This window comes from Lactuca sativa, chromosome 8 (assembly GCF_002870075.4).
Source record: "Lactuca sativa cultivar Salinas chromosome 8, Lsat_Salinas_v11, whole genome shotgun sequence".
In the NCBI taxonomy this organism is placed as follows: domain Eukaryota; kingdom Viridiplantae; phylum Streptophyta; class Magnoliopsida; order Asterales; family Asteraceae; genus Lactuca; species Lactuca sativa.
Genome location: NC_056630.2, coordinates 143,802,749 through 143,874,837, shown reverse-complemented (window position 1 = coordinate 143,874,837; position 72,089 = coordinate 143,802,749). Strand labels below are relative to the sequence as shown.

At 36.0% G+C, this 72,089-nt stretch overlaps 3 protein-coding genes and 1 long non-coding RNA gene across 19 annotated transcripts; 1 reads left to right on the top strand and 3 right to left on the bottom strand.

The window, feature by feature from the left end:
- Positions 1-17,157: 17,157 nt before the first annotated feature.
- On the bottom strand, positions 17,158-18,348 carry LOC111890233 (uncharacterized). Its single transcript, XM_023886392.1, has one exon. It carries the CDS (start codon positions 18,346-18,348, stop codon positions 17,158-17,160), a length of 1,191 nt encoding a protein of 396 aa, XP_023742160.1.
- Positions 18,349-39,362: 21,014 nt separating this feature from the next.
- On the top strand, positions 39,363-47,820 carry LOC111890110 (probable methyltransferase PMT2). 16 transcript variants are annotated; one of them, XR_008225941.1, is made up of 11 exons: positions 39,376-39,833; positions 40,494-40,589; positions 40,715-41,633; positions 41,725-41,766; positions 41,867-42,683; positions 43,013-43,061; positions 43,147-43,209; positions 43,366-43,418; positions 43,561-43,942; positions 47,487-47,563; positions 47,671-47,820. XR_008225941.1 is itself a non-coding variant. In XM_042897751.2 (9 exons), the coding sequence occupies exons 5-9, from the start codon at positions 43,201-43,203 to the stop codon at positions 47,527-47,529; spliced, it is 354 nt and encodes a 117-aa protein (XP_042753685.1). In that variant the 5' UTR covers positions 39,374-39,833; positions 40,494-40,589; positions 40,715-41,633; positions 41,725-41,766; positions 41,867-43,200; the 3' UTR covers positions 47,530-47,660. The 16 variants fall into 16 exon arrangements, 4 of the variants coding, with proteins under 4 accessions (XP_042753685.1, XP_042753686.1, XP_052623009.1 ...); XR_008225947.1 differs by having other exon boundaries at positions 39,366-39,833; positions 40,715-41,388; positions 41,486-41,633; positions 41,867-43,209; XR_008225937.1 differs by having other exon boundaries at positions 39,373-39,833; positions 41,867-43,061.
- On the bottom strand, positions 44,561-48,106 carry LOC111890191 (uncharacterized). The gene is made up of 3 exons (XR_006186241.1): positions 47,968-48,106; positions 45,368-45,437; positions 44,561-44,812 (listed from the first exon to the last, which is right to left on the bottom strand). It is a non-coding gene; the product is annotated as an uncharacterized LOC111890191 (long non-coding RNA).
- Positions 48,107-50,529: 2,423 nt separating this feature from the next.
- LOC111890262 (3-ketoacyl-CoA synthase 11) lies at positions 50,530-52,218 on the bottom strand. The gene has a single exon (XM_023886413.3). It carries the CDS (start codon positions 52,042-52,044, stop codon positions 50,671-50,673), a length of 1,374 nt encoding a protein of 457 aa, XP_023742181.3. The 5' UTR covers positions 52,045-52,218; the 3' UTR covers positions 50,530-50,670.
- Positions 52,219-72,089: the final 19,871 nt, after the last annotated feature.

The window sequence follows — 72,089 nt, the reverse complement described above, 5'->3', positions numbered from 1 at the left end:
ATTGGAGATTCTGGTTTTAATGTCAGAGATTTACCTTGGTTGTCTAAAATGAATTAAACAACCTAAATTGAATGTCTCATAAAAAGCATATAAACGTTACATGTATATTAGTTATGAAAACCCAATCATTCTGAAATAAATGATTGACAGTATGTCCTTGAATTAGTATCCCGAACATGTATTTGATAAGTTTAAACTCTTGATTTGTTTTGATTTAAAACCCTTGTTTCATGTAAAACAGTGTATTCATGTATAATTAAATCATGAATTATTGCTCTATGTATCATAAATTATACCTATTATAATTTATATGTACTTTATGAATTGGTAAATAACTATTTTTGCATGTAATCCTTTGCTCAACATGTTACAAAGGGTAATTAAACTGATGAAATAACTTTTAAATTTTATATACATATACAATTTTATATATAAGTAAAATTTAAACGACCTTCGGACAAATAACCGGCACTATAAGTCCACATCCAAACAAGGAAAAGGACCTAGAATGAATTATTAGTCCTAAGCCTTTTAAATCTTATATATATATATATATATATATATATATATATATATATATATATATACATACATACATATTTACAAATATGTATATTTGGGAAAAAATATAAGTTTATAAAAGAGTTCAATATTTGGAGTATTTTTGATGCTTTAAAATCATTTTATCATGATTCGAAATCATTTATTTATAACACAAAGTTGTTGTGTTATACTTGTATTTCCCCCCTTAAAACAGTAGAAATTATGAAAATATGGGGGTATGAACTCACTTGATAGGTGGTAATATGGGGGTATGAACTCACTTGATAGGTGGTAATACAGGAGAGAGGATGAATTCACAAGAATTCCAGGGCTCCGGGGCTTGTTTCGGGGTTTAGACATGATATCGGGGCCTTGGGGGGTCGTGAGAAAGTCTAAGGGGTGAAAAGGTGAAAGATGGTGAAATTTGGGGTGAAAAACCTCTCAAATCCGAGAAGTCTCGCACCCCTATATAGGGGTGCGAGGGTGCGGTCTGAAGGGAGACAGCTAGCGAGGGCGAGGATTCAGCAACCACGCGCCGTTCATGCGAAGGGTACACATGCGAGGGTCGGACAGATGGGGGCTTCGGACTTGACCAACCTTCGGTCCAATGGGAGGATGCCACAATGCGAGGGGGTGTCCAAGGAGCATCCGCGGGGTGTCTCCTGTGAGCTTGTCCGCAGCTTAGTGGACCCCGGGGTTGGTCCAATCAGAAGATGACACGTGGAGGCCTCGCATGCGAGGGTGACGTGGTGTTACTGTTCATGCGAAAATTCCCGATTTTTGCTATTTTTCTTTATTTTTGTGCCAAAACTTGTAAAATTCATAACTTTTGCATACGAACTCCATTTTTAACGTTCTTTATATGCACGTGTAGGTAAAATTATACTCTACAACTTTCGTTTAGACTTAGTCGGCTAATTTTGACTTTATTTTTAATATTATTATTTTAAACAGACCGGGACGGGAATCCGTTATAAATTCGTAACTTCTTCATACGACGTCCGTTTTTGTCTGTCTTTTTACCGTTGTACTACTAATGATGAGACATTCAATTCTCGTTTAGGTTGTGTCGGCTAAAAATCAATCGATCTTTATTTCGAGTTTTTAGTTGTACACTGCTATACTGAAACTTAGAAAAATCATAACTTCCTCATACGAAGTCAGATTTTGGCGTTCTTTTCATGAAAGTTCTCGGTTTTACATAAACTATAACTTTCATTTAGATTGTTAAGGATAGAAAGCCTTTTATTAAAAATTCAGTTTTTACACTGAACAGTGTTTTGCCGGTTTTGTCGCGAATTTTCGATTGGTCATAACTTCTTCGTTATAACTCGAATTTTAGTGTTCTTTATATTTTTGGAAACCTTGTTACAATCTCTATCACTTGGTTCAACCCAATTGAGATTATTTAATAATTTATTTTTGAGGGTCAATTATGTAAATATACATAGTATGCCAAAATTTCTCTTTATTAATTTAAAACGAAGTACAAATTGACCTAGACTATTACATAGGTATGAAATAACGGTTTGTTACATAATTTGCCTCCATTACAATCAGAGGGGCCACAAGAAGGCCCACTATCCGAGTTTGGTAGCAGTGGGACCAATGGTAGCACCCGTTCCAGCGACGTTGAGGATTACTAATGGCTGTCAGGGCGAGGTGGATGTGCCTGTGGTGAAGAGCAAGGCTTTTCACCTGACGGCCGAGTAGGCTCGCTCAGTACCTAATGTGGTGATGGGTATGCATCTTCTCCTTATCTCTTTATTTATATTGAATTCCTTCTTATATTTGTGTGTTTTATTCTAGGATCATTCCTCGTGAATCTTATCTCTGTATTGATATTGTTTGATTTAGGGGCTACCTGATCTTTAGTGTTGCTTGCACTTAGCAAATGGTTTGCTGGAGCTCCGGGGGAGCTGGATTGTCCTTTATACGTTGAGATTGCATATGATCAATCTGTCCGGGTAGCGAGGGTTCATTAGGGTTGTGTTCTTGAGAAGTTTGTTGAACAGTATCTAATTGATTTGATTCACATTCCGTTGTATGGTAACAAGGTTATCGTAGGTATGGACTGGTTGAGCCCCAATAGGGAGGTGATTGATTGTGAGCATCAGTTAGTGCATATTCGGACCACAAGTAGGGGAGATTTGGTGGTTCTAGGAGAGAGAGGTCAGCGTGGGGCAATTCTATGTGCAACGACTAGAGTCAGACTCTATCTTCATTAGGGTTGTTCTGGCTATGTTGTCTATGTTATGGATATCCAGGATAAGGGTAAGGCGACCGTGGATGATGTTCCGAATGTACGGGAGTACTGGGATGTGTTTCTGAAGGATTTTCCTAGAGTGCCTCCAGAAAGGCAAGTGGAGTTTAGGATGGAACTAGTTCCTAGCGAGGCTCCAATAGCCATGGCACCATATCGATTAGCTCATATAGAGATGCAGGAGTTGTCTACACGGTTGCATGATCTGTTAGACAAGGGGTTCATTCGCCTGAGCAGTTCACCATGGGGAGCACTATCACACCCCCGAACCTGGACGGCAGAAACGTCCGGGGGCGGATGACTTCGTGTACAATATCATAACAATTCAATATAAATGAAGCATAACAACCAAACATCATAAATTTGAAATACACACTTACATACTTTACATATTGAATATTGTTCATCAGTTACACAAAAGTAAGAAAGTAAAATTCTTGAAGTCACGCCACTTGATCTTATAGTTAAACTTATTACCTGCTACTGGAATTCCTGAGAATACAAGTCGTTTTGAAAATCGCCAACTAAAAAGTTGGTGAGTTCATAAGCAGTTTTGTATAAAAATGGTTTTTGTACTTGTTTAGAATAGTTTTCATAGCGCTTTCAGAAATCCGATATTTTCTAAAAAGAAATGGTTTGAAATATTTGTGTTTGATCTTATATTAATGCATGTGTGTTAATGTTTATAAAAATAGAAAGAGAATGATTTCTAGACAACCCGATGTCTGCGATAGCTGATGCTGAAATCTCAACCCCGGTGGTTGAGAACCGGTGCTTATAAATTGTCGTTTTATCAAAAAGAAGGTTTCCCGTTTTATCCCAAAAAAGGAAAATAGAATGATTTCCTGTTTTATCCCAAAAAGAAAATAGAATGGTTTTCTGTTTTATCCCAAAAAAAGAAAATAGAATGATTTACTGTTTTATCCCAAAAACATAATAGAATGGTTTCCTGTTTTATCCCAAAAAGAAATTAGAATGGTTTCCCGTAAATATTATAACGTTAATTCCTCTAAGTGAGTCGTTATAACCATACTAAATAATGACAATTTTGCATGTCTTTGCGTCTTTGGGACGCTGACGGAATAGGATAAGGTTTTTGTCACCCTAGATTGGCCTAGTCTAACTGTAGCGAACAACTCAGGTGTAGGGTGTCACACCAATATAGATCTATACACAAACTCCAGCTTTCCCTCTAGGAAACTCTGGTTATAACTACAGGCTACGATTGTACACGCAAAGGTGCCAACCAACAGGTCTCACTAGATCCTTCATTGAAAATTTACAGGGAAAAGAAAGTAGAACACATATAAAACTCATTCCTAGGCCCAATAAACATGTAAGTGGACCACTAAGGCCCACTATACGTATCTATTATTTATAGGCACAAAAGGAATATGAATGTTTACCTTGAGCCCAATATACATGTAAAAGGGACAATAAGGCCCACTAAACATGTATATTATTTTCAGGCCCAATAAGGATAAGAATATCGTTTTTAACCCGTTTGTTATTGGTTTGTTTCTTTTAGCTCAATTATTTACAAAATTGATATAAAAAACCCACTTTTTGTAACAATGACATTCTTGGCCCAATAAGCCACAAAGTTTTCAATTAAGGCCCAATTATAGTAAAAATAACACTTTGGCCCCCATTTTGTTCAAAACTTGTGTTTTTCACTAGTCTGTGGTAATAATAACATTTTAAACCAATTTTTGTCAAAAATATCATTTTTGGCTTGATTTTTGTGAAATACACATTTTTCTGGTTTTTGGCTTTTCTGACCTAGTTGTTGGAAAATTTGTAGAAAAATCACCGTAAGTCGAAATTTGGATCCGTAAATTCTGGAAGTTTGAAAATTTTGTCTACTTTGTTCACAATTTTTCTCATAATTTTTATTGGCCTGTAACAAGTGTGAAATTTCTCACCTTCACAGGTTGGTCCGAAATTATTTCAAATCTGATAGACAGTTTTGTAAAATTCGCCAAAAATAGTAGAAAAATCGTATGAAAACGTGAGAGTATTCATTTGAAAGTTAATAACCTAAACCTTTTGCATGTAAAACAGTTTTGGAAAATATTACCATTAAGGAGGTCAAAACAGTTCGAGATTGGACTAAAACTTTTCCGTCAAGGGCTGATTTTTAAATTTAAGTTATCTAAGTTTGTTCACAACACTTGTTTTTGCTATTTTAAGTGGATAAATCCCAGATCTACAAGTTTACAAGTATTATATGTGAGGAAACATGCTTTTCTCAAGGTTTATATGAAGATCCAAGTGATAAACTTCATTTTCAAGTAAAGATCTAAAAGTTAAACACATAAACATGCATATATACATAGATCTAACACAAAGCACTTGTATCCTCCCCCAAAAACATTATAAAACCAAAAAAAGGGGTTATGAAGCTCACCTTGGGGGTTTTTGAGATGTAGATGAAGAAGAAGAAGAATCTTTGAACCTAGACTGAGTTGTTGATGAGATTTGGGTTGTGTTGGTGTTCTAAGAGCATAATCACGAAAAATGGGGTTGTAAGAGGAAGTATCTTTGTAAAAACTTGAAAACAAAAAAATGGAGTTAATCATAGACTTACCTAGGATCTTAGAAATCCCTCCTTTATGATGAAAAACTCGAAATTGCTTGAGAGGATAAGGGAGTCTTGAGAGAGGAATGAAATGAGAGTAATGTTGAAAAATGAATTGTGGAGAGAGGGGAAAGGATTTGGCCGAATTAAGAGGGAGAGAGAGAGAGAGAGAAGAGATTAGTCCTTGAAGTATGTTGGCTAAAAGCTAATGCATGGATGTATGTAGGATATTAGCTTAGTTATTTGTGGTGTATTATTGAGGTGTCATCTCCTTTATCCATTACATTTCTCTTTATTTTTTTTTTGAAAGCCCAACCGAATCAATGAGGTTCTTCGGCCTAATTGGGAGCCCAAATTAGAGTGTTCGGTTGTTGGCTTGGCCCAATGGGGTTCTCGGCCCAAATAGAAGCTCCAATAACAAATCGTGGCCCATTAAAACTTAAAGGAAGGGTTATCGGCCCATTTGGGTCCAATAAGTGAGTCTTGATCCAATAAGGGTTTTAGTTTGAGAATTTATAGGTTAAAGCCCAAAAATTATTGGGCTTGGCTTATTAGATCTAGTTTTGGGTTTGAATCGCAATATATGAAAGTATGAACTTAAAGGGCGTCGTATTTGAATTTTTCTAGCTGGGTCCTTGTAAGTTTACATGGAGGAATATTCTTGTACACGGATTAAGATCTAACCCCAAATTTGCTAGTTGTGACAAGCACTGATCCTGTTTGTAAAGAATAATGATGGGTCTCACCGGATGTGTATTGATTATCGGGAGATAAATACGCTAAGGGTGAAGAACCGTTATCCACTCCCGAGGATTGATGGTTTGTTTGACCAGCTTCAGGGTGCATCTTGGTTTTCGAAGATTGATTTGCGTTCGGGTTATCATTAGATGAGGGTCATAGAGGAGGATGTACAGAAGACGGATTTTCGTACTCATTATGGTCATTACGAGTTTGTGTTGATTCCCTTCAAGCTTACCAATGCTCTATCCAAATTCCTGGACCTCATGAACAGCATATGCAGGTCGATGCTGGATCGGTCTGTGATTGTATTCATTGATGATATCCTGGTCTATTCCAAGACCCAAGATCTGATTGAGGAATACTTCAGGGAGGTTTTGGACACTTTAAGGAGGGATAGACTTTATGAAAATTTCTCCAAGTGTGAGTTCTGGTTGCGTGAGGTGCGATTTCTGGGGCACCTAGTCAACCAGAATGGTATTCTGGTCTATCTGGCCATAGTCGAGTCTTGATAAGATGGGAGGTTTTGAGGTCTCCATATGAGATTTGAAGTTTCTTTGTTTTAGCAGGTTACTATCATAAATTCGTTCAAGATTTCTCCAAGATAGTGGTTCCTCTGACTCGGTTGATAAAGAAGACCGTCACTTTTCATTGGGGACCTGAGCAACAGGCAACTTTTGAGATCCTGAGGTAGAGATTGCGTTAGGAGCCGATTTTGACCCTACCAGAGGGTGTTGAGGACTTCATGGTGTAGAAGTGAATAATCGAGTATTGGAATGAAAATCAGAGTAAACAAGTAAAGAACACGAGATCTAAATAGAATCTGATTTAGCTCCTATTACTTTCTACGCTTTATAGAGAGAATATCAGACAGAGGACTCAGGAAAAACTCATATCTAACTCTAAGTAAACACTCCTATTTATAGGAGGACTAAAAGTACAAAAAATACTAAGGACTAAACATTCGACTTCGTTACAAAGATGCCTTAGTAAATATATAACAAAACTAACGAAACAAGCATTACACAGATTTTGACATATTACAACATATTTTGGACCTTACAATCTCCCCCTTTGTAATAATTTCGAACTTCTCAGTTGGAGAAAATCTGTGCAGCAAAATGCCTCATTCTACGAATCTCTGCATACCAGCTCATAACCTTCTTTAACTCTACTTTATCACCATAATTATTCTTTTTGCAGTTATTCATACGAACCATGAAGTTTGTATATTGAGCTGTAGTATACCTCTCCCCTTCATTTGCTTGAAACATAAATCTTTTAGCTTTCCCATTCTTATCTTTTCCCAAAAATACCAATCCCAATGGCCTTAAGCATATCTCCCCATCAGAATATTTCTCCAGTTCAGCTTGAGACTTCGTCACTTCCATAGCCACTTTTACTTCCTTCGCAAGTGCAGTTGATAATTCGACATCAGTCGAAGCTAGACAATCAAAGTAAATGTCTATGAAGATTTTGATGTCACCAAGACCTAGTCTCAAAACTTCTTTACCAGTTTCTTGAAGTTGCGAAGAATCCATGTCTTTCAAAATTAGGGCAACTTGAATAAGATCATTCAAGTTCATAAGAGGGAAATCAGTAATTGAGAAATCACAAGAAACGTTGTTTGCTCTAATAACATGATAACGAAAGTTTTGTATCATGTTCCCAAACATCATATATTTTGTAATACTTAACACCCTTGTGATCTTGATGAGTGACCAAACTTCATCTTGTTCCTTTCCAACAATAGCATGAAACCTAAGTTTCATATGAAGAAAGTCATCTTCATTCTTGAACTTCTCTATCACCTTATACTGAGCTATTATGAACATCATTTCGTTAACTGGAAAATCAAGTTGATTCATATCAGAATTTTCGACAGAATAACTCTTTCGTGCTTTCTTCTCGAATGCATACATATGATTGTGTGACACTATGGCTTCGATGTTTTCGTAATTGTGCAACTTCTTAGGATCTCCCTTATCCATGTGTGGTGGATCATTCTCACGAAGCCTCAGTATGCTTTGGATTTGCCTCTGTTTCTCCAATTCAGCTTCTATCTCAGCCTTTTTCTCTTCCTTTGATTTTTTAACCAAAATTTCTTTCCCTTTATCTTTTTCAACTTCTGAAGTCTTTCGCTTTTAAGAACTTAAACTCCCTCCTTCAGTTGTTGAACCAATAACAATTCCTTTTACTATAGGTCTTGTGGTTTTGATGGCTTGTGTTGTATTGACTTTCGAAACTACTGGAGTTGAAGTTTGAGTTGACACTACCTTTTTCGAACTTTAGTAGGCATCACCTTTTCGACAGTTTTAGGCTTATCTTCTCTTCCTTTAGAAACTTTCAAAGTTTTACCTACTTGAGCTTTCTTCTCTTTTTCTCCCCCTTGCACCCCTGTGACAGCAGGTGGGGCACCAGTAGGTTACAAATTTGCAAACTACGAAATCGGAGCAAAGGCCTTCTGAATAGCTTGACCAGAACGCGTAAATTCTGAGTTAAAAACTCAGGAGTTAAGAACAAAGTTTGAGCAGGTTTGGACACTAATTCTTTCAGTTCACCAAGTAAAGCTCCCATCTTGTCGAAATTTTGAACATCTTCATTAGCCTTCACTTCAAACTTAGGAATTAAGGATTGATACCATTCGACAGCATTTGTGACTGCAGCTGCTATGGTGTCAACATTCGACTTGTTTATCGAATAGTTTGAGTTCAGCTCATTTATCTCTTTTGAGACTTCAACATTCATCTCTTCAAGTTTTCGTTTGACATCTTCTCGTACGGTCTTGATATCTTTAACAAAAACAACATGACGTTCTTTTTCTACCATACCTAGATCTTTGATTTCAGAGTTAAACGAATCAGCCTGAGCCTTGAACCTCAACTCGTTATTTTTATCAACAATGTCCAATTGTCTCTGCAGTCTGAGCTCCACTGCCTTCAACATAACATCAACTTCTATTCCCGTAACTGAGTTCTTTGCTCCAGAATCAGCTTGTGATTATAGAATAGAGTTAAGTTTTCTGTTCGGAATTTAAATTGCTTACCAGACATCAACATGTGATCTGGTATATCCTCTTCTTCTGAATGAAATTATAAATCATCAAACGTTCCTCCGAAACCTCCTTCATCTGTTTCATCATCGGAATTGGGTTTTGGTGGATTGGTGGATTGATATTGAAAAAAGTGGTAAATGGTTGTTGTAGAATCTGGTCGAATATAGGTGAGGTGGTGACAATTTGAGCTTAGGTATCAGTGATTATGATTCTTCAACAGTTACATTAACAGGTGCACCCGTATCTGTTACGTTTGCAACAATGTTAGAAATTGGAACCTCCCCAGTACTTGATTTGGTAAGAACAATTTAGAGTGGACTTGTTGTTGGTGGTGGAATTAAGGTAGTGGTTAGTGGTAATGATAGTCTTGGAGAATTCGATCCCAATGGTGTTTCTGGGACAATTTCACTATCAGAGGATTATTCACGAACAACCAACTTCCTTTTCTTTCTCCTTTTGGCAATATGCTTTGCCACACCCTCAACTCTTCTTTTCTTCGAGGATGGTGATACCGGAGCTGGTATATCATGAACAATTACCCCTCTGCTGTTTATTTGTGTCTTTCGAACTGTTGGTGATTGATCATCAGAAGAGTTTTTTGATTTGTGAGACAACTTCCTTAGACACTTAAAAAACCCTGATTTTGAAGGGATTAACTCCTTCGAAGACTCAATAATCACCTTCTCCTTAGGCTTCTCAATTTTCTTCTAAACTTTCTCCTTTTCAACAATAGCCTTCTTAGGAGACTTATACTTAACTTTCTTGGGACATTTCTTGAACAATAACTTCATCAGTAGCATTCTTGGACTTCTTAGGCTTCTTTGATGATCCTTCATAACCGCTTGGTAACAATACACTAGTTTCAATTGAAGGGTTTACATTCTTCAAATAAGCCACCAAGACAGAGTTTGATGGATCAATCTTCTTAAGCATACCATCTGGAATCCTAGCAACATTTGGGAAAACCTCCAAATCATCTTCCACTGACTTCGGAAACTGATACTTCACAAATTCTGCTTTAGCTTCATCAGTTTGAACTTGAATACCTTCCTTCTCATAAGCATACTGAAGTATCAAACTCCAGTATCGAGCACACGGAATCTCCTATACCACATTCATGTTTTCCACACTCTTGATGAACCCCTTCCACATTTGCATAGCATAATCTACATTAATATCATAATATAGACAAGCAACCATTGCGTACACCTCCAATCTTCCCTTGTCTAACCCTACACTTCGTCTAGTTAAGTAACAAAGATAGATTCCAAACAAGAAGCTCCAGATACAAGGAAGACCTGACTTCTTGAAGTCACTGATCTTGGTGAGTGTTGGCTGATGACCCATATCATTGAACATAAAAATTATCTGATCAGTTGATACCTTGTAGAATGGAGGCGAGTTAGGAATTTCCAGAATTTGAGCAAACATCCACTTTGTAAGACGAAACCTCCTTTCATTCACCAGATTGAATGTTACAACATCAAGAACATTGTTGTAGGTAGCAGTTGAACCAACCATTGACAACCAGGACATCAGAACATCAAAGGCATTGAACATAGCAGTGGAAAGACCTGAATATTGAAGAGCAACAACCCGTATCTTGAGTTCTTCTGGGTACAACGAAACATCAGCCTCAACTTGATAGTTGGTGCTTTGAATATTCATGATTGGTTGGGATGCAACTTCTTCAGTAGTGTTGGTTTGAGCAGCAGCCATTGATTAGGGTTTTGAGAAAATTCTTGAAGAACAGAGAAGTTTTAGGGCTTTTTGATCATCTGTGAATTTGAATGCGTAATTATAAAAGGAGAAATTAACTTCCTTTATATGTATCCCCAACTGAATTCCAAACGGTTTCATTAAAAAGTAAGCCACGTCTATCCTTGAAACGCGCAACACCAACCGTTATAAGTGCCTTGTCAGATAAAGTACCTTGAAAATCGGACCAAGTTGCCAAACAGTTACATCAACCTGTTCGTGAGTACCAAGTGGATATGATCGAAAACCTTCGACATGGAGGTTAGGCTCTTTCGTTTTTGGCATAGAAACGAAGTCATATGCTAGACTTGCGAAATCTTCAGCCTGAGTTGGTAGTACTCGGAACCTCAAGGATTTCATGAGCAGTGTGCCAACAAAATGAGATAAGAAGCAAAATAATGAAAATTTTAGATCTGTGATGTCAAAAAAAATCGACATAAAGGCAATTAAATCCTAGGTAAAGATTTCTTCGTTAGTTATCAAGAGAGATAATCAACAGCTTGTGTGGTTTCCCATGAATTACAATCGACTACTTGTAAAGAAGTATCGAAGGACTTCTTTTGTATGGCTACATGGGCGGTTTTAAAAAATTTCGTTACATTTGAGTACTCAACATAAGTGTGATAAATTGTAATCAAATTACTTGTTTAACTAGTGTAGTCAGTGACAGGTACGCTTTGGAAATTATTTTTCGTGACAAAGACAACAAATGATACTCATGCAGAAATCATATTCCAAAAAATACAAAATATTAGCTGGATCTTGTTGGGAAACAAATGTCGTGGGATTCAAACATTTGATCAAGATCACTCACAACGAAAGAATATGATTTTGAGTATACGAAAAATTGGTACTGAAACAAATGTTTTGTGAAATCTGGATCATACCTCCCCGTCAATTCCTTTTTAGTTTACGAAGAATTGGGTTTCACCTTCATCACGGCCTCATGAATCCGGATCATAAACACAGAGTTTTGATATGTCTAAATCTTGATTGGATTTGATCAAAGATCTCTTGGACATATGTCATAGTTTGTGATCGTGTAAGAAACTTTTGATGAAAAAGATTGATTTTACGAAACTTTTGTACCTCTGCTATATTTGGACCAAGCAGTAAACTCTTAACTCATATGAGAAGAGTAAAGTAGCTCATGGACAATTGTGAATACAACCTGATTGGGAAAAAAATTTCGTAATGAAAAATTTCATTAAGGCTTTCGAAAATACACAATGATTCAAAGGAGGCTTTGGTCAACATGCTACAACATGCTTCTACGGACAACCTAACTAGTTCAAAATTTTCGAAAGATAACCTGACCCCAGAGCTGCAAGCATGAATCTTGATAGACTCCGTTAGAACCTACATGAAACAAGTAAATCCAACTACAAACAACAAAAATCTTTTTGGTTTTTATATATTTGAAAATAAAGAAAATCTTTTTGGTATTTTTGATTTGATGAAAAATAAATCTAAATAACGAAAATATTTTTGTACTTTTCAAATTTTTCGAAATTAAAAGACAAAAGAAAATTTAAGAATGTACCAAACTAACGAAAATTTTCTTTCCCAGATGTCGAAAACGAAGCGTATCCAAGCGCTGAATGTGAACAGTAACCTCTGAATGGTTAATACTATCAACCTCTGAATGAGTCATTATTGCCTCTGAGTCGACACATTTTCATGAACATCAACTTATCATTCTTTTGAAATTTGTTGTGGAACAAAACTTGCATTAAGCATTCCCAAACCTGTCAAAATTCTAACAAATGATTTTTCATCAAATGGTTTTGTAAAAATATCAGCAAGCTGATCAGTTGTTTTTACAAAATGAACTTCGATATTTCCATGTTCCACATGATCCTTTATGAAATGATAACGAAGTGCAATATGTTTAGTTTTCGAATGTTGTACTGGATTATGAGAAATGCCTATATCACTTTGTGAATCACAATACATTGGAATCTTTTCCATGTTGATAGCGTAATCATGCAATTGACTTTGGATCCATATTATTTGCGAAGTGCAAGCAGCAACTGCATCATACTCAACTTCAGCAGTTGAAATTGCAACACAAGTTTGCTTTTTCGATTGCCACTAACAAGCTTCCCATCCAAAAATTGACATCCTCTACTTGTACTTTTTCGATCAAGATTACATCCTCCCAAATCTGCATTTGAGTATGCTTGAATGAAAAAGTCTGATTTTGAAGGATACCACAATCCTAACGAAATTGTTCCCTTGAGATAATGAAAATTATTTTTCACAGCTGTCAAATGTGGTTCTCTTGGATTTGCTTGATACCTAGCACAATTACAAACAAAAAACATGATATCAGGTCGACTTGCAGTTAGATAAAGTAACGAACCTATCATGCTTCTACATAAAGTAAGATCAATAGTAGGTGTGTCTAACGAAGGTATAAGCTTTGTTCCAACCGCCATTGGCACTCTTAGCTTCGTGCTATTTTTCATTCCAAACTTTTCAAGCAAATTCTTAGTGTATTTTTCTTGATATATGAAAATGCCTTGTCTACTTTGACGAATGTTTAACCCGAGAAAATTGTTAATTTTTCCCATCATACTCATCTCAAACTGGCTTTTCATCAAACTCTCAAATTCACTAGACAAATCAGGGTCAGTAGAGCCAAAAATAATATAATCGACATAAATTTGAACAAGCATTAGATGATTCCCAACTTTCTTTCGAAATAATATGGGGTCAACTGACCCTTGTTTAAATTTCAATTGTTTTAAGAAATTGGTAAGAGTTGCGTACCATGCTCTTGGTGCTTGTTTTAACCCATAAACTGCTTTATCTAAGACATAAACATGATTACGAAATTCTTCATTTACGAAACCTGGAGGTTGTTCAACGTAAACCGTTTCTTCAAGTTCACCGTTGAGAAATGCACATTTAACATCCATTTGAAACACATTGAAATCCTTGTGAGCTGCATAGGCTAAAAATATTCGAACTGCCTCGAGTCTTGCGACAGGGGAAAAGGTTTCTTCATAGTCGATACCTTCTTGTTGCGAATAACCTTTAACTACAAGACTAGCTTTATATCGAACAATATTACCATCTTTGTCAGTGTTATTTTTGAAAATCCATTTTAAACCGACAATCGAAACATCATCAGGTTTAGGAATTAATCTCCAAACCTTGTTTCTTTTTAATTCAGCAAGTCCGGATTGCATGGCAACAACCCAATATGAGTATTCCATTGCAACCTTAACTATTTTTGGCTCTATTTTCTAAATAAAAACATTAAACATGCAAAACTCTTAATGAGCATTGAGTACCTCATTCTTTGCACTAATTTGAGCTCTAGTCAAAACTCCATCTTGTGGATTCCCAATGACTTGCTCTCTTGGATAATTTCTTGTCCATTTTTCCAGTGGTGGATATGTTGGATCAAAATCCAATGGTGCATCTTCGTACATTTCTTCATTCTCTAATCCTGCAATGGAAATATTATCAGTTGAATCAAGAAAATTTTCATTTTGATTCCTATTTGACATATTCATATCAATTTGCTCCCTCTAGACATGATTATCATGATTTTCCTCCCCCTCAACATTGTCATTCATTCTCCTTGTCTCCCCCTCGAAAGAATGCTCCCCCTCAATCTGAGAAGACAAATTCAAGTGCTCCCCCTCCACTTGATCATTCAACATACTTTTGCTAATTCTTGGAGAATTCGACATTGAGAGTAAATCTTAACTTTCATGTGTTAAAGTCGAATCATCAGTGTGTTTCGATGCTTCAGGAATGTGATTATCCATTGCATTAACTTTTGCATCAACTGACCTGTTAGGAACACCAAAGATTAAATCATAATCAAAATCTAATGAATTTTCATTTATAGATTCAATATCTGATTCATTAATAATTCGATGTTGTTCAAAGCATTTTTCGACTCTTTTAACATAATAATCATCAAATGTGAGATTAAACGTTTCTTCTATTTTTTGCGTTCATTTTTTCAACACTCGATAAGCAATCGAATTATGTGAATATCCCAAGAATATGCCTTCATCAGCCTTTGACTGAAATTTTGAATGATTATCCTTGAGATTCATTATGAAACACCTGCAACCAAAAACATGAAAGAATTTAACATTAGGTTCTCAACATTTTTCACTTTCGAAATTGATTTCCATGCTTTAACAGAAGGAATAGAATCTTTTAACGTAAAACTTCCATTTGAAGATTCATTTAAATATTTCTCATACGCTTCTTTGATTTGTTGATGAGAGTATTTTCTAGATCGGAATGATTTGCCTTTGCCTTCAAGCCATTGGTCTGTGTTATTCATTTCTGAACAACCTTTTGTGTATGAAACTTTCAAAGGTTGTTTAGTGGATAGATTTGGAAAGTTTGGTTTTTGTGGAATGAAATTCACTTTGGATTTTGTTCGAAAATCCCCAAACTTTTGATTCTTATTTTGTGAATGAAAATTTGGTTTTGTAAACCGATTTTGTGAATGGTTTGTTCGAAAATTCTTTTGTTTGATATCATTTTGTATTGGGTGTTGTGACGAAAATTCTTTGATGGGAAAGTTGTTTGAAAAATTATCATGTGACAAAGACTTTTGCAATTGAGCGTGATTTTTCTTAACATATATATGTGTTACAGACTTCGTCTTAAAAAATTTAAACCTTACTTTTCCAGACATTTTCTATGTTATGTCATTTGATTTCTTTTGTTTTTCCACAACTTGCCAAAAAAAATTATTTCGTGCTTGTCTTTTCGAAATTCCATTTTGTTTTGAAACTTTTTCAACAAGATCTTTGAATTCTTGTGAATTGAGTTTAATGTCTAAATTAGTTTAGACTACATCTTGCTTTGAAACTTCTTTTGAAATATCTTGTTTTTCAACCCACTTTCTTTGTGGTTTTTGTCTTTGAAAAGTGTATGAATTTTTGGTACGATTATTTTCGGTAGTGCTCTGATTTGAAAAGAATCCTTCATCTGAGGTTTTATTGTTATCTTCTTCAACCATTTTATTGAATTCTGGTTTGATATTATCAACATTCCCAACAATGACAAACACTTGATTAGGAAAGATAACGTCATCTGTGCATTTGAAATTTGGATAGACAACTGTGTTTGTGTCAAGATAATGAGCACCTTTTTTAGTCATCACTTTGTCGAAATTTTCAGTTTCTCCATGCACTTGATCAACAACTCTTGGAATTTCACTTTCTTTCGAAATTTCCATTTCGGACATTGAATTTTTCGAAACTTCATCCTCTTTCTCATCATCACTACTATCAGTTTGACTATCTCTGACATTCACATGATCGAAATCACTAACTTTCGAAGCAGAGGGTATGTCAGTTTCAACCTTAACCAACGAATCATTACATATTTCTTTGCCTTTTGACTTAGATGTGACATTAATGAAAGATAACTGAGAACAGTCGATACTTTCCTCTTCCTAAATTTCACTGATTTCGCTAAAACTATCAGAATTATCTTCGATATCAACAATTTTGAATGAGAGTTAGATTTCAAATTCTGAGTTCTTTTCAAAATTTTGTTTTTTTCACTTTTGGTCAAAGTTTCATTCACAATATCAACAAGTTCATTTTGATCAAGACATTCATCTATTTTAACAACACCATATGCAAACCTATTGTTAGGAACTTATCAAAAACAACTATTGTTTCCTCACTGTCATATGATAAACTATCAACCTTCTCTCTTTTGAAAATAAGAAAGGTAATAATTTCTTATGTTGTTCTTTTCTTATCTCAGAAGAATAATGTAAAGCAGTTAACTTCGCATAAATCTTTTAGCTAAATTACAATATATGTTTCTATGAGCCAAAAGCAATTTTACATCACATTCCAAGTTTTCCCTATCACAACCAAGGTTTTTCAAATGCATTTCCAAATACTCTACTCTATTTTTCTTTGTATCCAACAATTTTTGGGTCTCTAGCAACCGAGTACTAAGTTTCTTAGCTTCGTTACCAGCAGAGACAACAATAGTATCGAAATAAGCAACAATATCATCAAAAGGAATTATCTCAGAATCATAGGCTTGTAAAGGAATATTAAAAGATTGAAGAATAGAACGTACCTTAGTTGTCATTGGTGATTTATCTCCTATTTTGGTCATCAAACAATGACCTGTCACCATCTCTTCTTCATCATCTTCATACTTCGCGAACATAGCACCATGCGTAGGATTACGCATTTCCTCATCATCTTATCTAGATGACCAGATTTGATAAGTTCCATCATCCTCCCCTTCGCCTCGTGCAACCAAAGACATTCCTTTAGCTTTAGCACGAACCTCTTCCAAACGCTCCTCATAGTAATCTTTGTCCTTCACTTTATTCTTCTTTACGTCTTTCTTACGAAGCATACAATCACTCGCCATACGATTAACTCCATGGCAGTAGTGGCAATCAATTCCCGAATCTCCTTTAATTTTCGTCTCAGCTTTGGATTCATCAGTCTTTGCTTCATTTTTCTCAAACTTTTTCTTCTCCTCACCAGCTGACTTATTAACGAAACTTCCTTTAGCATCACCTTGTTTCATCTTTGGATTGAACGGTTTCTTGAAAAACTTCTTCACTCGATTTTTTGAGTAAAAAGCAACCGCCTCATTATCTAAATTCATAAGAAATCCTTCTTCATATGAATTATCTTTTTCAATCGACTCTTTCTCGGTAACTTTCGAAACTAGTGCCAAAGGACCTCCCAAGATTAGTTTTGACTCTTCTGCCATCTCATTCACCTCTCCTTCATGGGTTTTTAGAAGATTGTACAATTTATTTAAAGACGAAGTATCAAAACTTGATTGTGTTTTGACCATCAAAGTAACACTTCTCCATTCTTCTCGAAGTCCCACGATGAAAGTAAGGTTGAACTCCATTGTCGACCTTGTAATCCCAAAGCGATTACACTTGTAGATAAGTTCATTCAAGCGATCATAGTAGCTTTCAATTGTTTCATTATCTTTCTGCTTGAATTCCTTCAACTCAACGAAGCATTGCTTGACTGAATTGATCTTTGTTTTCTCACTCCCCTGAAATTTTTCTTTAAGAGTGTTACAAATATCATTTGCAGTTTTACAAACACGAACATAATTGTAAACAACAGGTGGTAAGGCACCTCTCAATTCTCTCATACAACGTTTTTCGTTGTTCTTCAATATCGAAGATTGTTCAGTAACAGCAGGTGTTGATCCTGATGATCCAATGTATTGAACATTCGATGGAGGTTGAGCAGTTCCTGAAATGCAACTCCAGAGTTCCTCGTCCAATCCATTCAGGTAATCCTCCATTCGATTAGCCCAATGATCATAGTACTCTGGAATCAACATAGGAATCTTCGTAGAAGATCCTAACATATGAGAAAATGAAGTCATCGTGTTCATGTTGAAGTTCACCATTATCGTACGGATGTGATTTTTCAGAAAAAATTGATGAAATTCAAAGATGAATGAATGAAATGATTAGAAACTAAAATTCGATTACTCGATTACACAATTCGATTGCAGAATCAAATCAAAACTGAATATCTGAGATGATTTTCAGAACCAGACAGTGCGGAAACTTTTGAGACAAATTCCAACTCAAAAACAAATTATTCAAATTGAAAATCAGATCTTAGCAGTTAGATTCCTGCTAAATAGAAGTGAATAATCGAGTATTGGAATGAACATCAAAGTAAACAAGTAAAGAACACGAGATCTAAATAGAATCTGATTTAGCTCATATTGCTTTCAACGTTTTACAAAGAAAATATCAGATAGAGGACTCAGGAAAAACTCATATCTAACTCTAAGTAAACACTCCTATTTATAGGAGGACTAAAAGTACAAAAATACTAAGGACTAAACATTCGACTTCGTTACAAAGATGCCTTTGTAAATATATAACAAAACTAACGAAACAAGCATTACACAAACTTCGACATATTACAACATATTTTCGACCTTACACATGGTTTATTGTGATGCTTCGATCATGGGTTTGGGTCCTGTTGGGCTTATAGTGTTGCGTCATGGGCTCGATCCTCTGCCTAGTTTTGGTATCCGGTTTGGGCCTGTCCAACCATGATTATTTTACGCTAGGGTTTTCGTATTTAAGGTGCATGCATGCATCATGAGTTGTTAACACTTTTATTATCTTTCTCATCAAGTACTGTAAACCCTAGCTCGCCTCTACAGTGGAAGTTCTTTATCGAGCTCTGCTGAGGCGTGACTATATTTGAATCATAAGCTTCATATTGATTCTATATTGTGTTCTTAGTCATTTTGTGATTGATTTGTTTGTTCTTTATCAACATACTTATGGAAGATCTAAACGATCAATGATTTATTCTCATCAATTGGTATCAGAGCAGGAGGCTATGTAATTCATACACATCTCTTATGTTGAAGAAATTATTAGGGTTTTTCTGCATTGATTGATATTAATTGAGCCGTCATTCCATATTGACGTATCTCATTAATTGTCTATCTCACTCTAACGATAAATTACAAGTCTGATCTTCAACAGATTATCGATCAAACTTCGTCACAATGTCTATGGATAATTTGCAAACCAACCCAATCAACATCTCCAACGGTATTGGATGAACGACAAGGATTCCAATCTTATACACTCAAGATTATGAAGTTTGGACGCACCACTTCGAAGATTATGTGATTGGCTCAGAGGACAATGGGTACTTGATCTGGGAAGCAATCACAGTTGGTCTGTTTGCTCACTCAAGCACTTCAAAAATTGTTAAAACTCAAAAGGAGTACAATCAGCTCGTGAATGATGTGAAAGACATTCCTCAAGACGATAAAGAGAAGTTTCAGTGCAACATCAAAGCCTTAAGAAAGATTAGGTTTGCTTTGTAGTCGGATATTTTTCGATTAGTGAGTTCATGTGCTACAACTAAAGAGATATGGGACCGGTTAAAAGAATTGTATTCCACTGATGAAGATCTGGAACATTCGATTCAAACCTTTCTGCTTTCCGAATTTGGTGATTTCAAACAGAAGCCCGAAGAGAAACTCATTCAGGCTTTTGATCGGTTTAATCATCTTCTTAGTAAGATGATAAAGCATGGGATCGAAAGGAAGGTAATTGAAAAGAAGGTCACCTTCATGAACGGTCTTAGACCCGAATGGATGGCAGTGGTGTCCACAGTTAAGGCACACGAACAGTTCAAATCATACTCTCTGGCAAAACTGGTGGGAATTCTAAAGTCCCATGAAAGTGCAGTGTCAAAGGAAATGAACGTAGTTTACGGTTTGGGGTCATTAGCTCTTGTTTCAAAAGGAAAAAGTGATGTTGAAGAAGAAGAAGAATTGGATCTTGCTGACTATGATCTAACTAGTGAAGATTATGCCCTGATGGTTTCAAATCCAAGAAAGTTTATCAAAAGAAAGTTCCCAGCCAACAAGAACCGAAACTGGCAGGGAAGTCATAGTTCTGAGAAAGTGAAGGAGGAACCGAAGATGGTTTCAAAGTTGGAAGAATCCAAGAAGGAGTCAAAGATTGGTGGTGACTCGGGCTATGATTGCCATTATTGTGGAGGCAAGAATCACTTTGCCAAAGACTGCATGTTGAAGAAAAAGGCAGAGAAGGTTGATGAGGATGATAAGGAAGCGAACCTCCTGATACGATTAAAGGAGATCAAGAAAAGAAAATCAGCAGCTAACAGTAACACCATGAATGCTTTGATTGTACAACATACAAGTGACAATGATGAATTTGGTGGAGTGCAGGTATGGTCCACAGATTCAGAGGACGAAGAAGTGAGAAAACCGACTCATGGCAAGGTGATGCTGGTGAAAGAAGAATATGCTGCAGGAAGGTTTTTGATGGTGACAGAAGGAGTATCTCATATGCGAGGATATACAATAGATGGTGGGCTAGAAGATGAGAAGGAGCGAGAGGACAGGTGTTTCACTGCGAAACCAATCAGTGCACAAGTCAACGAATGTGAGGAGTTGATCAAGAAGGTACAAAATATTCTTTCTTCTCTGAAAATACCTATTACTAACTATGAAAAGGAACTGAATAGCTTAAAATCTAATTTTTCTAGTATAAGTAGTAGTCTTACCCAAACTCGTGTCACAAACTCTACCTGACTAATCAAATTAGCAGGATATCGTCGAAGAGTGAGGAGAGAAGGATGTGGATTGAGCAGAAGGAGAAAGAGTTAATTAGGTCTAGGGATGAGTTGATCTATTTGCAACGAGACAATCTTAAGCTTTTAAAACAGCGAAACGTTTTTTGTTTAATTGTGAAAAGACTTTATTTTAATATCACTCAATTTCATGTCGACTATGAAATAGGAAAGAAGATACATCGCATGATTTTACCCATCCTTGAGTTAAAGGAGGATGAAGTCGATGCCGAAGCTTACAATTGTGAAAATGTTGTATCTTCTGACGAAGTCTCTCCTGCCTACAAAATTGGTCTTGACAAAATAGAGTCCTAAATAAAGTCCAAAGACCATAAGGACATGCTCAAAAATCTATTAGAAGAAAATGATAGATTGAAGTTAAGAACCGAAACTGTATAGAAATTTGACTCATTGAATGCCAAACTAAGTTTAGAAAATAAAATTGATGTTGAAAATGCATCTGAACTTAATGAGGATGATGACATGAGTGAAATATCTGTAGAGGACTTGGTGGACTGTTCAGAATTTGTCAAGAGCGAACCCGAACCTAACAAAAATCTGATCTCTGAAAACTCTATTGAGTTCGCTTGCTCATCGACAGACAAGACCAAAATCCTTAAGGCAAATCAGTTGTATATCAAAAGGTTCAAACCACTCCAAATCAGGTCTACATAGTTCAGGGAGTCACACCTCAACAAACAATAGAACTGACTGCTATGGTAGAAGAAGATAATGCAAATGGATGTGAGGAGTTCTTTTGGTCAGCACTAATGGATAATGCAGATGAAACAAAAGGCCTATCTCAAAAAACCTCATGGAGAGTAAAAGGTAGGTATGTGTCGGAACCACTTAATGAGCCTGCAAGATATGATATGCCAAACACAAGTGGCACCAAAACATCTTTGGATGAACCAATGATAACGTCTTGTGAGACGTCTTCGTCAAAGAGCGAAAGACATGCTCAACTTCCAAACAAAAGGGCCAACATTTATAAAAATCCAAAAACAGGTGGCAGAACGAAACCACCAACGAAATCTGAGATAGAAGAAGAATCTCTCAGAAAGAAAACAAATTTTGGAGATCTCAAAATCCTCATTATGTAAGGTATGAAAAGATGCATAAGTCATGAGGAGAATCAAGAAGCAACCATAAGGAGGGTTTCGGTCCTTGGAATGAAAGGAACCGAAAGGAGAGCTTCGGTCCACAACAAGTAAGCAACCAAAAGGAGAGCTTCGGTCCTCAGAGCGTAAGCAACCGAAAAAAAGGTTCGGTCCTTAACATAACAGAAACCGAATGGATGGGTTCGGTCCAAAGTTCAATCGGACGAACAGAAGGGAAGAGTGTTCCCGCTCTCAACCAAGGAAGAGTAATAATCGACGATCTAATATCGCTTCTATACCCTATTCTTCTCATTCTCATTCTAATTCTTATCCTTCAAAAGATTTAAAGGAGAAAGGAAACCTCTTTCCAGAAGACAAAAAATGCCCGGAAGAGATCCAAAAGATTGCATACGTCAAAATCTCAAACCCTACGTCTAATGAATCTAAGCCAAACAAAATTAAAGTTTTTACAATAAATAGAAAAGATGAAACCACTCTAATTAAAAGAACTTATATGGTTGATGTTTCTCTTACTATTCCTTGTCCAGTAAAAGGCTCATAAGGACCCAAGAAACTTTGGGTTCCTAAATCTGCTTAATATTTTACAGGTTATACGTGACGAGCAATTTGACGAAGAATGGTATATTGATAGTGGTTGCTCGCGTCACATGACAGGACGAAAGGAAGAACCGAGGGAGTTTCGGTCTCTCAAGGATGGTGGAATAGTGAAGTACGACAACAGTTCGTTTGGAACTATCAAAGGCTATGGAATGATTATGAATGGTGATTTCTCAATAAGAAAGGTCGCATACATTGAAGGATTGCATCACAAACTTATCAGTGTATCACGGCTGGTAGTTGGGATCAGATTGAAGGTCTCGTTTGATGATGAAGGCTCAGAGATAGTCGAAAAGAAGTCAAACAACATTCTGTTGAAATCGATGCGAAAGGGGGTAATGTACCATTTGAACCCCAATCCAATTCGAGGGAAACCATCCGTTTGCTTGCTAACGAAGGCTCACTCAGGCGAAAGCTGGTTATGACATCGAAGGCTCTCTCATCTTAATTTCAAGGATATCAACAAGCTAGTTTTTGGAGATCATGTTCGAGGTCTTCCAGTTCTCAAATTCAACAAAGAACATCTATGTGCAGCTTGTGAAATAGGAATGCAAAGTCGACAAAGTCATCCTTCTATTATCAACACAAAGGTGATAGAACCATTGGAGCTGTTGCATATGGATCTATGTGGTCCCTCCTCTATTGAAATTATTGGTGGGAACAAGTACATTCTGGTCATCGTTGACGACTTCTCTCGCTTCACATGGGTATTCCTCTTGAAGCAAAAATCAGAGGCAACTCCTAAGCTCAAGCTCTTCATAAAACAAGTAGAGGTTCAACTGTGAAAGGTGGTTCGTAATGTAAGAAGCGACAATGGCTTGGAATTCAAGAACAAGGATTTCGAAGATTTTCTAGCTGAGAAGGAAACGACTCATAATTTATCAGATCCATATACTCCACTGCAGAATGGAATCGTCGAAAGACGAAACCGATCTCTGTGTTAAGCAGCTCGAACTATGCTAAGCTTCGCTTCCTTGCCTTTGTATTTCTGGGCTGATGATATTGCTGCCACTTGTTACACTCAGAACATATCATATCTAAACAAGTGATTCTTTATTACTCCTTACGAGATCTTGAACAATCGCAAGCCGAATGTGAAGTTCTTTCATGTGTTTGGCTCAAGATGCTTCGTCTTCAACTCAAAGGAGAATCGAAACAAGTTTGATGCTAAGGATGATGAAGGAATATTTTTGGGCTACTCCTTGCACTCGAAGGCTTATAGAGTTCTGAAAAAGTGCTCTAAGAAGATTGAAGAGACATAGTCTGTCACTTTTGACGATAGCTATGTCAAGAAGATGAAGACAACTGAAGGTGCAATACAGGAAATCTTTCCAAAGACCAGTCAAGTTACAGCTCCTATCTCAAACATTTTCGAGCAATATATGCTTCTTTTCGATGAACCTGAAAAAGCTATCAATTCTGAATCCAAGGCAGAAGATAACAAAGTTGACAGTCTAAAGAAAATCATTGACGATGTTGCACAGAAAATGGCTACTGATCAACCAAAGGCAACCGAAAGTCCTAACTTAAGCGAACCATCTGGTGACCGTCCTTCTATCCAGGGGAGGGTTCGTCTCTACCAAAGGATCAAGGTTCTTCATACCAGGGGGAGAATTCAACGTCACAATCATCTAGCTCAACCGAAACAAATGAAGGGGAACATTCTGATCCAGATATTGAACTCGTGTCATCATTCGAGGGGGAGAATACAAATGTCAATGACGATGATACACTATAAGAATTGGAAGAAGAAATCAATGCAGAACTGGATCCCTCTTGTGATCCAAATTACCCACCTATTATTAAATGGACCAAAGACCATCCTCAAAGTCAAATCATTGGGGAATCTTCAGAAAAGGTATTAACTCGATCACAGATCAAAGCGAAACAAGCTACACTATTCTCTCAGGTAGAGTTTTGCATGTTCAACTCTTTTGTCTCCAAAGTTGAATCAAAGACTGTCAATTCGGCTCTTGATCATTCTGATTTGGTTTAAGCCATGCAAGACGAGCTGAACGAGTTTGAGAGAAACAAAGTATGGCGTTTGATTCCAACTCCAAAGGATGCTTCGGTTGTCGGTCTCAAATGGGTATTCAAAAATAAGATGGATAAGGAGGGGAATATGATTCGTAACAAGGCTCGGTTGGTTGTAAAAGGATATTGTCAAGAAGAAGGTATAGATTATGAAGAGACCTTTGCTCTAGTTGCAAGATTAGAGTCTGTTTGAATCTTTCTTGCTTATGCTGCACACAAAAACTTTGAAGTCTATCAAATGGACGTAAAGTGTGCCTTTCTCAATGAAGAACTTGAAGAAACTATGTACGTTGAGCAACCGCCAGGCTTCGTGAACGAGAAGCATCCAGATAACTACTACATTCTAAACAAAGTAGTATATGGATTGAAGCAGGCTCCTAGAGCATGGTATGAAACTCTTACATGTTTCTTAAAAATGTCAAAATTTAAACAAGGTTCGGTTGACCCAACCTTCTTTCGTAAGAGAGAGTGTAACCACCTTATGATAGTCCAAATTTACGTTGATGACATCATCTTCGGCTCCACGAATCCCAACTTAACAGGTCAATTCAGGAAGTTGATGGAAACTAAATTTGAGATGAGCTCAATGGGTCCAATTAACTTTTTCCTTGGCTTAAATATTAGACAGGGACCCGCAGGCATTTTTATAAATCAGGAGGCATATAAAAAGACATTGCTCGCTAAGTTTGGCATGATGGGAGACTCCAAAACTGAAAGTTCCTATGGCTTTTGGGACTAAGCTTACACCATCTTTGGAGAAGCCAGCCGCTGACATGACGCTTTATCGTCAGATGATTGGGTCACTGATGTATCTCACCGCCAGTACGCCAGACATCATGTTCTCAGTCTGCTATTGTGCCCGATTCCAAGCTAACCCATGCGAACCTCACATGCTAGGTGTGAAAAACATCTTTCGCTATCTGAAGCAAACCTCCTCTCTCGGTCTTTGGTATCCAGCCAACTCAGGTTTCTTTGTCCAAGCGTTCTCAAATGCTGACTTAGGTGGTTGTGGATTGGATCGTAAAAGCACCACTGGAGGATGCCAATTTCTCGATGGTAAATTGGTCAACTGGCAATCAAAGAAACAAACATGTGTTTCTCTCTCCTTGGCAGAAGTTGAATACATAGCTGCCGCCTCATGCACATCTCAGGTTGTATGGATGCAGAGTCAACTTAGAGATTATGGGCTGAACATGAAGAAAATCCCACTATATTGCGACTCTATAAGTGCAATTAGGATTTGTCATAACCCAGTGCAACACTCGAAGACAAAGCACATAGCACTGCGGTATCACTTCATCAAAGATCACATGGAAGATGGCAACGTGGAGATTCACTTCGTAAGGACCACTGATCAACTCGCATATATATTCACTAAGGCTTTACCTAAAGCAAGTTTCAACAAAATCTTACAAGGGCTAGGAATGATGGAAGCAGAATCAGTACCAAAATCGCCTTTGCTTTATTAAAGGTAAGAAGTGAAATAGAGCGAACTGAAATGAACCGAACGCTCGGTCTATTTCGGGTTCGGCTCAACCAAGAACCGAAATGACGAACGCTTAGTCTATTTTGGGTTCGGTCCTTCTAAACTCGTTCGCTTCTTTTTCATTAAAAGGGATCTCGGTTGTATTCTTTTGTACACTCTTTTCCATTCTCACTTTTATATTTTCTTTTTTTATTTTTTTTATTTTATAAAATCCAAACATATTTTTCCTTTTGTTTTATTAAAAATTTCCACAAAATACAAAAATATATTTTTTTTAATTTTTAATTTTACCTTATTTTATTTTTCTCATGTTGTTTTTTGTATACATGCTACTCTCAAGGGTGAAGCTCAAGCAGGTATAAATTCTTTTCTTTGAATTAATTACCTATCCCTAGATGCATGCTGCTGTACGTTGACCAAAGCCTCTACAGATTCTGAGTGAAGCCTTAATAACATGATATATAGAAATCATGTTTTCCCAACATTAGGTTGGTACATTCACTCTAATCGTGAGCTACCTTACTCTTCTCATATTGAGTTTAGAGTTTTCTGCTTGGTCCTTCTTTTCTAGCAGAGGTACATTCGCTTCTTATACCACCTATATCATTTTTCTTCATTACACTTCATCTCACTAATGTAACCCTTTAGACTCTCAGCATTTACCACTGAGGTTTATGGTTATACAAAAATCTGTGTTTGATCTTAGTCTCGTGTCACTATGCACTAAGTGAAACCCACAATTCAATAACTTTAATGAATTGACGGTGCACCATTACTATGATAAAGTTCTTGAATTAAATCTCTTTTTATTTTGAGCGATCCTTCTGAAAGTGTCTATTACCAAGATTTTTCTTCCCCAAGGATCCAGTTATATTTTTTTTGAGATTTCTTAACTGTCAACGAGTCACTAAATATGTTTCCTACCTACTTGTTTAACAGGCCACATTGGTCACACAAGTACTTCGTTCAGTTTTGGTCTTATATCAAGTATCGAAATCATGAATTGAAGCGAAAGCCACCCTTTATAGCTTTAATTAAAAAGATGCCTTTCAATACTTCTTAACAAGTACTTGATCGTTATTTAACGGGAAGCCATACAAGCACTTTGAAGTCTCTCTTGACTTTGAAGGAAGAGATTCGTGCCCAGAATCAGTCTCTTTATGTCTTAACAAGACATCACAAATTCCGATAAAACGTTTGCTTTATTTCTTTATCATTCACACTTTATGCACGGAAATCTTTGATTTTCCAAAATCTGGTTCTATTAACGATGAGCTAATTGTTACATCTTCATTTCTAAAAGTATTCCAGTGATCGATAAAGATAAAGGTGATGACGGTTCTTGTAAAATATGTGGGTGACGTTTCGGATAAAGTTCTTGGCCAAGTCAGCGGTTATCCAATCGGTTTGACGATTTGAAAAAGGCACTTTTTATGGAAAGGCGTGTAACAGTGAAACGTCCTTTCTCTCTCCTGCGTCGTCATCGGGGTTGCCAACTGTTCACTCCATCACATCAGGAACGGTTTCAAACAAAGCCAAGATTTCATCCATATATTTCTCTCTCCTACCTGTACGTATAAAAGGATTTGGCACACTCATCTTTACTCTTTTATCACTTACAAATCCTTACAAAGAAAAGGGCGATCTCTCTCACTGTTCATCTTCTTCCTCGACAAGCTTCACCAATGGAAGAATCATCTTCTGTTCAAGATACATCTTCTCACTCCACCCTTCTTACCATTAAGCCCCAACAAAACCTGACCATTGACCTAACACCCTTTGTCTATGAACCCTACATGTTGTACGTTGTCGAATGCCTCAAGTACTCTCCTCTTGTTGTTGCTCTCACAAAAGTGGAAATAGTTCCATGACCTGCCTCTCACACATCTATTCGACTGCTTATTATGACAAGGTCACTGAGAGGACTCACTTTGAAATTCACAACGAGAAAACCTCCATCTCCAAGAATCGTTTATGTGCCCTAAATGGTCTTGCTCACGAACCCACTTTGGTAACCCCTGACTCCATTACCGTTGGTCAACTGTTCTCCATGTTCTACCAAATGGGGTACACAGAAACCCTAACCACTGTTACCAAGTTTAAGAATCCCTGCCTTCCCCCTCAATGGAACGGCCTCTTCAGTCTCCTTTTTAAGGGTCTCTCAGAGCGTAACACTGGTTCAGACGGAGCAAGCAAGTCATTTATGACTGTGCTTTATGGGTTGTATAATGGCATTACTCTGGACTTTGGGGCAGTCATCTGGCAACAACTGGTTCAGAGCTTATCTTCTTCTTCTTGCCATTCTGATATTTCCTGTGCTAGGTACTGGTCCATTATCACGAAGTGGGCGATGGATCATATTCATGTTCCACTCATGGCAGACTCCCTTCTTTCATCTATTGCAACCTTTCACACAACGAAGATCATCGTCACAGATCCTTCCAAGTATCTCCTCGTTGGGTCGATTCCAGAAACAATGTATTCATGTGTGTCTGAGTCAAGCAAAGTCATTCAGGAATATAAGAAGCTTCCTTCTTCGGGCCAGAGGGAACTCACCCCTGCCATGATTCGCTCTATTGAGGAAGCTGACAAGCTGGCTAAGAGGGGAAAGAAACTAGAAACACAGAAGGAGGTGAGAGTCCCTAAACCAGCCAAGGGACAGACTCCCAAGAAGTGACGGTCCGACAAAGCTGCTCCTTCACAGCCTAAGCTGAAGAAGCTGAAGAAGCCAACCCGGAGACTCATTCTTCAATCTTCTAGCGATTCGGATTCTGAGTATGTTCCTCCTACTACCAAACCTTATACTCAATCAGAATTAGAGAGCGAAAGCTCTGACGAGGAGGCTTCGGGTTGTGGTGATACACCGCCTCGCTCGCCTACCCCAGAGTTACCTGTTCTCTCCCAACCCCCTTCTCCTCCACCCGTTTCTGTACCTGTCTCTATCCCTCCTATTTTCCCTATAATTACATCTCAACCATCCTCTACCATTCCCACTCCTATCTTCACTGAGGCTATAACTACCACCACTACTGGAGTTCAAACCAACGTATCTGATACGGTGGCTCGTTCTTTAGCACCCACTCCTCCTATCACAACCGAACCCCCAGTCACTACCGAACCTCCAGTTACCACCAGACCACTATCTCCTACCCAATCCACTGAAACCAACACAGTTCTTGGAGGTGAGGACTTGGAGTTTGATTCCACTTACTTCAGTCCCTACCGAGTCCTAAGTGATGACAATGAAGATGCTCCAGTCACCAAGCACCATCTCAAGGCTGTTACTAAAAAGCTTGATCAGCTGCTTTCCTCCTCCTCCACTAATGCTTATTCGGAAGCTGCTTTCAAAGCCTTGTTCTCTTCTGTTGTTAAAGAACATGATGCTTCTCTCTCTGCTGCAGCAAAGGCTATTGATGCGTCTACCTCTCAGTGTCAGAAGGCCTCTCTTGCTGTTGAGGCTTCAACGAAAGAGTGCAAAGATGCGACCGCAAAAGTCGATAAACTAATTTTTGAGGCTCATCTATTCTTAGATTCTTTACAAGTTGTTGCTCAAAAGAACTCTCAGACTGTGAATGCTTCTTTTGACTCTCTCCAGCGTTCTCTTCAAGCTGAAAGGACTAATCTTGAAGTCACTCGAAAATTCATTGAAGTTGCCAATGCAACTCTACATTCTAATGTCAATGATCGTCTGACTCAACTGGAAGCAGAGCTGGCTGTTGAAAATCGCATAATGGATGAGATAGACAAGTGTCCATCTCAGATGAAAATGCAAAACCTCAAGATTCTCACTGCCACAAATGAGCTTAATGATTTACAGTCTGAAAGAGAGGTAATTCGAAGCTCTGTGGGTGACGTTCATTCCATTCTACTTCATCTTCTTGACACCCATGACTCCATTCTGACTATATACATCAGACGTCATTTGGCTAACAAACTCAGACCTACAATGGATATCCTTAGTCGAATTGAGGGTGTTTCGGTGACTTCTGTCTAGCCAAAACAAGGGGGAGAAAAGGAAAAGGTCACAACTCAACCTCCTCCCGAACCTAAGTCAACAGCTATACCAAAGGATAATGAAGCTTCGGTCAGCAAAAGGGATAAGAAGAAAAAGAAAATTGGTGAAGATGATACAGATGATGATGATGATGTTTTTGAAGATACTTTGGGTGAAAATCCCTCTAAGCCTTTTCAGAAAGCAAAACTTTCTGAAAAAGAGTTTGGAGAAAAGATCAAGAAGTAAACGGCTGAGCTAGAGAAGAAGAAAAAAGAAAAGGAGCTCTTGGAGAAAAAGAAGTCCATTTTTCCATAGTGGACCATTGATTCGCTTCAAATAGATGTTGTAGATGAACCGAGTACTCATTGGCTCGAACCTGTCATGTCGTTCGGCTTTGCAAACTCGAAGGATGCACAGTTTGATATGCCAATCACTCGAAAGGCATTTATATTTCATTGCTGTTAACTCAACTACTGTCATCCCCTCTCCGGACCTGAAGATGGATCGGGATCTGTTAGAGTTTTATTTGGAGTTCGCTCAGCCACAGTACTTGACCTGGAGCTCACAGATAATTACTACTGTCAAGGTACTGAAGCCTTATTCAGCCGAGAAATTTATCAACATCATATTTAAAGTGACCTGAGGCTCTGAAGGCTCTGTTCATAATTTCTCCCTGGTCGATCTACCGAACGTCAACCCTCACGACTGGATACTCGTCAACAACATTTTGTTGTCTAATCCTCAGGAGTATCAGACGATTATTGACCATGTCAAGCGAATGCTCGTTTGTTACATCCATGAAGTAGCAAAGATGGATCAAGAAATCGCCTCTGCTATTCACAAGCGAACCACGATCAAACCAATGGGAAGAGCTAGTGATTTAAATACAATGATCAAGGGCAAAATTGACACAAAATATCACACTGTGATGTTTCTTAGGGGCAAAGGTCAAAAATGCCTGTTCGCTCTTGTTGACAAGCACCTGTTCTCAACTGCTTGCTTGGAGCATATTTTGGAGATCATTCAGAGGTGTAATCAGAATTCAACAGCCGACAAGAAGTTGTTTACTGACATGCTGAGATGGTATATTCAATTTCGGCAGACTCTTCTTGCTATCATTCGTCGGCTATTCAAAGTTGTGAAGAGAGTGAAGCCTACTCAACAGAAATAATCTCTCGCCTCATTTGACGCAAAGGGGGAGATTGTTGGGCTTATAGTGTTGCATCATGGGCTCGGTCCTTAGCCCAGTTTTGGTATCCGGTTTGGGCATGTCCAACCGTGATTATTTTACTCTAGGGTTTTAGTATTTAAGGTGCATGCATGCATCATGAGTTGGTAACGCTTTTATTATGTTTCTCATCAAGTACTGTAAACCCTAGCTCGCCTCTACATTGGAAGTTCTTTATCGAGCTCTGCTGAGGTGTGACTATATTTGAATCATAAACTTCATATTGATTCTATATTGTGTTCTTTAGTCATTTTGTGATTGATTTGTTTGTTCTTTATCAACATACCTGTGGAAGATCTAAACGATCAGAGATTTATTCTCATCAAGTGCAGTTGTGATGCAGAGGGGTCGTGCGATCTTTTACGCTTTGAGGTAGTTGAAGCCTCATGAGGTGAATTATCTAACACATGATTTAGAGCTAGGGGCTGTGATTTTCGCCCTCAACATTTGGCGGCATTACCTCTATAGGGTCCGATATACTATTTACAAAGATCACAAGAGCATGAGGTATCTGATGGATCAACCAAATCTGAACACGAGGTAGCGTCGGTGGTTGGATGTGGTGAAGGATTATGATTGTGAGATCCTTTACCATCCGGGGAAGACCAATGTGGTAGCCAAAGCTCTTAGTCGCATAGCGGTGGTGGTTTCGATCAGGGATATTTGTTTGAGGATAACCATGATTACTCCGCTTTTGGATCCGATTCGAGAGGCTCAGATCGAGGCTATGAAAGAAGAGCACCAGAAGAGTGAGTGCATAGTGGGTCAGGTGACTTCTGTTGATTATGATAGCCGAGGGTTATTGACTCTCCACCGGAGAGTATGGGTTTCATATTGGGGTGGTGTGCATCAGGTTATGATGGAGGAGGCACACAAATCAAGATTCTCCATTCATCTTGGGACATCGAAGATGTATAGAGACATTCGTCCTGATTTTTGGTGGCCCTGCATGAAGCGGGATGTAGCTTGGTATGTGGAGAGGTGCTTCACTTGCAGGAAAGTCAAGGTCGAGCATCAACGACCACACAGAAAGATGCATCCATTAGATATTCCCGTTTGGAAATAGGAGGAGATTACCATGGATTTCAATACGAAGTTTCCTTGGACTGCACACAGAGTGGATTTGATTGACTAAGAGCACACATTTCAACCTTAGGTCGTGTGCTAGTGATAACTAAAAGGTTTATTCTTGATTGACTCTTGAAACTATTCAAGATAATAAGACTCCCACTGACTTCTTGACATATAAGTTTTTCTGTTAAGGAACATTCCTTGACAAGCAAAAAATGAATATTCAAAACTTAGTGTGAACTCCCAACAAGAAATTATCTCATGGGATTGGTCTTAGTTTATTTTTGTTTCAACTAAAACATCACAGCTTACCAATTTCAAATTTGCTCGAGTAAGAAAATGTTTCTACTCCACATTTCATGAGGTGTTATAAACCTACTTAGTTTGAAATTTACTTCATGGTACGATTCACAGTTACTAGAGTATGACTCTAAAACTTAATTTGGAAATGAAGTATGAATCATCTCTTAATCAAACTATCTCAGCAATATTTGATTCCTCTTCTTCGTTGAGACAATTTAACTAAGATGTCCTTAGAATATCAATTGTGACATAGTTCCATGATCATTAAGATGATCATAAAACATGATACTAAAATACTCTCCTTTCCTTTAAGATTGGAGAAAACTTTATCTTTTTGCCTAATAGATTCTTTATATTCCTTCTGCCATTATTTGAAACCTTTCAAAGAATCAAAATTACACTTAATCTTATAAGTATAACCATATTTACTAAACCATCAGCAAACCATGATGAATACATTTCTCATCTTTTGTGGTGGATCCAAATGCGGAAAAATTTGTCCCTACAATGCAAATAAATGAAAACTACATATTTCCTAAGCAATCTATTAAGCTATCTGTAACTTCCCGTGTCTCTAGGTACTTCCAAATCCTTCCTTCAATAAATTAATATGTCATGATTCGTCTTTGGAATTCGTTGAATTTAGCCCTAAGAGGCCCCAGGGGCAAATTGGTAATTTTGGTCGGAGGGGAGGTACACTATGTGTACATATGAGTACGCTAGGCATACTAGGGTGTGCCCTAGTACGCAGGGCATATGCATATATACGCAGGGAATATGCATATATACGCAGGGCATACGTTTGTCAGAGTGCAACCGTAACTTTTAGGGTTTGTTGGGTATTTAAACCCCATTATGGACCCTTTACCCCCATCCTTTTAACCTCCGAGTCCTGAGATCGTTTTGGCAAACCCTAGCTTCTCTTTTGTGTGTGTGTGTGTGTGTGAGCTGAGAATGTATTCTTGTGTGGTTGAAGAAGAAGAAGTTGCATCAGGGTATTTGGAGACTGAAGCAAGCTTGTAGATCTGGGATCATCTTTTTATTTAGAAGCCCCAGAAGGTAAAAAGCTTCATCCTTTGTGCATGTATTGTGTGGATCTTGTTTGTTAGCATTTTGGTACTCTTCTTGTCCTAAAAGTCCCAATATTGTGCATGAGTTGTCTTGGACGTTTTGAGCTATCCTTTCAGACCCTAGGAATGGTTCTAAGTTATAAAAATGAGGCCCGTTGGCTAGTTTGGCTTAATGTTGCTTATACGAGGTCTTAATGGATTAAGACCACGCATTAAGGACTTTTTGGACATCCAAAGTCTTAAAGTTTGAGACTCTATAGTTCTGAGATACATTTGGCCGATGGATATGGAATTTGGGCATAAGTGCTTAAGCCATTAAGCACTTAATAGAGTTTTGCACTCTACGAGGGTACGCTCCATTTTAAATGTAGTAGGCCCCGCGTACGCAGTCAACGCCCCCATTTCCAGTCAATGCGAGGGTCGCGTACACCCAGCGTAGCCTCGTAGTACACCCAACGTATGTCTTCTGATGGGCCTTTGTGAGTTGAGCTGTGGTTTTGGGCCATCTTTGGGCCAACATGTTTTGGGCCCTTGTTGGACTTTCTGAGTAGAAGTATTCTGGTCCAGTTAAGGGAATTGGCCCTTAGGATGAGATCTATTAAGGAGTTGGGCCCAGTTTAGAAAATTGGGCCAATTATGGGCCTTGTATATTTTGGACCTTTTTGGATCAAGGTTGGACTTGGGCTTTAACCCAGTTATGGAAGAGTTAATGGACAAATATGAGTTAAGAGATTTGAGGTGATAATCCAATTATTAATTGGAGGTTTATTTATTATTATAGTTCAAGGTTTTCGTGAGCTATCGGCTAGTGGTTCTGTTTGATACGTTAATGGGAGGTGAGTCTTCCTAACTATACTTTCAGGTAAAAGGCACCAAGGTCGGCCCATTGGTTTGATAACTTGATATCGTTGTTATGATGAGTATGATGTAGTTATACATGTTAGTCTTGTTATGCTAGTCTAGTAGATCTGTAGGACTACCTGTGAATTGCATGTTTATCTGCTTATGATATTATTTGTTATATGTCGACATATTGTGTTGGTTGGGGTAAGGTTGTACTGCTTTGTGTTGTAGCCAATAAACCGTGAAGCATACTATATATGAGCCGAGGGCTAGAAACGGCATGCCAGACTGATACTGAGGGCTCATGTGCATTCTAGATACGAGCTGAGGGCCAGGAAGGGCATGCTAGACTCGTACTGAGGGTCGGGTAGCAAGCCAGACATAAGTTGTGGGCCAAAGGGCCTAGCCATACTTATGTTGTGGGCTCAGGGGTAATCCAGTCTAGTAGCTGTGGACCCATTGCATGCTAATATTATATTTGTACTGTTTGTTATGTATTGGTATTATGGGGGAACTCAGTAAGCTTTGGGCATATAGTTTTGGTTATGTTTCAGGTACTTCAGATGATTGCGGGAAGGTGAAGGCTTGGTCGTGCACCTCCTCATGTTTTGTGTTATGATTTCTAGGAAACTCTGATGTGAAACTTATTTTGAAAATAATTTTTACTGAAGAATGATTTTGTGCTTATTTTAAAAGCTTAAAATTTTAAAAAAATTTATGAGTGTTACAAGTTGGTATCAGAGCCTTGGTTTAAGTGAATTGGAGGAACGCTTGTGCAAATCTAGTCTCAAACTAAGGAAAAGAGTTTCAAAATAATTTTTTTCAAACGGTTTTCAAGATGCTAAAGGAGGATGTGATGTGTATGATCAGTCGGAGCCAGTAAGTAGACCCCAAAATACCATACTATTGTTTGTTATTATGATAAGTTAAAACAACATGCTAGTGATAGGCTGGGGATCTTCAGAAATTATATGATAGAATTGCTTGATTATATAATGTCTGATAGCCTAGGATCTTTTCTTTTATGGAATTGGCATCATTACTGTAGTTCCTTAGTATATGCATCACGATTGTATATAACTGAGATCTTATAGCCTGAGAATGTTTGGTTTGACCTTATTTCTTGTTCTTGTTTGATGAAGGGCTTGGGTAGGATCATATATCCAAATGTCTTTAGGGTCCCGTGTTATGTATGGCTAGGATATACAAGTGCTGTAGGGTTGGTAAAAGTTTCATGGATGAGTTATGAGGGGTCAGTCGGCCAATAGTGAGATGTTAGTTTTCCTTTAGGAGTGAGGACTATGTGTTCGTTTATGTTAGGATATTGTTAGGTTGTTGTGATGATCCTTGAGACAAACATGGGTAGGTGTGGAAGGTAGTATGGGCCCGTATTACTGAAAGAACAGGACCCATATGCGTATCAAGGAAGTCACAACCCCTATAGGGTTTCTTTGGGAGGTGGTTCCTCGTTATTTATGTGGATTATCTGATATATTCCTGGTGTATTTTCAGTATGGTGATTACGAGAAGATTTGAGACCGGGTCCGAGTCGGGATCAGGAGAAGGCAGTCAAGGTGGACCAGCATTTTCAGAGGACCGTGTTAGGGAGATTATCCGTGAGGAAATTTGTGAGCTTTTTACCTCAAATGAGTACTAGATAATGATGATATCTCAGATCCTTGATCTCAAGCTACTCAAGTTCTTCTTCACCAACTTCTTCTTTCTCATTCCAAGCTTCAAGCCACTAAATGGACTTCACAAGATCAAAATCACACAAAGATGAAGAAGGTTAGGTCTCTAGGGTTTTGGAGTCAGGGTGGCTGGTAAGGAGGCTGGGGTTTAGGACATAATGAGGTATTTATACGGCTTAAACCCTAAAAATTAGGGTTTTGAGTCTGCCCGCGTATGTGTATCGACCCCTCGCATCCAATGTTGCCACTACGCCCCATGTATGCCAAGCTTACGCCCAACTTATGTCTTCAAACAACCCAAGTATATAACGACCCACTCACAAAGCACCCAACTCAATAATTCAACATTAATCTCATAGTCCAACAATTAATTACAAAGAAATTGAATAATTATCGTTACCTCAAGTCACGGGTGTTACACAAAGTCTACTTTAAGATCTACCAAGTAAGGAACAACTAGGTAGGATCATATTGGAGGTAAGGCCCGTTTGGTATACAAAGTATACTGTTTAGAAATCCCACTTTAAACACCTCACTAAATCCAGCCTAGACATCATCCTTATAAGTAGATCAATTAGTATAAGGACCCACTCACAAAGCACCCAACTCAATAATTCAACATTAATCTCATAGTCCAACAATTAATTACAAAGAAATTGAATAATTATCATTACCTCAAGTCATATTGGAGGTAAGGTCCGTTTGGTATACAAAGTATATTGTTTAGAAATCCCACTTTAAACACCTCACTAAATCAAGCCTAGACATCCTCCCTATAAGTAGACCAATCAGTATAAGGACTTGGAATCACTGATAAATCTTATCTATAAGTTCATAATAATGATAATGAATTTAAACATAAGTTATACTTAAAGTATAGTAAGCATAACTCAACTTGCAGCTGGTTTAGCGAGAAACCGGACTCTGCGCGGGTAGAGATTCTAAGCCAAAAGCTCTTATTCTTGGGGCTTTCTGATGCTCCGAGGCTTCACTACTAACACCTAGGAGGTGCTAGGGAAAGGCATATAAGTTTTAGGGGTGTTTGGGAGAGAGCTGGATAGAATTGTGTGAAGAAAATAGTGATTTTCGAGCTCTATTTATAGGCTACCATCAACCATGTACGTGGGGCGTATGCAAAGGCTATGCTGGGCGAACTCATGTTACGCCGGACATACTCATGCCACATGTTGCGATCACTTGGCAAGCCGTGAGGAAAAAGGTGTGGCCTAGATCTTGCCGCATGTCGATTTCTGGTTAATCCGAAAATTAACTATCTTCTAAAATCCATAACTTTCGCATACGAGCTTCGTTTTTGACGTTCATTATATCCACACATAGGTATCGACGTGATCTACAACTTTTGTTTAGACTCCGTCGGCTAATTTTAACTTTATTTTTTAAAGTTATATTTTAACATACTAAGACAGTTAAAGTCCGTTAAAAAATCATAACTTTGTCATTCGACATCCGTTTTCGACTGTCTTTATATTTTTGAGCTCCTATTAACGAGATCTAATATTCTCATTTAGTTTGTGTCGGCTAAAAACCGATTGATCTAAAATTTGATTTCCGGGTTGTGTACTGTTATGTTGAATATTAGAAAAATCATAACTTCATCTAACGAAGTCAGATTTGGACGTTCTCTTTATTCATGCTCTCGGTTTAACGTCTACTACGACTTTCGTTGAGATTTCTAAGGCTAAAAACTATTTCGTTAAAAATTTAATTTTTACTATACGCGGAGCCGTGCCGGTTTAATCGCAGAAACTTCCGGGTCATAACTTCTTCGTTATAAGTCAGATTTTAGCGTTCTTTGTATCTCCGGATCTAATTAAGACTACTTCAACTTTCTTCATATATGTTGGGTCTAATTATTATTTTATTTTAGACGCGTATTTTATTCCTATTTTATGATATTGTTATAAGTATGTATATTGCACATAATTTACATGTAAATCACATAATACTCAAATAATTCTTTTTCATTAATTCAAATTGGTTACAATTGTTGACCCTAACTTGTACGTGATCATAATAATGTTTAGCAAAAAACGCGGGCGTTACACTGACAGTGTTCTCGATATCAAAGTGGTTGTCGTGGGTGGGTAGACGATGGAGTAATGCTTCACTAACAAAAAGAGACACCAGAAGTTATTGTAATCACTACTTTGTGTTCTTTTAATTGGTTTAGTAATAGAGCTTTTATGAGTAAGGTCAGTATGATCAATTGTCTTATAACACTACTAGAAACATGGGTTTTAGAGATGGACAAATATGTCGTTATTCCGTCGCTAAATGTTGTTTGCGATGGATTAGCAACAGACATACTCCATAGCTAAATATAGTATGGCTAATGACATGGCGAGGGTTTTTGCAACGGATAAGTTTTTACTTGCGATAAATTTAGTGATGGAGTATCCATCGCAAAATGGTCCCTTAATAAAATTATTTAGGACATTGGCGACAAATTTGATAACAATATTCCATCGATGTTTAGTCGCAGTCTTCATATCCTTTTATTAATCCGTGTCTAATCCCTAGCATATCTCATGTATTATTTTTATTTTTTCTGTAGTTAATCCCTAGCAAACTTCATAAATGATTTTTTATTTATTTTTCGTCGCAGAGCCCTAGCAAACTTCATATATGATTTTTTTTCGTCGCTGATCCGTCGCAAAGATATAAAGTTAGATTTTATTATTATTATTATTATTATTATTATTATTATTATTATTTATATATTAAAATTCTCTCATGTTAGCTATAGTGAACTCGTTTTTTTTTTTTGGCAAAAGTAGTCCTTTATTTATGGATATATTTACAGTTATTTTCGTCCTTGTAGTTTCTGTACTTGTCTTTTGTTTTAATATTTTTTTCCCTTTGGGTCTCATACGATATTTCTTTTAATTTTTCCTACCTTTGGGGGTTTTGTTTATTCCATCCAGAGTGAACGCATCGCCTTCTTCATCCAATCGGATTTCTGCAATCTACCGCTTCCTTCTCATCGATGTATATCATCACCTACTACTTTCCTTCTTCATTGTTGCACAAAAAAGCAGACATGATTCCTTTACCGCCTCAACCTACCTGCTCTATCTACCATCGATAACGAACTCTATCTACCACCGACAACGAACTGGATACGTGTTCTCTTCTTAGACAACCACTGACACTTCTCTCAATCCTCCCCACCGCCTAATATACCCAATTCAGGTCCTTCCAATTTGGGGGTATTAACCCATCTTCTTTCATCTCCACCGACATCATCACATAATAACTCAAAGAGTTCGAAAAGCATGAGTGACCTTGGTAGGAACAGTACACCACATAATCTCCGGCTACGAGTCTGCAACACCATAATTTCTGTTGTTAATTTACACATGCCTTTTAGTTAAAAATAAATATTAATCCTTTAGTGTTTCCTTTATTGTTTCTTCCCTATTTCTAACTGTCATTTTTATATGTGATTTCACCCTACAAAAATCAGTCGAATGGTTTCTACTGTTCATGTGGTGTTCACATTAACATTTGTTTGATTTGGATTTTTTTTAAATGATTGTTTTTTGTGTGTTTTTCTTGATTCATTTTCTCAGCATCTTCACATAGCTGCCCACACGGTTTCACTTCTAATATAAGAACTCAACATTAGATTTGGCTACAATTCACAAAACCATATTACATCCTCTCAATGTAGTTACAAATCACAAAACCAGTTTCTGATTATGATGCCATGTGTAAAGTTTTTGACATTCACAAGAAGGAGGTAAAAGTATAATGCCTATTTTTAACCCTATCTGGTCTTTTTTTATAACCTTTTTTGTTTGTTACTACTATTGTTTTGGCAAAAAGATCTCAGTAAACACAAATTTAATAAATAAATCTTATATAACATAAGTTTTTATGGTGATTGATTATTCTAAAATCTTCTTTTTGTATATCAAGCTTACATGTAATGATTTATGCCCTTAGGTACCTGAATCCAAGTTTAAGGAGTGTTGGCAACACTAGGTGTTCCCTTCCAGTTGATGTGCTTATATCATGTAATCAGGAATTCCAATTAAAAAAGTAGGGTAAAGTTCTTATAAGTTTTCTCACTTCATTCACTTGCTATTAATTTAAATTATTATTACAATGCTTCTTCTATTTGTTTTACTCAGGTTCCATTGATGCATTTATCACTTATTATGCAGGAAGACCATGAAGGCATCAATTATTTTTTTTAGAATGTCCAACATGTTGGTTCTATTCCTAAGGAAGACAATGACTCTATCTCTGAACCCTTGGGTTTTGTGTGTCTTACTATGTTTCAGCCAAGGAACCTAGGAATGGAATCACCAATTCCATGGAATCAGGTAATGATGGGAGTCGAGCTTCAAGAAGTGGACAAGCAACCATGAATCTTTACACCTATACCTATCTTGATGAGAAACCAAGAATTAAATTACATACTATGTTCTGAAACGTTTTTATTTTAGTAGTTTCTTTAATGATAGGTCTCTCATCTTTTTCATTCCCGGAAAATTAGATGGAGATTTGCATTATACAAGTGATAATGGTGTTGGTGATTGCAGTTGCACCTGTTCTATCTCTTCCTTCATTCGTTACTCCTAAACCTTCTTATTCGTCGTTGGTACGCTTAATAGGTTTTTAGTATAACTTAAAATTTAGTTTTCTAATCTAATTTAACAGCAATGGATGTATTGATCTGTTTCTGGTGTTGGATTATTTATGTTTCATCAAATTAAACAAATTTTATAAATCAGGAAAAAAATTCATAAGTTACATTGGTGTTTAAGTTCTCCTTTGCAAAAATTGATTGTTTTAATGAATTGTTGTGACGACTACACTTGACACCAGTTGTGGGGTACGTATGTTTTTATTTTCAATTTTTTCTGAATTCTTTTTATTTGATTTACGATTTTTGAAAATTCTGATTTTTTATTTTTTGGCGTTATTTTTAGGTTGCAAGTTTTGGTCCTTACCTATGGAAGAGAAATGTGATAGCACTTTCATTTGCACACCATGAAGCAGAAGTTCAAGTTTTGGTCCTTACCTATGGAAGTGACATGGCTCATTGCTCCCGCTGCTTGACTCCATGGGGTTCAAATGGTGCGGACAATTTTTACTATTTTAATTAATTGGGTAGATTTTTCAAAATACAATGTTTTAAACGAAAGTACATTGGTATTTGTTGATGTAGATGGAAAGTACATTATGGAAATTGATCGGGTTCTTAAACCGGGTGGGTACTAGGTCCAGATGACATTTGGTGAAAAAACATTTTATTTTATTTATTAATTCTTGAATTCAACAAAAAAATTTATAATTTTTTTATATTATAGGTACAAGAAAATCGAATCGTGTGCGAGTCCTGGAAGTGGAGGTGATTAGGTGGCGTTTGTTGAACAACTTTATGATGCGGTCCCACCAAGCATAGTTAACGGTTTGATTCTGGTTCTGTCGGTTGAGAAATATATGGAAGATGGTAAACAAATGGAATAGACATGGGGATTGTTATAAACGGATGAATAGAATAATTGATTCCATAAGGTATCAGAATGTAATGGATATGAATACAAGGATTTGCAGTTGGAATTCATTCGTCCAAGTTGTGGGTTATGAATGTTGTTCCTACTTCTATTGTGGCAAATACTCTTGGAGTTTATTTACAAGTGTGGCCTTATCGGCATATATCACAACGGATATATAATATACAAACCTTTCAAAACTTAAAATTTATTAACTAAAAATTGATTATTAAATTAGAAAAGAATTAATTAATTAATATTAATATTATATTCCATGTGTCAAATGTTTTCGAAGAATGCAAAGAAGGTATAGTAAGCACATTGTTCGTATTTAGCAGTTCCATTCATGGGTTTTTGCACGAAAGGGTTCTAAAATGTATGAAGGTTGAAATTCTGCCCCCGCGGATAATCGGGAAAGTTAAATATGGTCGCCTGAGATAAAATTTAATTATTTTGTAAAGTCAAAAGACAGTGGCATTTAAGTTACTGTCTGTTATCATTTCCAGCTTTAGTAGTATTTGGATTTACATGTGAACAAAGTCTCTTTGATTTCCTATTTTTAGGACACATAGTAATGTTATTGCTACATCTAGAGACAAACTCTTACAGGCAACAACAACAAAAAAGATTGGTATGTGTTTGTTGTTCTACAAAAGGCTTTAGTTTCTTTATTAACTATAATTTTTGAATTGAGATTCACTGTAAGTAAAGTTGGAGAAGTTATTGGTAAAACTAGTTTGCTACTAACATCTACAAACGATCTGCAATGAAGGTGTAATATATTAAATGCATCGGGGTTTTCTTCTCCATGTCTAATTTTTATAAGATTTTGAAAGTAATTTTGATGCACACCAACTGCTCGATAAAATGCTTAAACCAAATCTTATTTCTTCTTTTTTATTTGCAAACTCCATAAAATTTTCCAGGGTTGTTGTTTTGATGCTCCATATCTTTCAACAGGTAATCAATTTCATCATCAATATATTTGACCTGTTTTATATCTATTGTGGTAGGTTGACATTTGTTCTATTAGTTCACATATAAAAATTATTTAGGAGAAATGATTAAATATTTGTTTTTGGCATATTTTATAGGTGGTTGAATCAAAATTACTAAAATTTGTCGAAACCATCATTGGTCCACAAAGGATGATAAAGGTACTTATTTTTTTGTTTTTTATAGGGAATTAGTAATTTAATATTTTAAAATTATTTTTTGTTAATGATGAATTAGTTTTTTGGTGTCAATTTTAATAATGTTCTCAAATTACTTTATTTTATTTATTAATTATTTCTTCTTGGCATATTTTACAGGTGGTTATGCTCTTATCTTGGTTGCATTTTCCATTTCTATTGTGTTCCATGAGGTATATATTTTGTTAACCTTTTTATTGATGTACATTTTGTTAACCAATTTACTTAGTTTCATTTTAGAAGAACCCATTTAGTAAAATTTGCCATGGAGGTTGTTGTTGATGTTTGTTTTATTTTTCCATTTAATCTTCGTAGAGATGTTCACTTTGGTGTTAAGTCAGTTTCTTCTTCGATTCCATTTGCTGTGCCATTTCCCGGTGGTTATGAAGAACTTCTTGATGAGGTTGGAATGTTGGATTTCAACAACATTGTTTGTTCTTTTTACATACATTCGTCGGTACAAATTGTTTTGCACTCAGGTATGACTGAACCTTATTTGGGGTTTGATCCTAAAGGCTTGATTGTTCTTTACTGTGCTAATTGCTATTTTTTTTGTTTAGGCTCTCATTTTGAAAAAAAATGTTAGCACTTTTTTTTGTGTTTTTTTTGTAGCTTATATGTGGAGGATTGTCTGGATCTACTGCTTCTTTATTTACAACCCTTTTTTGATGTGGCGAAGAAAACATCTCACACACAGGTTTGTTTATGTAAATATTTTGTTTGTGATTTCAGTTGTTTGAATTATTTTAAAAAACGATGCATTTTCTTATGATGCAGCTTTTGACACTCTTAAAGAGATAACCCAAGATGAAAGACTATAGAGTCCATATAAGTAATAATGATAAAATAAATTTTACTTTTTTTCTTTCTTTCTGAAAATAATGGAAAGGAATCAGGGGCTTAACTCCAAGAATGGCCATGTACATGAGTTAGAGAGCACTATAACATTCAACTTTCATTTTAATTATCTGTAACATATACATTTTATATGCCGGTAACAAATTTTTGACAATTTAGGTTCACGTCTATATATAGTTCAAAGAATTACAGTCCTTACTTTTTGCACTATTCTATTTCGAAGAAATCTGTATCAGTAAGGAGTAGAAATTTGTATATATGTAAAAAACCAATAAAAAAAGTTATCCGTGGTTCATCACGGGCTACCTTCCGGCCCCCGCAACGTGGGGGATCTTTTGTAGTTATTATTATTATTATTATTATTATTATTATTATTATTATTAATCTAAAAAAATATATAAAAAAACATTAACTAATAATACAATCCCAAAGCAAACATTTAACATTTAAAGAACACTAAAAATAAAAAAATATATTATAAAACCCAAAACCAAACATTAACATTACAATACCAAAAACTATCAAATCATCCAAAAACATAGATATCAATGTTTATCAAATCGTCCAAAAACATCAAATATTAAAATTTACCATAGCATCCAAAAAGATCATATTTTCCTAATGTATTTTTTGATGTTTGGCTTCCATTTTTTGCAACTTTAGCCTCTATTTACCCACACATCTCTTCTCGTATATATTCATACACAGTCTGCAGTTAAAACATGGATATAAGATGTTATAATCTGGTATTTAGGTAAGTACAATATCAGAGTAAGAAATTTTTATAAAGTATAGTGTTATGATAGGAAAATTTACAACATGGTAGATTTTGTAAGTACAATGTCATAATAGGAAAATTTTATAAAATACGATGTTATGATAGGATACTATAATGGACAAAATTAAATGAACCTATTGGGATGTTATTGTACTAGTTATTCCTTTCAAAAAGCTTATTGGATCAGACACAGATGCAAATCATAATATTCTTCCTTTCTTGAAAAGCAATGTACTTTTTAGACTATATATATATATATATATATATATATATATATAAGAATAACATTATGGGATGACACCCACATTAGAGTATTATACTTTCAAATATAAGATATTGTACCTTCTATTAAATTAAAGAATGAATGTATTTTCTGACATATATTAGCAGTGGTTCACATAAAAAAAATAGAAAGATGAATGAATATAAAAATTAAACTAGGACATTGAAGTATCCAAAACTTTTTGACTCTATAATTGGAAATACCTTAACTTTAAGTGCCTTTAGCTTAATGTACTCTTGAGTATACTTTTTATTGTGCAACCTTGCATAAAGTCTGAAGCAAAAAAAATCATATATATATATATATATATATATATATATATATATATATATATATATATATATATATATATATTTTGAGAATTATATTTACATGGTTCAAACACAGGTCTGATGTAGAAGATGAAAACTCAGGAAAATAAAGATAAACATGTTGCAGAAAGAAGAAAACAGAGGCTTGAGAATTACTTCTCTATCAAACTCTGGCTAAAGTAGGACCTAAAAAATCCTTATCAATGAACCAAGAAATATGTTAAATTAAATATGAACTACCACAAACATAATTTAAGGCATATAAAACATAAAAACAAACGTTATGTTATAATGAAAAACTCTGTAAACATTAAAAATAGCACTTCCAAAACTAACTATCATAATCAAAATATGCCAACAACCTCCTAAGACAAGAAAATGCCTGAAAAATAAACTCCATATCTTCCAAAAACTATTTAGAGGAAAGGGAATGATTTATCTACCAACATGGTTGGAATAAAAACCATAGTTTAGGACATAAAGTTGTTTTGTTTTTCCTATTACATGGAACATATCTTCTTCTACATAAACATACAGAGTGAACTAGCTGAAGTTGATGAAAGACTAGCTCATAAAAGATTTGTTAGATAAATTGCAGATATATTTGGCTCAATAACATAGAAAATGTTATAAATATAATTTTCTCTAAGCTAATCAACTCAATGGTGAAGGCTTAGATGGCTTGGCATGTATTAGAAAGTGCAGTCATGATAATCTCAACGACACCCAAACCATGTGTATTATGTGCTTATTTTAGTTTCAAGTTGGAAGATATGGTAATCCATTCTTAATCAACTCATTAGACACTTAGTTTATCATCTAGTGACATGACATTATGTGATTATCATATACTTAAAGAAAACATGGTAAGATGAGTTTTCCATAGTCATTTCCATTTTCCAATGATGAGGGTATTTACGTCTTTTTGACAATCTTGTAGGATGTTACTGTTTTTTGGAATCAACAACCATTAGCTGCAGGGGACTATGCATCGAGTACAGTTATTCCAGCATTCAAAGTTATGATTGACTTAGGAACACATGTTTTTGAGTGGAATAATACTTTTTTTTCAGAAGAAGCTTTTGTGTTTCCAGGATGATGATATAACTTAGCAACCTAAAATTGGCTTAAAATTGGTAAACCTCAAAAGAATAAAATCTTTAACTCCATTCCAACGAATAATAATGGAATCCATAAACAATTTACCATCTATGCACTTTGATATTTTTTTATATATATTGTGTATATAAGGAAGGAAACGTTAGCCAACACAATAGCTACTTTAGACCCTGGACTAGAAAGCCTGAAATTGAGAACCACAAATTAAAATTACCATCTTACTCCTCTAACCATAGGCCAAAATAAAAATGTTATACCCCATGTACCCCATGAAAATCACAAACATTACATTTTTGACGACTTTCAAAGTTGAATTTTACCGATTTACCTACACGTTGGTCAAGTTTTGTTTATGATGAAGGTATTTACATCATTTTGCAATTTTCATGGGACATAGAAAAATGTGTTCAAAACCTTCATGCCCTACACTTTCAAATCCAAGGAATCATTTTTTGGTCAACTAAAACAAGTTATTTTGAATCATTATGAAGTTTAACGTAGAAAACTACCTTTACAATTAAAAACCACACCTAATAATCATTAGATTGATCGATAATCAATTTTTAATCATACTTTGAATGTCAAGTTGGTATCCCAAACACTCTACTAAAAATGGGATAAAAATTAGACAAAACGAAAAAGTAAACAAAATATCTTTGAGATTATCTTCCAAGTTGGACAACCTTAATAACATAGTATTGTCAAAATATGGTTGGAATATTAAATACCCCTTCCTAAGTCTCAGTCTCAGGAGATACTTCCACATGGTAATAAACGATATTATAACAAATCCTGTTATGCATTTTATTGAGTAAATTATGTAGGTTTTTCTACAGTTACAAAGTATAGTTGACAAATTAGATTATTAAGCATGTATTTGGTTGTGATGCAGGACCTATGGTTACAAATGGTGCAAGTTTGGTTCCTCTTGTTAGCATAGACGTTTGGGAGCATGAATACTATTTACAGGTATGTGTATCTTAGGTTTTGAATAATACTATTTACATGTATGTTTCACTTAAATGATCAATTGATCATATAGTTAAATGTTTTAATGTATTAATTACATGATGCAGATACCTTGTGAAGAAGTACACATAGATGCTGTCAAAGAGATAATTAGCAATCGATGTCATACCTAGGGTACCAAAGTAAGGAAACAACTCTAGTTTTTAGAATTTAACTTGTTGATAAAGAAGAATGCCTTTCATATGGCTATGATTCAAGGTGATTCGTACAAGAAATGCTCAGATTTGAGATGGATGATGATTGAAAAAGAAAAGAAGGGGGAAATTATACTTAAAGAATATTTTGTGCATCTGAACTAAACGTAACTAATATGTAACTAGATCAAAGAAAATCAAGAGATTTACTTGAATCGGAAAGTTAACGAAGACTAATTTCAGATTTTCTTGATTTTATGGTCGGTGTGGCGGTTACCGGAATCGGAATCTGCAATGGTGAGTGGTGTCGTCATTTGTTTGAACAGAGAGGATGAAATTAGGTTAACAGATAGGATGAAACTTACTCCAGAGTGATAAAGCAAATTTGGGAGGGAAGGAAACTTACACCAATTTTGTGAAACTTGAATCAAGTTGCACCAATTTCAACCAGATATCATCGATAGAAAAAACAAAATGCACGTACCAAAATATAGCTTCCATCGGCGTTCTCTCGCAAAAAGCGTTCCATGATGGCAAAAATCAACTATTTTTCTATCCATCGTTGAAGCCCTCACTAAACGCCTTCATCTTCAACGGATCAACAAGGAATGGGGGGGTGCGTCGATAAACAATTGTGAGATCTGTAGATGATCCCTCGCTAAATCCTCGTTAATATTCTATATGTTGAATAAATAAAATAATTGTCTAAAACATCTTAGATCCGTCGCAAAACCCTTGCTATAAGCCTAAAATTTGCTAGAGAATTTATCTGTAGCTAAATCCGTCAATAAAACTCAAGTTTCTTGTAGTGTTATAAACCCCTTGTGATTGGTTAAGTTTAATTATTGGGTTATTGTCATAAAAACACACGAAAGTTTCACATTTGGTTTTAAATGACCATTTAACTTTTTTTAGACCTGTTAGACCACTAAACTCAAATTTTACCTGTCTAAAATACCAGTTTGCTCTAAATTACTAGGTTTCCCCATTACATTGTTATGTATACATTGACTTTTGATAGTCAAAGGTTTCCATGGACCACTCAAAGATATCTACAAAATGTTCAAATCATTGGTCGAGCTTTACAATGAAACCAAAGTTGATTTGAAGAGGAGCCGTCCACCGGACATGTCATCCAAAAACTCAAGCAACTTCGATGGTTTTTCTGAACCACCTTCCACCATTACGTATCCTCATCACAAATTATATCGTTGGTTATCAAAGATTCCAGTTTTCGATTATTTTGGAAACAAATGATATGAAACTTCAACATTAGATTCAGACGATTCCCTTTTTTATAGCTAATTCGCTATTTCTTTTTCGATTTTGAATTTGGATTTGGATTTCTATTATTAACTTCCAACCTCAAATTGCCACCATAAGTCGATGAACAATGTTGGTATATGTGTTTGTACTCAATACCCACAAAAATCATATAAAGCAAACACTAGCACACATATCCAACAATCCAAAGCCTCAAAGGCCTCTTCGAATTCTCCTTTCGACTCATAATCACTACATAAATCAAAATATCAATAAATACAAGGTTCCAAATTAGGTCTTAGATCACAATCGGGTGTGAGTAAGCCTAATCAGTCTCTCGATCATCGATTTTCTCAGTCGTTGAATCCGTCATACGCATAAATAGAGTGCATTTGATGAATTAGCGGTTGCAAAAGATGCTGTCGGGAGTTGGGGTAAGCAACGTGTCAAATCGATGGTGGTTTTCTTATCCTTGCAGGAAGATCATGAAGATTAAGATGACATCTTCCACATAGGCTTTTTTACCTTGTCAATTGGCATATCAACTTCTATTTACCGGATAACCGCTTCAATTTCTGCAAAATGACTTTATTGACATACAATTGTATACTTCAATAGCTTAAAAGACACAAAAAATATTTCATGGCCCATTTAATACCAAACCAAAAAGTTAATAAGGCTTCCATGACAATAACCCTTAATTATTTGCTAGACTTTTCATTTTTATTTCATCTCTTCAAGAAAAACATTGAAATATGGATATTTAACGAATCAAGTAATGAAAATCATTTTTATTAGGGTGAGCAAAAACCTTACCGCAACTAAAATTAATCGCAAAACCGCATGAACCGCAACCGCAATAAAAACCGATGGTGAGATTTTCTGTTTTTCAAAAACCGCAAATTTGCGGTGCGGTGCGGTTATTAGTTTTCAAAAACCGCAAAAGAAACCGCACCGCACCACATATATTATATACAATTTTTATTGTTATTTATTAATATATTAAATATTAAAAATAAGACAAGTTTTATGGATGAAAGAAGGATAAAATTTTAGAAGACAAAAGTGTTGGTTTTTTTGTATGTTTAACTTTGAAAAATAGTGAAATTTGAAAATTTTAAGATATTTATTTTTATTACTAGTGATTTAAAGTTTTTAAGATATTAGTTGTTTGTAATTTAAGTTAATTGTTTTATACCTTATGGTTTTATTATTGCAAGTAATATGTTTAAACTCTTAAAACTGTTTGAACTCTAAAGTGTGGTTAAAAACCACACAAAATAACCACACCAAATTTATGTAGTTAATAATCAAAACACACAAAACAAAACCGCACCGTAAAAATAACTGTCTCACCGCACCGCAAAAATAACCGCACCAAGCGGTTTTGAAAATAAATTAACCGCATTTGCGGTTAGTGGTGAGGTTTTGGCCAATAACCGTACCGAACCGCACCGTGTTCAATCCTAATTTTGATGGTAAATCCTAGCACCAAGGTAAAACAAAGAGTGAAAAGTTAATATTCACGGTATATAAATTAAGGAAATGATTTCCATTACAAACAAAGGATTTATTATTGCAATGTAAGATTGTATGTGTAAATTGTAATAGAGAAGTATTCGACTGCTTAAAAATAAAATGGGAGATTAATTAATTATGCTTGGTAGGTTCAAAAAACACCGGCATTGGTTCACATTCGTCCAAAGTCACTGGGAACCCAGCAATCTCGTGCGTCCATGGATTCTTGTCATCATAATCAACCGTCTTCATTGCACGCCAAATCACACTACTGCACTTGAAACCCGACCCGAATGCCATCTGCCAGACCCGGTCACCTTTTTTGACCCGACCCTGTGCCTCAACGTACGCCAGCTCATACCATATCGAGCTGCTGGAGGTGTTTCCGTACCTGTACAGTGTCATTCTCGAAGCTTCCATGACGGCGTCGGAAAACCGTAGGGTCTTCTGCAGTTCATCGAGCACCGGCTTTCCGCCGACGTGAGGGAGGAAGTGATTGACGGCCTTGCCGTAGTTAGGTACGTAAGACTTGATTTTGTATCCCGGAAGGAGGTTTCTGGCGATGTAGTTTACTACGTAGAGGAGTTTCTCAGTTTTCGGAAGGATTAAGTAACCTAAAGCGGTTAGGTTTGCTTCGATGGTGACAATAGCGGCAGTTAGAAGGTCTTTATTGATAGTGACGCCGACTGTCCCGGCGGTGTCTTCTTCCTGAAATATGCAGTTATAGGAGCGATCTGATCTTGATGTGTTGTTGTGTACGGTGTGAAAAAGGCGGTATTTGGAATTACGGTGGTCGGAGGAGCGGTTGGAGAGGAGTATGGCGGCGGCGCCTATACGAAACAGGCAGTTGATGATGAGCTTGGAAAGATCTTCTCCGATGTAGCAGTTTTCGGTAATTGTCTCCGTACTCACTATCAAAGCGTAGGTGTTTTTGTGCACCTGTAGGAGCTGTTTAGCAAGTCCTGTTGCTAGAAGTCCTGCGCTGCATCCCATGCCAACAAGATTGTAGCTTACGACATTCTCTGGAAGCTTATACTGATTAACTATTATGCTAGAAAGAGATGGCATTGTGTTATAGATACAACAATTCACAATTAGGATCCCAATATCATCACTTCTTACGCCTGTTTTAGCCAGAAGCATATCTATGGATCCAAAAATGGCCATCTCAGCTTCCCTTCTCGAATCTTTCATGGATGGGGTATACTGTTGTGATTCTTCGAAAAAGATCTCTGCCAAATAAGTGGAGTCACCAAGCCCAGATCTTTCCAGAGTTTTTCTCATGAAATCCAGTGTCCCTTCTGAGAAATATCCGGCGTCTGTTGCTCTTTTCATAACCATCTCTTTACTGCACTTCTGAGAATTTGGAGGCTTGTAACATGCGAAATCTATTAAGAAAACTTTGCACGAAGGTTTTTTCGTCATGAAAAAATATAACAGAAGAAGACTCATGATTAGTAGGGCTAAGAACATAATTTCTTTCAAGATGAGGTTGATGATGAACATGATGCTGGTATGAAATCTCTTCAAGCTACCAAATCTTGTTCGTGAATGTGATTTTTTTTAATGGAGGGTATTCTAATTAGAGTTCTACTAGAATCCTAGAATTAGCAGTGAGTTTTCATGGATATAAACTTATACAACTTACATTGGTCCTGGAAGTTATGCAAGATACGTGGACTTCGCATACTTGACAATAAGGGAAGAGGGTTGTGTCTCTAGGCTTACGATTTCTAACAGAAAGCCTATATATATACATACATATACCGTTTTCCTGAACAATCTAAAGGAAATCAAGTATTTTTCACACGGCATAGTACTTTAATTATACGGACCAAGATAAGTAATTATTTATTGTGTACGATATTCTAACCTGTGGTTTCATACAGCTAAATTGTTTTTGGTTGTGGCATGGCTTCATGTGTAATATTAATTCCTAAGTTACTGCTGAATAATACTGCCATGCATGATGCTACTTTAGAGATACATATGCATTTGCATGGACAAATAAGTATCCAGAATGGACCAATTCAATGTGCTCCATGTGTATGTATGTATCCAGAATTGATGTGTATCAGATTTGAAGTTAATATATAATACTAAAGAATACTGTAATTTACTTACATTACGAGTTCATACAGATATGCATGGCTCCTCCCTTGACTAAATAGGGCTTTCTATGTATATTAGTTCTTAAATATTAAAGTGTTTGTTACATTGTGGATTTAAAAATATATGCTTTACGTTAGTTAGTTGTAGTTCTATTGTAAATGCTTCTAAGTTGATCTTGAAAGTGGAACTTAAAAACCCCAAGACGGCCCTACTTCTAAGTTGATCTTGAAAGTGGAACTTATGATCTTCATCTTCAAATTTAAACTTTAACAACTTCTTATCTTTAGAGTCTTCAGATTAACTAATACTAACTTAGTTAGACGTTGTTGATCTTCTTTCAGTAGATTAGAAGGCAGGGTTCAGCAATTCAAGATGTCTAGATCAGCCCACACAATGTTCTTAACAGATTTAGTTGGTCTACACTCAAGATGTCTATATCTTTCAAAAGAAATTATGCAAATCAAAAGCCTTCTTAAGTCTACTCCTTTCCATTGCAACATTTTCATATATTTTATATGATTGAGAAAATAATGTAATTATGAGCGCCTCATGATTTACTTGTTAGGATAATTGATGGATTTACACGGTGAAAACATATTGACAGCCAGAGACATGATTTAGAGTTTTTGACCAAAATATCATAGTTAAAATGTAGTTTGTATGAATCGAGTATAAGAATGAAATCAGAGTATGAAATGATTTAAGAACTCAAAATGTAAATATAATCTGATTGGCTCTTTTATTGCTTCTAAGAGAATATACAGTATGAAAGAGTAAAGTGTTCTTCTAGTTCACAAAAGTAACTCTAATACGTATACTTACCCCTATTTATAGGAGTCAATAGAAGCACAAAAAATACACAAGGGCTAAGACAGTGAAGCTTTGAATCTAAACTGCCCTTATGAAATACATATAGAGAATACATCAAAAACAGACTTCGACACTAGATATGACAAGAGACACTTCGACATCTCACAATATATTTCGAACGCAACATTCTCCCCCTTTGTGAGAAATGTTGAATCCTAAGTCAATAGCATTTTCGCTGCTTGATGAAGTACTCTTCGAATCTCTGTGTACCATATGATTGTCCTTCGAATCTCAACTTTATCACCAACTGTATTCCTTTTGCAGTTATTAAGACGAACTAGTAGACTCATGTATTGTGTATTCGTATATCTCCCAACATCTTCTACCTTGAACAAGAACTTTGTAATCTTCTGATTCTTATTCTTCCCAACAAACACAACTCCTAGTGGCTTGACATAGATTTCACCATCTTCAAAATCCTTCAAGCTTCCTTGACCTTTCAACAATGATTGTGGCACAGTCACTTGTCTTCTTATTGCTAAAGCAAGCTTCACATCAGTCAAGGCTAGACAATCGTAGTAATTGTGTGTGAATAGTTTGATATGTTCGAAACCAATCAAGAAGTCTTCTTTGCTATTCACTTGAAGCTTCAAAACGTCAACACCACTTAAGATTTTTGCAACAAAGATGAGATCATTGAGATTAATCCAAGTAAAATCAGCCACCAAGAAATCACAAGTTACATTGTTAGCATGAACCATGTGATAACGAAAGTTCTGCAACATCCCTTTGAAAAGCTTATCCTTGGAGACACTTAGAACTTTCAAAATTTTCACCAAGGACCAGACTTGTTCCTCCTTTCCAAGGACAACATGAAATCTTAACTTCAACTTCTTGTATTCCTCTTTGTCATCAAATTTGTCCACCAACTGGTACTGAGCTGAAATAAACATCATATGATTGATGGGAGAATCCAACTGATACTGTATTCTCTATCTCATAGCTCTTCTTCGGTATTTTCTCAAAATCATACATCTCACTAGATGAAACAATTTGTTCAATTGTCTCATAGCAGTATTGTAAGGTTGAATCTCCTTTTTCAAGAGCGGGAGGATCACATTGCCTTTGCCTCAGGATGCTGTTAATTTGTCTTTGTTTTTCAATCTTTTTCTTAATATTTCTCTTTTTATCTTCTTCTAAAAAATCCTTCGTAATACCTTTTCCTTTATTACCTTTAGCAAGATTTGAGAATGGTGGCTGAGAACTCGAAACCCAACAGTTAAACCAATGACTATGCCTTGGGTCAATGGCTTCGAAGTCATTATGGCTAAAGTTGTTGACATAGACTTAGGAAAAGGAGTTGAAATTTGTGTGATTATCATCTTCCCAACCACCTTTCCTTGATCAGGATCTTTTGACAAACCAACCCCCTTTTCTCCCCCTTGCACCCCTGTATGAACAGGTGGGGGCATCTGTTGGAATCAAGTTCACAAGCTTGAGAAGAGGAGCAAGTTCTGCTTTCAGATTAGACTCCAAAGAGAAAAACATCGAAGATAAAGACTCCTAAGAAACATAAGACTTTGAAGAAGAGTCAAGCTTCGAAATAGACTCCTTCAAGCTTGCCAAAAAGTCTTCCATCTTGGTGAGAATTTGTGAATCCTTTGTCAAGAAGGCAATAAAATTCTCCACAAGTTTTCGAATTGCTTCAGAAACAACATCCAACTTTGTATGAAGAGACAGATAACTATGTTCAACTTCAGTCACCTCCTTCAACAGTTCTGACTTGAGAGACTCCACCTTTAAATTCACAAATTCTTGCACCTTCTTGACTTCTTCGACAAATAGAATATGTCGTTCTTTGGCTACGTCACGAAACTTTTTAACTTTACTTTGAAAATTGTCAGCATGATGCTTCAAACACTCTTCATGTTTGGATTTGATATTTTCCATAACAGTCTTCAACCTATGCTCTTGAGATTTCAAAAGCGCATTAACCTCAATTCCAGATACTGTATTTCGACTACCTGTGTCAGCCTGAATCTGTAACAAAGAATTCAACTTGTGGTTCAAGATTTTGAACTGTTTCCTGACATCAGCATGTGATCACAAATGTTCTCCTCCTCATGGTCCAATTGAATGTCAGCAAACGAAACCATGACATCATCTTCATCTTGATCAACCTCAGGAATTGATTTTTCACCCTTGGTTGATTGAGAAGGGAAAAGTGAAGTAATATATATATTTAAGATATTGTTGTAGGTGGGTGAAATAGTAGAAGCAAGTAACAAAGTGGGAGTGGGTGTATGAAAGGGTGGTAAGGAAGTAGAAGTTTCAATAAGAGTGGTTTCGATGGTAGATGAAAGAACAATTGAAATGGGAAGATAAGATGTTCCACAGGAGGGTTACCTTAAGCTTCGAATGTCGACACCTAATCACCCTTGTTGATATTTGTCTCCATATTAGATATTTTCATAGGGATGATTGAAGTTCGAACCTCCTTCTAAATGAATTTAACCATCGAAACTTCGGGTGGTATGACTCTAGTCTGCTCAGGGATGGAAATGGTTGAATGATGACCGGAACTTCCAGTCACTTATAAAGTCGACTTGACTGGAGAATCTCTTTGTGGTGATGCGAAGCCAATGTCTTCATTTCGAAGAGGAGATTGAGTAGCATTATCTTCGAAGTCAGTCTCTTGGACAACCTCATCTAGAGGATCTTCCAATAGCTTCTTCTTCTTCTTCTTCTTCTTCTTCTTGATTTTCTTAACCATGGGATGTGCTCTTCATTTTTTTGAAGCAGGAGAAACAGGAGCAGGAATTTCTTTGATGATAACACCCATTCGATTGAGTTGGGGTTTGCGAATCTTCCTGGTCTTCGACAAAGAATCTGCCTTTGATGAAGAAAGAGACTTCTTAGGAACTTCTTCGACAATAGGCCTCCTTTCTGGTGAATAACGAGGTCTGTGTGTTGGCTTCTTCCCTCTTTTAAAAACACCTATTTTTGAAGATACTACTTCCTTATGAATTTCTTGAAGAACAGGGTCTTGAACAAGCTTCGTAACCTTTGTGGATTTCTTGGAGATCTTACCACGTTTCAAAGTACCTTCAATTCCTTTGGGCAATAAAATCCCTATTTGCTCAGCAGGATTGATCTCAGAAAGATAAAAAACAAGAACAAGGTGACTCAGATCCACTTTTCGAAGCTTGGCATTTGGAATTCTTGCAAAAGAAGGAAAAACCTCCAGATCATCTTCAACAGTCTTCGGATGTTGATAGATAGTAAACTCTGCTTTTGGAACATCTGCTGGAACAAGAATGCCTTCCTTTTCAAACACGTCTTGAAGAATTAAACTCCAGTATCGAGCACACGAAGCACCATTTGGAACATTGGTGTAAGAGATACCAGTTCCGAACTCCTACCATAACTGTGAAACATAGTCCACATTCAAGTCATAATATAACCCAACAATCAGGGCATGAATCTCCAACTTGGCTTTGTCAAGACCAACACTTCGACCTATAAGGCATCGAAGAAAAATTCCATAGAAAAAAATTCCAGATACAAGGCAAAGAGGACTTCTTGAACTAACTAATTCCAGTAAGGAGAGGCTGATGACCAATCTCGTTGAACATATGGATCACCTGGTCATTGGTCACTTCATAAAACGGACTAGTGTTGGGAAGTTTCAAGATCTGGGCAAATTGTTTCTTTGTGAGCTTGTTCTTTTTCTCATTTGTAAGTTGGAATGTGACAACTTTGGAGGTTTTATTGAACACAACAGTGGAACCGGCCAAAGATAACCAGGTCATTAGTACTAAAAAAGAAGAAGTCATTACCGTTGAAAGCACAGAGTGATTAAGAGCAATAATGAGCATCTGTAACTCTTCTGGGCACTTTGAACCATCTGGTTGAACTCGATAATTGGAACACTGGAACTTTAAAAAGGGTTGAGATGTGGCTTCATCAGTGGTTTGGGATGGATCAACATGAACAGTTGTTGTCACCATTGTTAGGGTTTTGGAGATTTGTGTGAAGCGATAAGTATATGGAAAGAAGATTTTGGGGAAAATACTCAACCAAGATGCGTAAAGTTTTGATTGGATACCCCTAAATACCTTTATACTTAGTACACAATTTGAATTTGAAGCGGTTATCAATGAAATCTTGCCACGTGTATCCTAGGAAAGTGGACCAGTTGCCGTAAATTTTGCAACGTCTGAAAAGTAATGAGCACTTTTCCTTGAAAATTGTGAAGCAACCAAACCGTCACATCAATCAATCGTTTCGTTTGACCCAGGAGGATTAGAACCGTCACTGATCATAGCCAGACTTTTGAAATCTACGCTTGATTTGGTAATACCCAAGACCTCAAGGATTTCTTGTGCAAATGTGTGCGAAAGAAATATTAGGAAACAAGATAAAACAAATGTGTGAATAGTGACATCAAATAAACATTCGATGTAAAAGCATATGGATCCCAGGCAAAGATCACTTCATTCAATATCAAGAGAGATATCGAACTCTTTGTGTGGTATCCCATGAAATACAATCGAATATTCATAAAGGAATATCGAAGGGCTTCTTTTAGATAGGCTTCGAAGGTAGGCTCAATTTTTTTCATGATTACAAATTAACATAAGTGTTAATTCAATGATCAAAATTACCTATATGACTGGTTTAGTCAGTGACAAACAAAGGTGAGATAAAATTGTATAGTAATAAGAATTCAAACTGATATTGAAACGGATACCAGATTCCAAAAAAATAAGAACTGGATCCTGTTGGGCAAAAATGTCTTGGTTAAAGAACATCTTATCAAGATCACGCAAAATGAAAGGAATATGATTTTGAATATCGAAGAAAGGCACTAAAACAAATGTTTTGTGAAAATCTTGAACGTAAAGTTCACCATCAATTACTTTATAAGTTGGGAATATTGGGTTTCACTATCATCTCGAACTCATGAATCAAGATCATTAACACAGACTTGTGCAATATCTACATTCTGATTGGTTTATACCAGAGATGTCAAGGACATGCAACTGAAGTGTGTGAATCGTGAAGATTTAAGTTGATGAAAAAGGTTGGCTACGAAACATAGTGTACCTCTGCAAATAATAAGGACTAAGCAGAAATATATTAACTCAAAATGAGAAGACAAAGGTAGTTCATCGACTAATGTGAATATAGCCTAATTGAGAAGGAACACTCATAGTGAGTGATACATTAAGGCTTCGAAACACATTGAGTCTATCAGGCTTAGGTTGACATACAACAACATGCTTTTAGGGACACTTAACTAGTACAAAGATTTGAAATGATACTTATCCCTTCTTCACAATGCTATATCCACCAAAATATGTCGATTGAGAACTACACAGAAAATCATTAAACACACAAAACAAAAAAATATTTTTGGATTTTTGTTTTTGAAATGAAAAATACAGAAATAAGAAAATCTTTTTGAAATTTTTGTTTTTGAAATTTAAAGATAAAAGAGAAAAATATATTTTTGGAGTTTTAGGATTTTTGAAAATTAAAAAAACTAAAAGAAATAATTTTTTTTTGGTATTTTTGATTTATAATAACAATAGTAAAAACAAGTAAATGTTACTAGACAATCAAAGTGAAGAGTATCGACATTAGACATTGGACTTCGAGATAACAAGTATGCTCAGACAATAAAGTATGTTCTAAATCAATCAGAGAGATGCCAAAAACGAAGCATGTCGAACGTTGAATAGTGAACAGTAACTAATGAATCGTTCATTGATGTTTCGACTCCTCGTTATTTCACAATGAAGTCAAACTGGGAACAGCAGATGCATCATGCAATCCTAACCCATACAAGATCCTTAGAAAAGACTTCTCATCCAAAGTTTTTGAAAAGATGTCAGCAAGTTGTTCCACTATTTTCACAAGGTGAACCTCAATATTTCCATCCTCAACGTGATCCTTGATAAAATGATAGTGAAGTGTTATATGCTTGGTTTTCGAATGTTGCACTGGATTATGGAAGATACATATTGCACTTTGTGAATCGCAATAGAAAGGTAATTTTTTCATGTTGATTGCATAATCACATAGTTGATTTTGTATCCATATGACTTGAGAAGTGCAAGCTGCAACAGCAACATATTCTGCTTTTGTTGTAGAAATTGAAACATAAGTTTGCTTCTTCGATTGCCAGCTAACAAGCTTCCCATCCAAAAGTTGGCATTCACCACTAGTTCTTTTTCTATCGAGTTGACATCCACCAAGATATGCATCGGAAAATGCATGAATGAAGAAACCTGTCTTCGAAGGGTACCATAAACTCAACGATATTGTCCCTTTGAGATATCGAAAAATATTATTTTCAGCTGTTAGATGGGGTTCCCTGGGACTCGACTAATACCTGGCATAATTGCAAACAAAGAACATAATGTAAGGTGTACTAGCAATTAAGCATAATAACGAACCAATCATGCTCCTGTACAACGCAAGACCGACAAAAGGCTTATCCAACGAAGGCCCTAAGTGTGTGCCAACAACCATTGGTACTCGTAATTTTGAACTATTCGTCATTCCAAACTTCTCAAGCAGATTACGAGAATACTTCTCTTAATTTATGGAAATTCGATCACTTCTTTGACGAATATTTAATCCAATAAAATTATTGATCTAACCCATCATACTCATCTTGAATTGACATTTCATCATATGCTCAAATTCACTAGACAATGAAGGGTCAGCCAAACCAAAAATAATATCATCTACATAAATTTGAACAAGCATCAAGTGATTCCCTACTTTCTTTCGAAATAGAGTGGGATCAACAGATCCTTGTTTAAATTTCGAGAGTTTCAAGAAATGGGTTAGAGTTGCATATCGGGCTCGAGGTGCTTGTTTTAATCCATAAACAGATTTATCAAGAATATAGCAATGATTAGGATATTTATCATTTACAAAACCTAGTGGTTGTTCAACATAAACTATTTCTTCTAAGACTCCATTCAGAAAAGCGCACATGACATCCATCTGATAAACATCAAAGTCTTTTTGTGCTACACGAGCAAGAAATATTCAAACATCCTTGAGTCATGCGACAGGGTCAAAGGTTTCATCATAGTTAACACCTTCTTGTTGCGAATATCCCTTAACAACCAACCGTGGTTTGTTTCGAATCACATTTCCTTATTTGTCAGTTTTATTTTTAAAAATCCATTTTAAGCCTATAACTGATACATCATCAGGTTTTGGAACTAGTCTCGAAACCTTATTTCTTTCGAATTCAGCAAGTTCAGATTGCATGGAAACAATCCAATAAGGATCTTCCAAAACAGCCTTGACTGATTTCGGTTCTAATTTTGAGATAAAAACATTAAACATGCAAAATTCTTTATGCAAATTTAGTACCTCATTTTTAGCATGAAGTTGATCTCTTGTCAAAATACCAACTTTAGGATCAACAATAACTTCTTCTTTAGGATGATTTTGAGTCCATATTTCCATAGATAGAAATGCAAGATCGAAATGCAGAGGTGCATCTTTGAACATTTCATCCGTTTCAGAACCTTCACCTTTATTAGACACATTATCAGTCATATCATGAAAAACATTAGTTTGTTCAGTTGAATTAGTAGGTATAAATCCATTTTTCTCCCCCTCGACATCAGTAGTCGAACATCCATGCTCCCCGTCGACATCATCAAGCGAATTCAAGTGCCCCCCTCCACTTGATCACCTTGCAACATCTGTTGACTTTCAACATAAACTGGAGAGTTTGTTGTAGAATGTGAACCATCATCTTCTTGAGTGATTGTCGAATCATCAACATGTTTCGATGCTTTGGGAATCTAATTATCATCAGCATGAAATTCTGCATATATTTCCTTATCAGGAACACCAAAAATTAAGTCATAATCAAAATCGAAAGAATTGACAAGTTGTGACTCATCATTTATTTCTATGAGGATTGGATTTTGTTCAAAAGTCTTTTCGATAAGCTTAACATAGTAATCATCAAAACTTAGATTGGAAGTCTCTTCAATCTTGCTTGTTCGCTTGTTCAACACCCGATATGCGACTGAATTGATTGAATATCCAAAGAATTTCCCCTCATTAGCTTTGGACTAAAATTTCGAAAGGTTGTCTTTGAGATTCATGATAAAGCATCTACAACCAAAAACATGGAAAATTTTCATAATGGGTCTTCGATTGTTAATTATTTCATAAGTTGTGATATTAAAGCGACGATGAATAAATGATCAGTTTTGAGTGAAACATGTTGTCGAAACTGCTTCTACCTAGAGATATTACGGTAAATTTGCATATGTAAGAATAGCCCTAGCCGCTTCGCCAAGAGACTTGTTTCTCCTTTCGACAACACCATTTTGTTGAGGTGTGTAAGGAGATGAAAAATAATGCGCAATCCCTAGATCAGCCAAAAATGAATCAAGAACATGATTCTTGAATTCTAAACCATTATCACTTTTGATCTTTCTGACTTTCTTTCTCAAATTGAGTTCAATGTGCTTGATGAAATCGATCATTACTTGAGCAGTTTCAGACTTCTGACGAAGAAAGAAAACCCAAGTAAACCATGAAAAATCATCGACAATGACCAAGATGTATCTTTTTTGTTGAGAGTCTCAATAGTCGAAGGTCCACAAAGGTCAATGTGAAGAAGTTCCAGAGGTTCGATGATCTTCGAATCGATGACTATTGGATGACCTTGACAGTGTTGCTTCCCCTGTTAGCATGCTGCAAACAACGAATCAATATAAAATTTAAAATGGACAAGCCTCGAACGAGATCATTTACCACCAATTTGTTCAGATTTTTGAAATTTAGATGATATAGTCTTCGATACCACAACCGACTCAAATCAGATGACACCTTCGAAAGTAAGCGAACTGATGGTACACCAAAGATTGGCTTGATGTCAAGAGTGAACATATCACCTTTCCTCTTATATTTCAACAAAACTTCTTTGGTTTTTTTTGTTGGATATGACACTACCTTCCTCATTGAAGACGACTTAATTACCAGTGCGCACAACAAGTTGCGAAACACTTACCAAGTTGTGTTTAAGATCTTCGACGTATGCCACTCAGTTAACTGTGAACTTGCCATTTGTAACTTTCCCATAGCCTTTAACCTTGCATTTCTGATTATTTCCAAATTTCACAATTCCAGCATTTTCTAAACTTTGATAATATCGAAGATTTTCCTTTTGACCTGTCATGTGACAAGAGCAACCACTTTCGATGTATCAGTGTTCATTGTATTGCTCATCACTTAAAAGCTACGATCAATTAAAGAATTTAGGTCCCCAAGGCTTTTTGGTTCCTTGGTGATTAGAGTGAAATTCATTATGAAATGATGAACCTAATACCCAAGTTCAAACCTTAGATTTCAAACTATCAATTAAATCAACTTCTATAGACTTAGGTATTGAAATGAAATTATTCATTGGTTTAGGTTCAACACTTACTTTTTCTTTCTCTTCAACAGTTCGTTTTACTTCAATTTTAGCTTTGGGAACAACTTTCCATTTTCGTACAGAAGGATTGGATTCATTTGATGAAGAACTTATAGTTTGAGACTCATTCAAGTAGCTTTCATAGGCATACTTAATTTCCTCTTGTGAAACTTCCCTTATTGATATGGTTTTCCTTTTCCTTCAAGCCAATGATTAATATTCTACAAATCAGTTTTCCCTTTTACAAATGAAGCTTTGACTTGTTGCTTTGAATAAGGATTGGGAAAGTTAGGTGATTTTGGTTTAAATGGTTTAGTTCTTTTGCCTTTGACATCCAACTTTTCGAATTCTCTTTTTGGAAATGATGGTTTTGCATGGGTTTGAAAACAGTTTTGTCAAAGTTTGTTATAACCGACAGTTGTTTGATTATTAACTTGTTGCCTGTTCGAAAATTGTCTCTTATTTTGAAATTGATGTAAATGTATTTGTTCATTTTGTTTAAAACCATTTCTATGAAAATTGTTTTGTGAAAACCATGCATTTTGACAATTAGGAACAAAATTCCTTTGTTTTTAGTTTTGAACAAAATTCTGATATCTTGGTTTTTGAACATTCGGTTTTTGAATTGTTTTTTGAACTTTTGAAACCTTTTGAGAAAGTATTTTGTTTTAGAACGTGTTTGTCTTGTACAAAAGACTTATTTTGTGGAAAAGTCTAAACTTGTTTAGTCGTTTTCTGATCAGATGTTTTTTGTGTAAAATCCTTTGATTTCTTAAAAGACGTTTTATTTTTCCAATACACCTTGTTTCGGACTTTTGATGTCGAAATTCCTTCTTCTTTTGAAACCTTTTGAATTTGTTCATTGAAAATCTAAGCTTTTGTGTTTTGATTTTGAGAAACTGGTTCATTTGTTGGTTTAACATCATTTGTTTTTTTCCTTAACTTTCCAAGTTCTTTTTTGGTTTTTTCCTTTGAAAAGTAGACGAGTTATTGTTAAGAGTATTTTCAACCGTGCTTTGGTTTGAGAAAAATCCTTTTTTTGAAACTCCTTTGTTATCTTCAACAACAATTTTGTTGATCTCAGGATTCACTTTGTGTACACTGCCTGTAGTAACAAACACTTAATTGGGAAACACCACATCATCGATGCATTTGAAATTTGGTTAAACAAATGAGTTCGATTCAAAATAATGAGGACCTTTTTCCTTCATCACTCTTCAACAAAAATTTTGTTGATCTCAGGATTCACTTTGTCTACACTGCCTGTAGTAACAAACAACTGATTGGGAAACACCACATCATCGATGCATTTGAAATTTGGTTAAACAAATGAGTTCGATTCAAAATAATGAGGACCTTTTGCCTTCATCACTTTTCAAATTTCTCAATTTCCTCATAAACTTGATCGACAACAAATTTTAGAATACTTGTTTCGACTGGAAAGTCTTCTTCATCATTATCACTATCAGTCTAACTATCTTCGAAAATCACACGGTCATAGTCATGAACTTTCGATGTTGAGGGTTGGCCAGTGTTAACCTTTACCATTTAATCATTACAAATTTCTTTACCCCTAGACATCAAGGTGACATTAATGACAGATAACTGAGAACAATCAACAACTTCTTCCTCCTTAATTTCACTAATATTGTCAGAATTATCTTCAATATCAGCAAAATTGTGTTAAGAGTCAGATTTCGAATTCTCAGTCTTTTTCAAAATCTTTATTTGTTCGTTTTTGGTCAAGGTCTCATTCATAATATGAACCAAATCATTGGCATCTAAACATTCATCTATTTTAACAACACCATATGCATATGAATCATTTGGGACTTTGTCAAACTCAAAAATCTTTTTCTCACAATCATAGGATGTCGAATCTATTTTCTCCATTTCAAAGACCAAAAAGGGCAATAGCTTCCTATGTTGTTCCTTACTAACATCAGATGAATGATGTAAATATGTTAGTTTAACATACAATCTTTTAGTTGAATTCCAATAGATGTTATGTTGTTTCATCAAAATACAATTATCTTGTCTAACATGATCCCTATCAATAATAACATTATTCAATTGCAACTCAAGATTGTCTATTCTACTCTTCTTCGACTCCAATTATTTTTGTGTTTTTAGCAGTAAAGGTTTGAATTTTTCCGCATCACTAATAACAAAGATAAGCAAGTCATTAACATACGTAATAGTATCATCAAAGTCAACCAAAACAGTATCATATGAACTAAAAGGAATCTTAAAGGATTCTAGAAGAGAACGTACCTTCGAAGTCATTGGAGACTTGTGTGCTTTAGAAGAAACAAACCTTTTCCAGTCACTTTATCCTCATCCTGAATTCTCTCTTCATACCTCGCATACATCACTCCGTGTGTGGGGTTTCTCATCTCTTCGTCATCTGATCCAGATGACCAAAGTTGATAGGTACCATCCCCATCACTACTTCCCTTTGCTGCAAGTGACATTCCCTTCATTCTTGCTCTCACTTCCTCCAACCTGTCAACATATTAGGCTTCATCCTTCACTCTATCCTTCTTCTCCTCTAGCTTCCTCAACATGCAGTCAACTGTCATATGATTCACACTATTGGAGTAGTAACAATCGAAACCATAATCTCCTTTTAATTTCTTCTCCACCTTCTCACTAGTAACCTAACTCTATTTCTTTTCAACCTTCGACTCTTCTTTAACATTCTTCCCAGATGATGAGTTTCCTTTGAAATCATTGTTTCCTTTAAACTTCGGATTGAATGGCTTTTTAAAGAACTTTTTAACTTTGTTGTTTGAATAATAAGCCACAACTTCATCTTCCGAATTCAAGAGAAAACCTTCATCACCATAATCATCAACACTAGCAGATTTGAATTTAGACTCTTTTCCTGGCACCTTCAAAACCAATGGAAGAGGACCTCCTAAATTTGTTTTCCTTCTTCACCTATTTCGTTGATCTCACTTTCATGAGCCTTTAGAACCTTATAGAGATCTCCCAGCAAATAGTTATCGAAGCTCTGTTGTGTCTTAATCATCAAAATGATGTTTTTCCACTCCTTTCGAAGACCCATCAAGAAGGTGAGATTGTACTCAAAAGTATAATGATTGACTCCATATTGATTACATTTGAAGATGAACTCATTAAGACAATCATAATAGAGTTCGATTGTCTCATTCTCTATCTGCTTGAACTCTCATAATTCGAGAAAGTATTGCTTCACATAGCTTTTTCAAGTCTTTTCACTTCCCTGATACTTATATTTCAAACTATCCCAGATCTCCTTTGTTGTCTTGCAACCACGTACATAATTGTAAAACACCAGTGGAAGAGCACCATGAAGTTCTCTCAAACGTCTCTTGTCATTTACCTTATGTTTATCTGTTTGCTGAACAACACCAGGATCAGATACAACAGTTCCAACTTGTTCTAGCCTATTTGTGGGACGATTTCCACCAGTAATGCAGTTCCATAGATCTTCATCTATCCCATTGAGATAATCTTCCATTCTATCAGCCCACTGCTCATAATATTCAGGAATCAGTATCAGAATTTTGGTTGAAGAACCGAGAAGATGAGAGAAGCCAGTCATCGTGTTCATGTTAAAGTTCGCCATTGATGTATAGACAAAAATGATGAAAAGCTTCAGAAAGTAGAAGCTAATGAACAAATACCTCAGAAAACAAACAATGAACACTCGACTTATCAAACGAAATGCAGAATCAAATCAAAATAGTTAATCAGAAAAGATTTTCTAGATAAAAGTGTGAAATATTTTTGAATCGAAAAAGAGATTTAAAAACTTTTGAAACACGAGAAAATTAGAAATCAACTGAGAGAATCCTGCTCTGATACCAAATGTAGTTCATATGAATCGAGTATAAGAATCAAATCATAGTATGAAATGATTTAAGTACACAAAATGTAAATATAATCTGTTTGACTCTTTTATTACTTCTAAGAGAGTATACATTATGAAAGAGTAAAGTGTTCTTCTAGTTCACAAAAGCTACTCTAATACGTATACTTACCCCTATTTATAGGAGTTAACAGAAGCACAAAAAATACACAAGGGCTAAGACACTGAAGCTTCGAAATCTAAACTGCCCTTATGAAATACATATAACAAATACATCAACACAGACTTTGACACTAGATATGACAAGAGACACTTCGAAATCTCACAATATATTTTGAACCCAACATAAAACATATTTAGGTTATGTTTGGTAGACCATATCTAAGTTTTAAAACTGATACATTAAGTTAGTGACAATACTAATAAATATATACGCCTATTGAGTTACATAAAAAGTACAATCTAAAGAGAGAATGAATAAATAAAATGACTTGTTTGTGCTTCTTCAATAGTTTGATGGTTTAATAATAAACTACAAATAAGAAGGATTTAATTTTCAATTAGGCATATTTAATTATTACTAGATAACTATCTATTTATTATAGATAATTATATCATTAACTTAAATGGTTTTTTTGGTGTGCAATTTTAACATAAATGACTTAATTAAAAGGTTTGCTTGGTGGGAAATTTGACATCAAAGTCTCCCTTAAGTCGATCATAAAATTTTCTTGCCTTTCCCTTGTATTTGCAAAAACGCTAGCCTCAACAAGTAAGGTTTTAGTCTTTTTGGTCCCTAAGAAATCACAATAGACAAGGAGGAAGAAGAATATGTTCTTGATTTGAAGATTGTTGCTTTAGGTACAAGTACGATGGACGGATTCTCCTTTGGTTCTTCGTAATTTCGTTTTGCTTTATAAAAAGGTAAACATGCATTAAACCCCATTGTAGTTTGTATTTATTGCTTGAATATATAAACATAGATCCAATGGCTTGATCATGATGGTTTGTATAAATTGCTTTTGTTTTTTGTTTTGTTTTGTAATCTTTGAATAAGTATCATGCTTCAACAATGGTATCAAATTCTTGTGGACCATAAAAGTAGAAAATCACTTATCGCACTAGAAGAAAGAATACAAAGCCTTCCAACACTAGCAAGCCTAGATATGGTAGAAACATTATCCTTATGCATGGCATCATCACTAGAAGACATTGGTGTCATCCTCGTATTTAAGAGGAAAAAAAACTCGAAATCTACTTCATCAGTATAGAGCTTTACAAGCACCTAAAGTGAACTATACATATCAAGAAAAATTAACCCTAGCCTTCATATATGCGGAGAAAAGTCGACTAAGATGATTCTTCCAGGCTCATCACATTGAAATGTTCGCAAACCAATCCATGAAACAAATACTACTAAAGTCGAAGAAATCATGACGATTAAAAAAATGGACAATTGAGTTGGGGGACATGATATCAAAAACCGAACCTGAAATAGCATCAAAGTGAAAGTTAAAGTTAATTTCCTAACCTAAATCCCACAGCTCGACCTAACTAAAATAAGAAAAAGCAAAAAACTAGGAATACTGAAATGTGGATGTTACATACCGACGGGGCGTCTAACAAGGAAGGGTCTGAAGCCAGACTAGTCCTCATAAGCTTAGAAGGAACCAAATTAAAACCACACATACGCTTAAGTTAGACTTCTTAACTAATGAATGAATATGTGGTTGGGTCGGCTACTATGATTTTCGTCGTGTGAAATGTGGCAATTGAGGACAGTAAAGAGTCTGCCATTATTGGAATGTGAAACTTCTCCATTTCCCATTGAGTAACAGTGGTCCAAGACCCGCCACATGCGATTTCGTAATGACGAGAAGCCGAATTTAGGCTTTGTACCAGTTGAATCCAAAGAATAGACCCATAGTCCATATTGATTCCATAGTAGAGACCATAAAGAATGGTCATAAAAGATTTGCTTGCCCCATCAGACCCTGCAACCCTTTCTGATAATCCCTTGAAGAGAAGAGTAAATAAACCATTTCATTATGGAGGAAGGCATGACTTCTTGAATTTGGTCACAGTAGAAAGAAGATCATTGTACCCCATATCGTAAAACATGGTGAAAAGCTGAGTCGTGGTGATCGAATCGTAGTTCATCATGGAGTCGTTGAAGATAAGCCCTAGCAGCAAACAAAACCTAGCCTTTGAAATCGAAGTCTTTTGATTGAAAATCTCAAAGAAAATCCTCTCCTTGGATTTATCGTATAACGCCCTTGAATAAACTTGAGAAAGGAAAGACTTCAGAATAGACTCCACCTTGGTTAGGGCAATCACAAGTAGTGAATATTTAAGGCATTCAACCATCTGGAGCATGTAATGATCATACTAAAAAGGAGAGAGTTTGATAATTAGGTTTTAATTGGGCTTGATAGTGAGTAGCGAGGACTGTGCGCTTTGTTCTTGAACGGATGATGAGTCTGCCATTGATGAAGCTTGTAGAAGAAGATGAACAGTAATAAGAGATAGATCGTCAGTGAATGAGCGAGAGGATTTTGGAAGTGGTAAAGAAGTAAAATCGATGTGAGAGATCCTTTTAAACGATTACCATGAGAGAGAAAAATATGGAGTGATGATTGCGCAATCCTCTGAAGCGACACCTGAAAAGGCGCAATTTGAAAACTGTTTCCCCCAATAGTGTGTCAGGCGGCGTGATCTTAGGTAGTCATTTCGAATTCACGCGCCCTTTTTCAACCTTATCCTTTCACCTTCTCTTTAATTTTGAAATGGTTTAAATTCCCTTTGAAATGTTGACTCATCCTTTCGCTTCATACATATTGAATAGCCTTCGCTCCCAACATAGTGTACCATCACAGCATATTGAACCGAACTGTATATTTGAGAAATTGTCATTAGTACCACGATCAAGACTTGTGGAAAATCATAAATATCATCGTGCAAGAGTCTGTCAAAGAAAAAGAAATAAAACGAATTATTTGTGTGATATAAGTGATGTCAATTAAGACACGAAACAATGGAACCCAGGCACGAATCTCATCCTTCAAAGTCAAGAAAGACTTAGAAGTGTATGTGTGGCTTCCCATTAAAATTGATGGGTTTTGGCCATAAGACATTCTATGTGCTCATACAAACCCTAATGCTTGGATCTAGGTTTCTCTATTGTACATGCTTTGAATCCAAGACTATAAACCCTAATTCTAGCATATGGAAATCGATATTAACATATAATTAGGTTTAAGACATTACCTTGATTGTTATGTAGCAATAACAATCCAATTCCTCCTTGTATTGACTTTAGAAAGCTGAGAGTCACAAGTGTCACTCCTCTAATGGCTTACAAACACCAAGAGCAAATGGAGAAGATATGAGGAGAGAGGGGAGGTATAGAATTCGTCCCTAAGAAGCCTTGGGAAGGTCTGGACGAAATTATGAGCCAAAGGGGTGTTTATATAGGTGTAGAGATAGGGTTTCAGTCCTTATCCTTATCTAGTTGCTTTCCCACCAAGCAACCCATAAGATAAGCCTTGAATCCTTATCACGGACGAATTCTAAGGCCTTATCACCTTAAATTCGTCCAACCTATCCTTAGGATAATCCTTATCCTATTTTGTAACTATCACATAATTACAATTCATCCCCTCTAGTTTAATTAATTACACTTGATCACAAAATTAATTCCTAATTAATTATTGACCAATATTAATTAAACAAATATGATTTCTCCTTTAATATATTATTCTTATAACATATTAATAAATCATAATAACCTCTCTCTTTATTTATTTCTCCAATCAATTTGCTTTGGTGAAGGCAACCCAAAAGGACCAAGCACCATAGGGTCAAGTAGATACCAAAATAGTTATGGACTTAGACACTAATCCAACAGTCTCCCACTTGGATAAGTCTAATAACTATTATGCGTATGACTTCAGATCCTGATCTGCAATCGTAGCTTTCCAAAGCCGCTGTCAACTCTGATCCTATCAGATATGCGTGTCCTTAGATAAGGGATCATATATTCCTCCATTCTAGATATTGTATGAGATATGATTTCAAATCATTCTCTTTGTACTATATCTCGATTTCCGATTTATGACGACTGACTAATTGAACAAATCAAATTAGCCCTAGCCCGGCCGAGCATTTACGTTTGTCATCACTAAATCATCGAGGGGCCCAAAGATATCGCTTTTATCCTTCTTTGGATAAAAGGAACAGATAAACTTTGATACAATGCTTGCTTGCACTCACTTACCGAATTACACACAACAATATGTTTTATAACACCAAGTTACTGGTGTGTTTTCATATTATCAATGTGCAACCGATTCGCAAGATACAACTCACACATCTCGGTTTCAAGAATATAAGATGTTATCGTCTCACCAGTCACTCGTGATACAATTCATGGAGTGATCCAAGTGAGCGTGGGTTTAATCCAATGCTCAAATTCAAATTCATAAGCACTCATGAACATTGCAGCAAACATTTGCTTATGTCTAATACTCTTTTAGACACTCCACACACCAATTCACGACAGTCTTTATTCATATCTACTTCCATCGTATGAACGACTGTGGCCTGTTCGAATAATTTGACTGTTCTTAACCAATTAAATTATTCAGGAAGTCAAAACATTCTAATGTGAAACACAAGAATAATACTAATCCCATTTGGCCTTAAACCTTTGAGTATAAATAAAACACCTTTTATTTATCACCATATCGATTACTCATTATTTTTCGTTTCGGGTAATCAACTTCTTACTTGAATTATTACACTTGTCCCATGCTCTTAGCATGCACACAATGTTTACCTATGGTTCTTACTTTGTGAAATAGATCAAATGAACACATTTCCAATCATACTCATTTCACAACTCCAAATCCTTTTTCATAAGTGAAAGAATATCAAATCCTTGCCACTTATAGAATATGCTAGATTCTAACATTTTATGCAATGATCCTTTCGTAATGTCACTGCACCAAAGTCACAAAGACTATTGCCAATGATATTACAAAGTCCTCTATCGGAGATTGTTTCAAGACAATTCCTTAGATATGATGTCTCTCATTCAAAGTACATTCCTTTGAACATCCTTTTGCGTAAAAGTTTCTAATCTAGACATAGATTTTCAATATTCAATTCCCAATATGGACACGCTTCCATATTTTCCATATGACAACTCATTCTTAATAGAATCTTATCTATTCATAATAATGTCAATATGGTCCATCCAATATGGAAACATTTCCATATTTTCCAATACTATACTTCCAACTA

What these genes read in the sequence shown, in the direction of transcription:
- LOC111890110 (XM_042897751.2), top strand. An exon ending in TTTCTATTGTGTTCCATGAG is followed by an intron (nt 43,419 to 43,560) that starts GTATATATTTTG and finishes TAATCTTCGTAG; the next exon opens with AGATGTTCACTTTGGTGTTA. An exon ending in ACAAATTGTTTTGCACTCAG is followed by an intron (nt 43,725 to 43,857) that starts GTATGACTGAAC and finishes TTTTTTTTGTAG; the next exon opens with CTTATATGTGGAGGATTGTC.
- LOC111890262 (XM_023886413.3), bottom strand. Translation starts at nt 52,044, where the DNA reads ATGTTCATCATCAACCTCATCTTGAAAGAAATTATGTTCTTAGCCCTA.
- LOC111890233 (XM_023886392.1), bottom strand. Translation starts at nt 18,348, where the DNA reads ATGGTGAACTTCAACATGAACACGATGACTTCATTTTCTCATATGTTA.